General features: G+C 39.7%; 4 protein-coding genes across 4 annotated transcripts in view; 3 read left to right on the top strand and 1 right to left on the bottom strand.

The window, feature by feature from the left end:
• Nucleotides 1-11,596, top strand: part of tgfbr1b (transforming growth factor, beta receptor 1 b) — a 73,557-nt gene extending 61,961 nt beyond the window's left edge. Inside the window, exon 9 of the mRNA XM_057824050.1 lies at nt 3,128-11,596. Within this exon, the coding sequence (XP_057680033.1) occupies nt 3,128-3,253 (126 nt within the window). The 3' untranslated portion in view covers nt 3,254-11,596. The remainder of the gene's footprint in view (nt 1-3,127) is intronic.
• An 8,112-nt stretch (nt 11,597-19,708) lies between these two features.
• LOC130908813 (uncharacterized) lies at nt 19,709-22,085 on the top strand. The gene is made up of 7 exons (XM_057824625.1): nt 19,709-20,152; nt 20,556-20,621; nt 20,771-20,836; nt 21,019-21,087; nt 21,318-21,386; nt 21,621-21,710; nt 21,831-22,085. The coding sequence occupies exons 1-7, from the start codon at nt 19,738-19,740 to the stop codon at nt 22,073-22,075; spliced, it is 1,020 nt and encodes a 339-aa protein (XP_057680608.1). The 5' UTR covers nt 19,709-19,737; the 3' UTR covers nt 22,076-22,085.
• A 446-nt stretch (nt 22,086-22,531) lies between these two features.
• Nucleotides 22,532-24,414, bottom strand: LOC130909040 (uncharacterized). Its single transcript, XM_057825094.1, has 2 exons — nt 24,217-24,414; nt 22,532-23,614 (listed from the first exon to the last, which is right to left on the bottom strand). Exons 1-2 carry the CDS (start codon nt 24,412-24,414, stop codon nt 22,532-22,534), a joined length of 1,281 nt encoding a protein of 426 aa, XP_057681077.1.
• Nucleotides 24,415-39,887: 15,473 nt separating this feature from the next.
• lancl2 (LanC lantibiotic synthetase component C-like 2 (bacterial)) lies at nt 39,888-68,277 on the top strand. The gene is made up of 10 exons (XM_057824874.1): nt 39,888-40,100; nt 40,972-41,175; nt 44,273-44,390; nt 44,469-44,676; nt 44,754-44,901; nt 51,116-51,262; nt 51,343-51,525; nt 54,182-54,358; nt 60,709-60,781; nt 63,212-68,277. Exons 2-10 carry the CDS (start codon nt 41,011-41,013, stop codon nt 63,286-63,288), a joined length of 1,296 nt encoding a protein of 431 aa, XP_057680857.1. The 5' UTR covers nt 39,888-40,100; nt 40,972-41,010; the 3' UTR covers nt 63,289-68,277.
• The last annotated feature ends 3,812 nt before the right edge of the window (nt 68,278-72,089 follow it).

Below are 72,089 nucleotides of genomic sequence, written 5' to 3'. Positions count from 1 at the left end.
TTGACGCCCTGGCTTCTTTGGAGTTCAATCTCAACACAGATACATCTAGGCTAAATGGTTAGCACTCTTTCCTCGAAATGAATATATACCAAGGTCAATAAAATCATTTCAAACTGAAAAGTAATAATACTGGGAAGAAAAAAAGATTTGCTTGCATCCTAAAGTCTCAGTTTTTGTAATATAATTATTTATTACTATTGAATATATTTATATTTCTGACCTTGAGTGTTATTCATGCAGAATATTTACTGTACTGCGCTGGACGTACTGTAATCAGAGGTGGGTAGAGTGGCCAAAAATTGTACTCAAGTAAGTGTAATGTAACTTCAAAATAATATTACTCGAGTAGAAGTAATCATCCAAAAAATGTACTCAAGTACAAGTAAAGAAGTATTTGGTGAAATAAATGCTCAAGTAACGAGTAACACTGTGAGTAATTGCTTACAATGTTTTTTTTGTTTGTTTTTTTAAACAATGGTATTCATTTTTCTCAGCATAAAGTTATGTATATGAACTGTTATTATTATGCTGTACGAAGTCTTATATTATGCTGTACTAAACCTGTCGCGATATGCAATAAGTCAAATTATCGCACTTAAATAAAAATGAGGGCGGTAATATTCCTGGCTGCGATTTATCGCCGTGTGCGTGTTGGGTAGACTCCAGTAGCTTTCACAGATGTTTATTAGCCATCAACTCCCCGTGGAATATATAGAATATTCTACATTAAACATTGTAAAACATTAGCTTTGCTACATTGAGGCTAATGGAAAAAAGACAATGTACTAACCACTTTAGTCTGCTATAAAACATTGACAGTCTTCTCCACAACCCAAAATTGCGGTTTAAAGGTGACACATCAAGCATGAAAACTCGCTGTATTAAAGAACTTGCAAGGGATGCGAACAAATGAAAAAAATCTATTACTGATACAACATGCATGACGAAAGAGAAGTGCATTTTGTTTTTGTTTTTATTGAGTGTAAAGCTTACGGTTAGTGGCTTAGCAAACGTAATTCCGGTGAACATTTCAAAATAAAAGCACGTCATGTTCAGATTTCTGGAGGCAATCGCATTTACTTCAGATTCTACACCAAGAATAAATTTAAAATGACACCCGTTATGAAAAATCTGATTGGCAATGATAATATGATGTAATAAATGATAATAATTTGGCTTCAAATTTGTTGCATGCGCACTTTGCAGGACAAGATGACAGTCATTTTGGATCAAATTAACATTTTTATTGGGCTCTAATTGGCAGACAACAAACATGACAGTGGGTTTCCCACCTATTTCATATTCTGCACCTAACTAGCTTTAAAATGACTCATTATGCATTGTGTGTTTTTTTTTTTTTTTTTAATATTTATACATTTTAATACAGTTTATGTTTTATTTGAGAATAACAATTTATTGCATTTGAATAGGTGATTTATTCGGATATATTATAACTATATTTATGGGCAATAATATCGCATATCACAATAATTTATGAGACAATATAACGCCTACTAAAATTTTTAGCGCAACAGGCCTATGCTGTACTATAACCTATTATGGAGAGAGAGAAAAAAATCAACAGAACTGAAGCATCATTTGTCCTAAGAGCATGAGTGCCCTCTAGTGGAGAAAATAGTTCCGAGTTTGAATTGTTGAATATTGAATAATTCCTTCATAGTTCGTATTATGAAAATTAAAAGGATTATACTGTATATCCAGTTTTCCGTGGTCAATCGGTGTCAAATAAAAAATTTGGAGAGAGGCTAAAATCCGCGCTTTCGAATCATGTTGAGGGCAGCGCTGAAGGTCAAATACTTTTTAATAATTTTCTACGGTGCTTTCAAGACGCCCTTGATTGAACAGGCTGGCCTGATCATAGAACAGCAAGCTTGAGTCTGATTGGTATAATGGAGTCATGTGATTATTGTTGCAATGTCTCATTGGTGAAACTCGTAGAGCCACTGTTGGCATCTCTGGCGAAAAAAAAATATTTAACTCTAATATGTAGAAGGAAGAAGAAAAATGTAACGACTAGTGTAGCCCAAAGTAGCGGAGTAAGAGTAGCGTTTCTTCTTCACAAATCTACTCAAGTAAAAGTAAAAAGCGTGGCTTAGTAAAACTACGCTTAGAAGTATATTTTTTTTTTGACAAAAAGTTACTCAAATAAATGTAATAGAGTAAATGGAATGCGTTACTACTAGGGCTGAACGTTATTGGAAAAAACTGTCAATGCGATTTTTTGGTTGTTTGTGATATATACTGCTCACAAAAATTCAAGGAACAAACTGTTGCTTTAATTTCTGTGAGCAGTGTATATTGCGATATTTGAACTAGAAGAATTTTCACCAGACTTGAATAGCTCTGTTTAGGAAAACTTTACTCACAGTGACCACATTGTATTCATTAGAGATGCCCCGATCCGATCACATGATTGTAAATCGGGCCGATCGAGGTATTTTTCAGAGGATCGGAATCGGCTGAAAAGGATAGGGTTTTTAATTCAAAAATTTTTTTTTTTTTTGTTTTTTTTTGCCTCATGCCTGTACAGCCTCTCACCCTCCCTCCTGAAAAGCAGTGTGACCAAACGGTTTTTCTCAGTCACCAATGCAGCTGGCGTTTGGTACCTAAAGTTAACAATGATTGGCATGTTTGTGGCTTTGATCTGACCAGAGATGCCTCGGTAGTTCTATGATCAAGGGCACAAATGTGTTAATCATCGTTAAGCTTGGTACACAGTGTGAAGTGTACTGTGGCAACTCATTCTTTGTGTCAGTGAGAGGCCGTTCTCGGCAGCGTGAGCGTCAAAAAAAGATTTGGTATCGGATCGGGACTCGTTATTCGCAGATTCTCAAAATCAGGTGACTTGGACTCGGGTGCAAAAATATGAGATCGGGACATCCCTAGTATTCGTATACTACCGATTAATCCAGGCTAAGGGGGTTCATCTGTGAATGATGAAGATTGGTGTATATAAAAAGGATCCAGGAAGCTATGTCTCTGCACTATTGCTGCGTTTAGGAAGAAAAACAAAAGTTTATATTAAAATCACGTTATCAATGTATGCCTGACTACGCTATCATAAGGTTGTAGGATGTTAAGCATTGCAATTTCTTGCCTTTCGCAGGCGTTACGTGTCATGGCAAAGATCATGAGGGAGTGCTGGTATGCCAACGGCGCCGCACGGCTAACCGCGCTGCGGATCAAGAAGACCCTTTCACAGCTCAGCCAACAAGAGGGAATCAAGATGTAGACCGCAAACTACCAAACACACGCAAACACATTTCTGACTATCATCCATATCATTAGCATTACATCATTTATCATCGAAATTTTTCTTTTTTTTTCATCTCTGGATGAAGGGAAGTTCAGACATTGTTTGCCCGGTTTTCTCTCTTTCTCACACTTAACTTGCCGAATGGTGAGTTTTGCATTAAGAGCTGAAGACGTGTCGGTGTGTTGCACAACCGAATCCATTAATGGATGGATGGATTGATTGGTGGATAAATGGCTGAATCTCATGAGGGACGGCAGTGCCTAAGGGCAATACGTGTGGCATCAAAGGAAGCCTTTGCCCTTTTTCCTACATGCTGCTTAAGTCATGAAAAGAAGACTCTACAAGACCCATTAGAGCAACGGGAGTCTATCCCAGTCTGGCCTTCATTGCTCAGACATCCTCAGGTAGATAAAACAGCAGACAGTCAGCTGGCATCACCGGAGAGACCACTGAGCTGCCTTACATATTCATCATCACCGCCTCATTTGTATATTAGCATTTCATTATTCACCTCACTTGGCTCTAAGCTACTCGCATTCATTCAATACCTTTTTCTCTAATGTGATCTGTCACATTAGCCCAATCCACAGAGACAATTTACAAACACAAACACGCATTCTTCAAAGAATGTCATTATACAAAGTGCTCCCACAACGCTAATGCGTTCTAGTCTTAGGTTAACCATCATTAGTTGACTTCACAGTTAGAAATACACAGGACGGGTAGACATTTATAATTGGCTTAATTCAAGGAAACTAATACGTTTACAGTGTAAATTAATCTGAAATGTAGGAAGTCATTCATGATTCATTCTTAGGCATTTTTGTTGTACTGGGAGCAGCAAAAAGAAGTTATTGTCAGTCTGGACTATTCGAAAAAATGCGCGGAAGCTCAGCTGAGATGAATAGCATTTGAGCAGAATTATTGTTCATCATAAATGTTGGATGTGAGTAGCACTAGGGACTGAAACACGGACCATAGTATTAAGACACCCTGAATCTTTTGCAAAATTTCTCATCGCTGCGCCAATTTTGCACCTGGTATTGATTTTCTTATGATGTATTATTTCTCTCCCCCTGTATTATCATGGAGATGAAAGGTCAGTTTAATTTATTGTTTGTTCTTTTGAGTGGCAGGGCATCTTTTTTTGTTTCTTTTGAAAACATCAAACTGGACATGATGACCTCATTTACTTTTGGCAAACGTGCTGCATCATATGCAATTTACAGTAGATAAATGTGTCTATTTTCTATACTCTGCTAAAATCACAACAACAATCAGCTGCCGCCATGCCTTCCAGTCCAGCTGTTACCAGAAAGTGCCAGTGCTTTTAAAAAAAAAAATGCCTGCTGTGCAAAGCGTTTGTTGGTGGCATGTCAGAGGAAGCCGAGCATACAGCAGCTCGTACTATGCACATTTAAAAAGTCTTGAAGGAAAAGAAAGACGTGTCACAACGCACAACGCCAACAACAACAACCCAGCCTCGACCCTCTGGTGCCATTTCATGACCTGCCCTCTGAACACGACAACACACGAACGCCTCAGCAAACCACTCTTTGGACAGCTCCTCCTCCCTGTGAGGACGTTCACCGTATGGATCTTTTTCTTTCTGGGCATTCGGTGTCACAGTGACTTTTTAAATGCTTAAAAGAATGACAAATGTCGTTCTGTGAATATATATGTTGATTTTCTAAATTTCATGCGAAACTCCTGTTTGTGGAGCAGTGCAAAGTGGTCTTTAAAAACATGCTCTTTTCTGTGCAACATCATTTAAAAAGAGAATAAGCCATAGGTTTGCCAAGTTGTGTACATAGATTTCTGGGGCACGGTTACTTTGTGCAACATTAATGAAAAATATGATTCATCTTCGTGAGCCTTGTGGGACCAACGTCATCATCTTTTATGTACATAGGCGAGCGTCATCAAAACTGGTTTGAAGAAAAACAGCTGATCAAGTTTTTCCATCTTCCCTTTGAACTGGCAAAACTAAGAATTCGAGTCCTGTGGAAAGCCGTTTGAGCATTTCTTTAAAGGCCGTGCTATCATTAGTCCACAGCCAGCCAGCTAATGTGGTTATTTAATTTCTATAGCCGTGAATGGTTTAGCAATAAGGCAGAGACAGGAAAATGGCTCACACGGCCTGCTATGGATTCATGTTTTTGTTCCAACCGATCTATTCCAACCAGTGATCGGATGCTGGGTTTTGAATGTGCGCCTGTGAGTGCTTTGTGACCGTGGAGGGGCTCAGTCACACCCGCTGCTCGGTAGGGAAAGAATCTAGAGTGCCGGAAGTCAAGTCTCCAAATGCAAGTGGCTACAATAGAAAAAACCCACCAGAAATAAGCTTGTTTTTTTTTAACAAAGCAAGAGTCGCTAGGATGATTAAGAAAGTCTCTGGTTCAACTCAGAACATCGGAATGAAAATTTTAAAATGCCTTCCATGGATCTAAATACTACAAGATCAGCGATTCTCTCAATTCACCTTCAGTCAAAAAGGGATTCAGCCTCAAACTGAGAACCAGAGCGTCTGGGCCAGCTGAGCCACGTCCATTGCCCATAGTCCCCCAGAAGCACACAGCGTCCGATGGTCGGGATAAACCCAACCTTTAGCCAATGACTAATCTTGTTTTACCGAAGTGGAACAATTTCACTCAACTCTGAAGATGAACCATGTCCACACTGCTTCACAGGCCTGTGAAGCAGCGCGAATGAATGAAAAGCAAGCCGTTTCAAAAACAGTGATAAGAAGCTAATTCTGAACAATAGTTGAGAGCTTTGTAGTGCATATTTAGTTGATGACATGTACACACAACAGTATACATTTGATCACTTATTTTTTGACATTTTGGGGGAAGCTGAGCTTCCCTTGCAGTTTTAGAGCAATCACCTCTCGCTCCAACCAATCCAGCACAGACAGTCAAACGTTGAGGTTTTGCAGAAACCAGAATCTGACTGTAATTAACTGATTACACCATAAGGCACCATACACATACATACATTTTCTCCCGCTTATCCGAGATAGGATTGCGGAGGCAGCAGGGAAGCCCAGACTTCCCTCTCCCCAACCACCTCATTCAGCTCTTCTTGTGGGATCTAAAGTCGTTCCCAGGCCAGCTGGGAGACATAGTCACCCCAGCGTGTCCTGGGGTGGCCCTGCAGCCTCCTCCCAGTGGGGCGTGCCCGGAACACCTTACCAGGGAGGCGCCCGGAGGCATCCTGATCAGATGCCCAAGCCACCTCATCTAGCTCCTTTCGATGTGGAGGAGCAGTGGCTCTACTCCGAGCCCCTCCTGGATGACCAAGCTTCTCACCTTATCGCTAAGGGAGAGCCCGGCCACCCTACGAATGAAACTCATTTCGGCCGCTTGTATCCGAAATCTTGTTCTTTCAATCACGACCCACAGCTAGTGACCATAAATGAGGGTAGGAACGTAGATCGACCGATAAACAGAGAGATTTGCCTTTCGGCTCAGCTCCCCCTTCACCACGACAGACTGATGCAGAGTCCGCATCACTGCAGACGCGGCACCGATCCGTCCGTCAATCTCTCGTTCCATTTTTCCGACACTCATGAACAAGACCCCGAGATACTTGAACTCCTCCACTTGGGGAAGGAACTCATCTCTGACCCGGAGCGGGCATTCCACCTTTTCCCAACTGAGGACCATGGTCTCAGATTTGAAGGTGCTTATTTTCATCCCGACCATGTCACACTCGACTGCAAGCCGTTCCAGTGAGAGTTGAAGGTCACGGCTTGATAAAGCCAACAACACTACATCATTTGCAAATAGCAGAGATGCAATACTGAGGCCACCAAACTGGACCCCATTAACGCCTCGGCTGCGCCTAGATATACTGTCCATAAACGTTAGGAACAGAACCGTTGACATAGGGAAGCCCTGGCGGAGTCCAACCCTCACTGGAAACGGATTTGACTTACAACCGGCTACACCAGGGATCCCCAACCTTTTTTGCACCACGGACCGGTGTTATTTGGGTCTTTTTTTTCACGGACCGGTGTTCTGACAAATTTTGCAACCCATCATAAATTGCAACGATGAGGTTCTGCGCATGCGCGTAATGTTAATCATGATTCCAAAGTAAACACTACATATTTTCTTTAAAGAAAAGAATATTAACTTGTGTTTGATTATGGAAGGACATGTAGAAAAGTTCTCCTCAGATACATCCTGCCATGTTAGCTGCACACAACAACACCATACCGCTCTTTCACCATTAACGACTTCGCCTTGTTGTTAAGCATTAATTAAGAATCCCGCTTCACAAAGATACGATGTTGGAAATTGTAGCAAGGTTTTCAATGCTCTCGTAGCGATGTCAGGATATTCCGGAATGACTTTAATCCAGAACCTCGGTTGAGGTGTTGTTTCAAATGTACGTTTGTCGCTGTCATTTGCGATCTCTACAAGCTGATCCTCCTGTTGCACAGACATGCTCGAATAACTCGGTTTATTCACAAACAGGTCATGAATCCAATCCTTCGCAGTTCGTGGGTCTTCGAGGTTGTAGGCTCATCTTCTGGCTCGTCAGGTGCCCTTTTCGCCGTAAAAAATATCTCCAAAGACGTCTGTTTTCCATTTATCTTCGCTCGTGTGGGGGCTAATTATTTCCGGGAACAAATGTGCTGCGCCCGCGGCCTTGTAATACGTTATTATCGAGGACAAGCGCCCATAGATATATTATATACACAAAACAAGAAGTACTGCTTGCAGTCCAATCAATGGATTTCTATGACGACATTCTAATCTATCCTGTAGTATTATATCTAGAGTAGACAGGGATATTGGTGTGTTAAACAGGGGCACAGGGTTAATTCGGCCGTAATGAGGTCATTAATAAATTATTATTTCTGTGCGGCCCGGCAGATGGGGACCCTGGGCTACACGGACCAAACTCTTAAGACCGGTCATACAGGGACTGGACCCTATATCAGGGATTCCGATACCCCATACTCCCGTAGCAACCCCCACAGGACTCCCCGGGGGACACGGTCAAATGCCTTCTACAAGTCCTTAAAACACATGTAGAGTGTTTGGGCGAACTCCCAAGAACCCCTGAGAACCCTGCTGAGAGTATAGAGCTGATCCACTCATCCGCAGCCCAGACAAAACCATATTGCTCCTCCTGAATCTGAGATTCGACTTCTCGACGGGACTTCTCGACGGACCCTCCTCTCCAGTACCCCTAAGTAGACCTTCCCAGGGAGGCTGAGGAGTGTGATCCCACCATGAGGCATCAGAATTTTGGAAAGGTGTCCTCGTGATCGGTTGGAATAAAATCCTTCACCTACTGCAGTCCTTTGTGGAATGTTTTCCTACCCCTGCACTAGTTGATAAAAACATTATTAATAAAACCGTCGTTCTAATGTACCAATTTTTTTTATGAGTGAGGGAAAATAGAGTAGCTATGAGTTCATTGATGTGAAGTTGAATATCAAGAATACTGCTCAAATAGCTTTCCATAGAGACTGAAGGATGTAGTTCTTTAAGTTTCATCCAAATGAAATCCCCCAAAGCATGAGCTGAATCTAAATTGACGGGAAAAAGTGGATCCAAGCCAACCCCCTAAATGTAAAAATCACTTGGTAGGTGGTGCATCCATTTAGTCTAAATTTGCTTGCAAGATCTGCATTCAGATTGCTTTGCTTTGAGGACACATTTGCATATTGGAAGCCTCGAAGGTGTGAAACCCATTAAAAAAAATAACAGAAAGCATAAAAGCATACTAATTTTGATTACACCTTGTGCATGTACTGAAATAGAAAATTAAATATACGCGCTCACTTGAGTACCTCGAGATTAAGCCCAATGCAGTATTAGACAACAATCATCAAACGTATTCTTCCTCATGAGGTTTTCAAATTCATTTTTATTTCAAGGCTGCAATAAGTTTGCAAGCGGATGTCACTAATTAACTGTCCAGCCAAAATTCCGTGTATCACCTGGTATAACCGTTGGTTTGAGTTTGTGTTTTTTCTGTTGCCAGTATTGCGTTACTGTACATTTCATTCATTGGATAAGTTTGCATTTATGTCAAAAGCCATCGTAATACACAGACCAAAACATTTAACTCAATGCAGCTTCTTGCGTTAATTTTGACCCTCAGTGTTTTCACCGCATGGCAATTTGTCGCCAGCGTTTTTCCTAATAGCTTGGTGACGTATTGACGTGCTGCTCATGCGCCTGACATGCATTCTAATTTAAAGCCGAGAGCTGCCATTGATGTAAATATCCTCACATCATTTAAAATCGAGTCATTGGGTCAATGCAAATCACGTCCGTTAATTCTCAATCGAGTAATTTCAATGGATTTTTGTGGGATGTGCGAACCACCGTCACAGGATACAGTTTGAGCATTCTGCTGAAACGGCTTTCCATACCGTTTTGTTATCTGCGTTAAAATTGTTCATACCTGTTCTCGTTTATTATGAAGGAATGTTTGAAATCGTTAAATTCCAAGTGAAGTAGTCGTTCATCCTGGCCTTTAAATAAACTCAGAAGGCTTTAAATCCTTTCCCGTTACAAGAAATCAAGTGGATATTGTTGCTCTATCAAAACGAACAAGGTTACTGACTCTAGTGATGGATTGATCTGTCTAGGCCTCGAAGGACAAAGTGATTGGTGGCTTCGGTGGAATAATAGCAAAACCCAAGGTGGGACTGTAGCTACGCGGCTTGTTTTACATTAGTGACGTCATTTCTCTGGGATTATTACAAAACAAAAACAAGAAAACTCAGCAGCACCTCTGGTATGTCTCATATAGACAGCTCTCATTTTTGTCTTAAAAAGTCACCAGCAGCCTTTCTTTTCCTTTTCAAAGCCCAAGGTGACTTACTGTACACAAACAAAATATTAGCGAAATATTAGCTTTTTTTCTTCAACTTTTTACAATCTCGATGCATTGTTGCCTTTGTTTATTCATTCCATGCGCTAAAATCTCATAGCTACAACGGCCACACTTCACTGCAGCGTGCAGCTCAGCTCAGGTTTCACTTGACTTCAATATTCATTTGTATTTAATTCTAAAGTACACTTGGGAAAAATACATTTGTACTGTGTAATTTGACACTCAAAAGGATGGAATTTCAAAATTGTTATTTTTGTAATATACTGTATATTATACAGTTTATGTGAGCTGTTGTCTGAGCTACTTTCTGCCCCAAGCCTGTCAGGTATACATGTATGCCTTTTCAAGACCAGTAGCAGTTTTCTTACTGTGTGTTGGACAGCTAAAAAAAAAAAAAAAAAACACAATGAGGGACACCACAAACTATGCCAGCAGCTCTACCACCTCACACCATCAACAGCTGTGAATGTATCGACCCAGCTTCTGAGAGTGTCTGACCAATACCAAAGGTCACGACGGCAGCTCGCAAATATCTGCAACACAGGTCGTCCTCTCATTTTTTATGCAAAAACCGTGAGAGCATCGTCCGCACAGGTTTTGTCGATTCGTTGTCTTTGCTTACGCGATCCACACACTGTGAAGAGGACCAGAGTTGCCCCTAAAATGGTTCTGGAAACAAGCGTGTTGTAGCCCTCTCCTCACCTACAGGGATTGAAATAGTACACTCAAGAAGGCTTGGGTCATTGAAGTGCTCAGAAAGGTTGCAGTGAAGCTGTTTTGGCATTAGAAGTAGCAAAAAGCTTTATTTTGTATTCTTTTTTTTTTTTTTTTTTCATTAACGTTTCAAATCCCAAGACTGCATGTGATTGTCCTTTTGTTGAAGTCATCCAGAAGCTGGTCATCATCATAATCAAGCTTAACAAAACAGATCACGTTCTAAAAGAAGATACCTCCATTTTAAAGACCAATGTGTTTTACCTCACTGTAAATATAGTCTCTATTTGTTTACTCCGATTTGTTTTATTTCTATGAAATGCTTAAGAAATTAAAGAGAAGTTTTGTTTTCTTTCTTCTGTGGTAGCCTTTTTCTTTATGTAGGGACAGAACGATTGCTCTTTGTCATTCATCCTCTGTGTATGATCTGTTTTGGTAGTGTTGTTCTACGTGAGCTGTACAGTCAAAAGTGCTTTACAGATGTCAAGCCCCATTCTGAGCTCTGCTACAAATGCCTTGTTCAATATGCTTTTTGTCTTACAAACAAAAAAAAGAAGTCAAGGTGGTGAGGAGCACTCCTCGCCGCATGACCTTTCTTGGTTTTCTAAACCTATTATCTTGACTTTTTTACAGTGTGTACAGATGAATGAGAGATCATAGGAACTAGATGACTGAAACATGTTAACTTTTAACATAGCTGGAGTAGAAAATGGTGTGAATAAAAAATGTTTCACTACATCCATGGTGTTTTTATTTAAAATTAGCAGTATGGCCCGGCAGGAGCGGACTTGGGAGAGGGAGTGGCCCGGGAGTCATTGAAAGACTGGCCCGTTTCGTGGACTGTGTTAGAAGCCAATCAGTCCTGCACCTGTACCTTTATAGAAAAAAAACAGCATTTGTTTTGGACAATATTCATAAAGTAAAGAAAAACTATAATTGCATATTATGATTATAATTACATGTTTTGATTTCCAAAAAAAGAGGACACTCGGCCCAGCCTCGAGATACTTAGATTTTACTCGAAGTTCAATCAAAGATGCCTTATCACTTTAATATATTTAAAAGTGAGCTTCCTTTGTCTGGATAGGAAAATCCGGTTTTATTTTAACATTCAAACACCTTGTTTTTCTTTGATTTTATATATGGTGGAAAACACTCAGGTGACTTGAATTTCCGCTTTCAAAATTGTCCGATATACATGTGTGATACATCATTGAAAAGCTTGAAATCACAATTTTCTGGGGGATGAAAAATTTTGAACAGGAGGGCATTTAAAAAAAAAAAAAAAAAATGTTTTTTAAACAGCTAAACCCTATCTGGTTGTGAAAGCACGCGAGAGCAGAATTACAGACGCCATGACTTTAACGAGATATTATCGCGTACTTACCTTGTTTCCATCCAAAAACTCCATGTCGCATGTATCACTGAGTGTCAAGACACAGCTGTGAATGGCCACAGCTGCATTTTTGGGGGATTTTATGGGTAAAACATGGTCATACAACAAGGGTCGCGATGCAGAAATCGCAGACATCAAGGAGATGTCGAGATTTTCTGTTTCATATAGTTACCCTTATAAAGGTTTTTTTTCCCAATTTTTCTTTGTTTGGATCGATTATTTATCATCTAACATATCAGAGAAAATGTGACGAACAAAAAAAATACAATTAAGCGATAGTTATGAGGTACATATCCGGGACTTTTACAGACGCAATTTTTTTCATTGTGACATAATTTGTTTAAAAGTTTAAAATATGCGAGTGAATAATTTAATTCTTTTTTTTTAACGAAATATGAGACATCAATCAATGATTCTAAGCTAAGAACGACAGACATTTTGAATAATAAATATAATTAATTACTTTCGTTTAATGGCTGGGTTGAAACAAAAGCTGTTGCATGACGTCTGTTAAGGGGGGTTTTCAGGGTAAAACGGACACATTAAAAATAGTTTGGAGGCTTAATGCACCATGAATCTGTTATGGCAGCATATAGACATATTGTTCTATCAAACACAACAGTTCTTTTGGCTTAAAATACAGCAGTTTATTTTAAGGTGGAGTGCAAGAGCAGAAACTGCTTTTTCAGTCTTGTCCGCTTTCCGCCATATACTGTATATACCAAAAGTTCATCTCAATACTTTGTTATGTGCCCTTTGTTGGCAATACCGGAGGCCAAACGTTTTTTGTAACTCTTCACAAGCTTTTCACACACTGTTGCTGGTATTTTGGCCCATTCCTCCATGCAGATCTCCTCTAGAGCAGTGATGTTTTGGGGCTGTCGTTGAGCATCACAGACTTTCAACTCCCTCCATAGATTTTCTGTGGGGTTGAGATCTGGAGACTGGCTAGGCCACTCCAGGACCTTGAAATGCTTCTTACGAAGCCACTCCTTTGTTGCCCTGGCTGTGTGTTTCGGATCATTGTCATGCTGAAAGACCCAGCCACGTCTCATCTTCAATGCCCTTGCTGATGGAAGGAGATTTTCACTCAAAATCTCTCGATACATGGCCCCATTCATTCTTTCCTTTACACAAATCAGTCGTCCTGGTCCCTTTGCAGAAAAACAGCCCCAAAGCATGATGAGTCCACCCCCATGCTTCACAGTGGGTATGGTGCAATTCAATATTCTTTTTCCTCTAAACACAAGAACCTGTGTTTCTACCCAAAAAGTTTTATTTTGGTTTCATCTGACCATAACACATTCTCCCAGTCTTCTTCTAGATCATCCAAATGCTCTCTAGTGAACCGCAGACAGGCCTGGATGTGTATTTTCTTCAGCAGGGGGACACGTCTGGCAGTGCAGGATTTGAGTCCCTGGCGGCGCACTGTGTTACTAATAGTAGCCTTTGTTACTGTGGTCCCAGCTCTCTGTAGGTCATTCACTAGGTCCTCCCGTGTGGTTCTGGGATTTTTGCTCACCGTTCTTGTTATCATTTTGACGCCACAGGGTGAGGAGGGAGTTAAAAGTCCGTGTTGCCCAACGACAGCCCCGAAACATCACTGCTGTAGAGGAGATCTGCATGGAGGAATGGGCCAAACAGCAACCAGCGATAGTGTGTGAAAAGCTTGTGAAGAGTTACAGAAAACGTTTGGCTTCCGTTATTGCCAACAAAGAGTAAATAACAAAGTATTGAGATGAACTTTTGGTATTGACCAAATACTTATTTTCCACCATGATTTGCAAATAAATTCTTTAAAAATTCAACAATGTGTTCTCCTGTTTTTTTTTCCCACATTCTGTCTCTCATGGTTGAGGCTTACCCATGTTGACAATTACAGGCCTCTCTAATATTTTCAAGTGGGAGAACTTGCACAATTAGTGGTTGACTAAATACTTATTTGCCCCGCAGCGACAAGTGCCAGTGAAAGCCTTGTGTCTGAGTTCCCTGAAGGGGCCCATTCACTCGCTCTACCACCCCCCACGTGACTCCGAGTGAGATTGAGCAATGATATTTTTTAAATGGCGTATATCCAAAATGAAGAGAAGTTTTCCTTCTGGAAGCGACAAAAGAAAAAGTAGAAGAGGGGAAAATGAAGCAAGACAGCGGTGAGTGTACCATGTTACTGTTGTTTTATGTCCTAATGTAATAAAAGCCGGGCACTTTGACTGTCCTAAAAAGCGCTCTATGATGAACTGAGATGTTATTATTAGGGCTGTCAAATTTATCGCGTTAACGGGCGGTAATTTTTTTTTTTAAATTATTAATCACGTTAAAATATTTAACGCATGCGCGGGACGACCCAATCATGCACTGCTGCAAACAGACCACAATGGCACGGTTTTATGTACAGTATGTTGAGAGCTAAGAGGCAGAGGGACAAAGGAAAGGAGTGGACTCAGGCTTTCATTGGGGCCACGCTATTTATTGCCATAAACTTTGGCATCTCTTCCACAACAATTATATCTATTGTGACGAGCAACATGGGGTATAATAACAGGAGATAATCTTTTTCTTAACACCCTGTATTGAACACAACGCAGAGAAGATATACCATTTTCAGTCACTACTGACAGTCATGGTTGCCCAACTTCCCATCATGCATTTGGGCGGAACAGTTAAGTCGCTACAGTATCATTTACTGAAACACAACAAAAATAATATTCCTATCCCTCAAAAAAAAATAATGTTCACAAAAAGAAAAGCACTCAATGCAAAGAGAACTGGCATTCCCAATCAAAATAGCTATGCAAAATAATACTCAGACTTTGGTCAAACTCTATTCAAACATTTCGTGTAGCTCAACAAATACACTAGATGGCAATATTTAGTCACAATATACAAACTATCAGAGGTCTCGTACGTTGTAAAGTCAACACTCAAATGAACTTAAAGTACAATGAACCTGGAAACTACTGCGTCAGTCGAGGGGCAAAACGCACTAGAAAAACTTGGCTAGATCTCTAATTAATTTAAAAGTTACCCTTGACATCTTGTTGTGTATTTCAATCACTACCTTCCACAATGGCGAGCTATTCGTTTATTTTCTGATTGAAATTTTTACAAATTTTATTAAAACGAAAACGGACAAAGGGGTTTTAATATAAAATTAATATAACTTGTACTCAAATTTATCTTTTAATAATTACTAGTCTTTTTATCCGTTGATCCCTTTCACAGAAAGAATGTTAATAATGTTAATGCCATCTTGTGGATTTATTGTTATAATAAACAAATACAGTACTTATATACAGTATGTTGAATGTATATATCCATCTTGTCTTATCTATCCATTCCAACGATAATTAACAGAAAAATATGGCATATTTTAGAAATGGTTTGAATTGCGATTAATTATGATTAATTTTTAAGCTTTGATTAACTCGATTAAAATTTTTAATCGTTTGTCAGCCCTAGTTATTATACTTTTATTAAATATGCTATTGCTCCAAGTCCAACTGTCCCCCTTAATGTTGCTTGTTGCCTGGGGCCCCCGGGGACCTTGCTACACCTCTGATGGCGTTATATATTTTTTGAGTGTTTTTAGGAGTTGGGAACAACGCGAGCAAACGGAAGTCAACTGCCTTGCCGCGCAGTCGGAATGCATTTACCGTAATGCTTTGATTACGCGAGTGCGTTAATTTTAGGGTGGGCAATGCAACCAAATGGCAGATAAGACATACTTTCCTTTGAAATACAGCTGTAATGGATAAATAGTAAAAAGACAGTATAAAGGGGTTAATGCCCATTCGCTTTCCCATCACTGTGTACAGCATTGTGTGAAAGCGACGTGGAGAAGAATAAGATGGTTTTTAACTTCCCCACCTGCTACTCTTGTGCACCATACACCGCACGACCCCAAGAGACAGTGCCTTGTTTGAACAGAAAACACCAGAACATAATATTGCCAACCACCACTCAATCATAATTGCCGCAACTACCAATGAATCATTGCGGGCGTAACACTTAATACATAACAGTCGCTACAGTATGAATATCCAGCAGAAATTAATCCCTTAATAATATTCCGGATTTTTTTTTTTAAATCAAGTGTCTTGTTGAGTATTTAGAGCCACAAAGTATCATCACAGCACATTTAAATTTGTACAGTTTGAAGTAGGTAAACTTTGAAAGCCAACTGCGACATTGCAATTGCGTCTTTTGCCGAAAAGACGGCGCTATTGCCTCCACAATCAGGCCGCATTTTCAATTATAATTTTGGAGTTTTGAATTAACTTTCAGCACTAAATGGGTTTGATCTCTGTAGGCCTCCATCTAAGAACACTCCCATAAACATAAAATACAACTATTTTCGCCAAAATCCACCCAGCCATTTATGAGTCAACAGGGAAAAAACACGCAGACACGCACACTGACAGTGTTCCATTTATATATAAGGATAGACATCGATATTCTATGACACAATTTAATTGAACATCTGCCATGGAAATGAAACAGTACATTTTCCCCCCATAAATTTCATTGATCATCATTTTATCATCTTGAACGGGAATTAGGACTTACACGCCGAAGTCCCGCCTTATATACTCAAACAAGACACTAAGTGTCTTTTTGATAATGTATAAAGTAGAAGGTACATCTCACTATATAAGATGATAAATGAAGTAAACGTGTTTTGAATGTATTCAGTTATATCCAAATGAATATTTTATGAAACTGACTGTAAAATACAATTTTCTTTGTCGCTTTTAGGGTCACTCAAGGAAAAAAAAGTTTTAGAAGCACTTGTTTAGTTTGAACAGGCAGTGATGCGTAATAATTTTAAAATGTCAGTCTAGCAGTGACGTCTGATTTGAATGCGAGGTCTCATTTCAAAACAGTTGGACTGAAGAAAAACCATTTCTAGTTCTGCATGCAGCTTTGAGAATAATCACTGTAATTTATAGAGAGAGTTTTTTCATCCCTGCTGTTCTGTGAAAAACTGTATTGCAGTGTGGAGGAGGGAAGAAAGAAATGAAATGTCTAATCAATTTGAACTGGGTGGGTAGGCAGTGAACCAAGGGCATAGGTTTGCATAAGGTTGGTGGGTACATAACACTACCAACTTTTCAGGATGCTCAAATTGTCCCCACAAACTTTTAAGAGGATTATATAATGACTCCAGTTATATGGATAATTCAGTTATTTCCATGTCCTGTATTGCAGGGGTCCCCATCTGCCGGGCCGCGGACCGGTACCGGTCTGTGGCGCATTTGCGACTGGGCCGCAAAGAAAAAATAATTTAATGACGACCGCATTCTGGCCGAATTAACCCTGTGCCCCTGCTTAACACACCAATATCTCTGTCTACTCTAGATATAATACTACGGGATAGATTACAATGTTGTCATACAAGTCCATTGATTGGACTACTAGCAGTACATCTTGTTTGTGTATATAATATATCTATGTGCGCTTGTCCTCGATAATAGCGTATTACTAGGCCGCGGCGCAGCACATTTGTTCCCGGAAATAATTAGCCCCCACACGAGCGAAGATAACAGGAAAACAGACGTCTTTGGAAATATTTTTACGGCGAAAAGGATATTTTTACGGCGAAAAGGGCACCTGACGAGCCTACAACCTCGAAGACCCACGAACTGCGAAGGAGTGGATTCGTGATCTGTTTGTGAATAAACAGAGAGATCGCAAATGACGGCGACCTTATTAAATGTACATTTGAGACAACAACTCTACCGAGTTTCTGGATTAAAGTAATTCTGGAATATCCTGACATCGCGACAAGAGCGTTGAAAACCTTGCTACAATTTCCAACATCGTATCTTTGTGAAGCGGGCTTCTTAATGAATGTTTAACGATAAAGTGAAGTCGTTAATGGTGAGCGCGGTGTGCAGCTGTTGTGTGAAGCTTACATGGCAGGATGAATCTGAGGAGAACTTTTATACAAGTCCTTCCATGATCAAACGTAAGTTAATATTCCTTCCTTTCAAGAAAGTTTGTAGTGTTTACTTTGGAATCGCTGCATTTGCGCATTTTGTCACTATGTTTAACGTTACGCGCATGCGCAGAACCGCATCGTTGCAATTTTTGATGGGTTACAAAATTTGTCAGAACACCGGTCCGTGAAAAAAAAGACCCAAATAACACCGGTCCGTGGTGCAAAAAAGGTTGGGGACCCCTGCTGTATAGAATCGAATCGAATCGAATTATTTTCATTATGTACAGTTGTGGTCAAAAGTTTACATACACTTGTGAAGAACATAATGTCATGGCTCTCTTGAGTTTCCAGTTATTTCTACAACTCTGATTTTTCTCTGATAGAGTGATTGGAACAGATACTTCTTTGTCACAAAAAACATTCATGAAGTTTGGTTCTTTTATGACTTTATTATGGGTGAACAGAAAAAAGTGATCCTCTTGACAGAATTGGTGCAGTTCAGTTAAATTTGATGGCTTTCTGACATGGATGGACTTGTTTCTTCAGCATTGTCCACAAGTTCTCAATGGGGTTTAAGTCAGGACTTTGGGAAGGTCATTTGAAAACCTTGATTCTAGCCTGATTTAGCCATTCCATTACCACTTTTGATGTGTGTTTGGGGTCATTGTCCTGTTGGAACACCCAACTGCGCCCAAGACCCAATCTTCGGGCTGATGACGTTAGGTTATCTTGAAGAATTTGAAGGTAATCATCCTTCTTCATTATCCCATTTACTCTCTGTAAAGCACCAGTTCCATTGGCAGCAAAACAGTCCTACAGCATAATACTACCACCACCGTGCTTGACGGTAGGCATGGTGTACTTGGGGTTAAAGGCATCACCTTTTCTCCTCCAAACATATTGCTTGTCATTATGGCCAAACAACTCGATTTTTGTTTCGTCTGACCACAGAACTTTCCTCCTATCTTTGTCCATGTGATCAGCAGCAAACTTCAGTCGACCCTTAAGGTGCCGCTTTTGGAGCAAGGGCTTCCTTCTTGCACGGCAGCCTCTCAGTCCATGGAGATGCAAAACACGCTTGACTGTGGACACTGTGTTCCAGCAGCTTCTAATTCTTGGCAGATCTGCTTTTTGGTGATTCTCGGTTGTATCTTCACCCTCCTGACCAATTTTCTCTCAGCAGCAGGTGAGAGCTTGCGTTTTTTTTCTGATCGTGGCAGTGACAAAACAGAGCCATGCACTTTATACTTACAAAAGGCGCTTTCGCACTGTTGTAACTATCCGCAGTTCCTCGACCCTTTTGGGGGTGGATGACGTCATTTTGTGTGTTCGGATATGTAGGAACGTAGGACGAGGACCTCGTCTTCCGAGCAACATTTTAGCGCCGACTCTGAAGTGAGTACTTTCCGCGGGGCCGCAGGAACGATATTACGTAGCTCTTTGGTGATTCGCTGAAATCAGCGGCAAACACGCCCCTTACTTTTCGCGCATCACATGGAGCCGCCATATTTAAAAAACAACTACTCTGTCTGTAAATTGTTGATGTTGCCAGTAGGAAAAACAATGGAGCCAGGAAAAGCTCAATGGAGCGACGAGGAGGTAAAAGCCCTCCTTGCTATTTATTCAACTGCGAGCATCCAAAGAGGACTTGAGGGGTCGCAACGCAACATAAAAATATTTGCCGAGATAAGCGCACAACTGGAGAAGGCTGGGGTTTACCACAGCGCAAAACAATGTAGGGAAAAAATGAAGAAACTGAAACAGGACTACAAGAAAATCAAAGACCACAACAACCAGAGCGGGGCAGACAGAAAAACTGGCAAATGGTATGAGACGCTCGACCTCATATTGGGCCACAGACCAGCATATGGGAACGCCGAAACAAAAGACTCCTCTGCTTCACTTTTGCGGTCGTTGACGCAGAAGGAGAACAACCCACCCTCCCAGCTGCTTGAAGGTATGGAACAAGAAGTTATTTAAGGGTGTAACCGTTTGTTTTTGCATGTTCGGTTCGGTTCACTTGCGTACACTGTCAGTTTTGTTGTATTTTTCCCCTGATAAAATGCATTCTAAACGCTGCATGGGGAACCGAATTACTGAAGGTGTTTCCCCACGGACGCATTAAGTGTCAGACATGACTAGTCTCGTTTTACTTTTTGTAATGGAGAAAGGGAAGTGAATAAATACATAGTTATGTTGACATTGCGGTACAGATATGTTGACCGAGATAACACAGCAGAATCAGAAGATGTTGTGTGTACACTTAAGAAAGTAAGCTAGATTTTGTCACAACGAAATTTTAAATTCTCAACCCTTTAAATGTTATGTTGTTGAGATGCATTGCGTTTCTATTCAAACAGAGCAAAACAGATCTCTTCTATCAAATCCAATTCCTGTTGCCTGCAGTACCCCTTGTCGCCCATCAGGTAAAGTCATGCTGCCTGAATGCATTCAGAAATGTTGACTTTTGTGATCTTCTCTAACTTACATTAGCTAAATGTAAATAGAAGATGTGTGGTATTCCTATTGTTTATCTAAAATAAGGCCTAATCCAAAATATTTCTCTGACCACCAGAAACACCAATGGCTTTATCAAGCAATCCCATGCCCCTTCTGAGTGACAACCGCCAACCCGCATCAGGTAAGAAACCTGTCCATGCAAAATCCCTGCTGTTGTACAACTTTTAGTTGCCCAGCAGGGTCATATCATGGCTGTACTCATTTAAAAGAAAAAAGTAAATAATTGAGCTAAGTTTTTTTTATTAACCACCATTTGTCTCAGAACTTTTATTCAAAAGTGTTTATCCCCTGTGTACCCACCAGAAAACACCGTTGTGATGTCCTGCCATTCCCTGCCCTCACAAAATGCCAGTACCAGCCAGCTTACATCAGGTAAAGAAAGATTGTCTTTTATGTGCAAAATCTGTGCTGCTATAGTGGTGGTTAGCTTGATGAGTGCACTTACAACCTGGTGGGATCATATCATGGCGGTACTGATGCTTTGTTTGAAAGGAAAAAAAGTAACTAATTGAGCTGTTTTTTTTTGTTTTTTGTTTTTTTATAAACCACCACTTGTCTCAGAACTTGTTCATTCAAAAATGTTTATCCCGTGTACCCGCCAGAAAACAACGTTGTGATGTCCTGCCATTCCTTGCCCCCACAAAGTGCCAGTACCAGTCAGCTTACATCAGGTAAAGAAATGTTGTATTTTATGTGCAAAATTGTGTGCTGCTATAATGGTGGTTAGCCTGGCTGAGTGAACTCACAACCTAATTGGATCATATCATTGCTGCACTGAAGTCTCATTAGGAAAATATACAAAACTGATAGCACAACAAATATAAATAATGAAGGATGAGAAACCTGATGTTATTATTTTGTTATTTGAAGAGAAACTTGATGTTATTTTTTTCTTTGAAATTCAGTAACTACACACCGGTTTCCTGCTTGTCCGGATTCACAAATAATAAGCCAACGCCGCCCAGCTGCCAGCACCCACTGCCATCCCAGACCTGGTAAGGAAATAATCTGTTGTTCCTGCATCTTGGCAAGAAATAGTGAGAACCTGTGGACAACTTGTAGTGTGGTGTACAGCCAGTTCTTCACTGAGTTTCCACCTTCCTTATTTCTTGCAGCAAAGAGGAGAAAGAATGACACACTGCTTGCAACTGTGCAGGAATGGCAGGCTTCGGACGCAGAGTACCAAAAGCAACGAAATGCACAATTTGACAGGATGCTACAGGTGTTTGAAGAGCAAAATCAACACTTTGAAAAGCAGTGTCAGGCTCTGCTGTCTGAGTCCAGCCGGCAACATCAGATGGTAATGGAGGGTATTCGGGACATCATGAACACAATGTCAAATCGGCATGACAAACCCTAATTAAAAGAAATTGGACTCAACCAAATATTTCACATCTAAATTTTTCTATTGTTGCAGTGTGTGATTTTTCTGTAAAATATATTACTTTGAAAACAAATTTTGCACATGTTAATTTTTCTTTTGTTGGTGTGATTTTTCATTACAATATATTATTTTTAAACTTAATTTTGCACTTTTTTTTGTGTTGCAGTGTGACTTTTCATTAAAAAATATTACTTTGAGTAACACAATGTTTTATGTCTGATTACTAGTACACTGAAGTATTCCTTAACATGTGGCTTGCAATACATTGTGTGAGTAGTAAACACATGACACCACATTAAAAAAATTGGCCTTTGTAGCCAGCTACAGATGGAAAATGGGTTTATAATAATGCACATAAAACATGAATGAAATTTAAGACTTTTATTTTGGAAGGGGAAAAAAACGAGTCATGGGGTGGTGGTGTACACCTATTTAGTTGGGCAACACAAAGTGGCGCATCAAGGCTGAACGCACAGCTACACCTTCAGCATCTGTAGCAGGTGGTTGAACAAGACTGTCTGGCGGCAGTGGCTCGCTCCACTCCTCTCTCCACATCTCATTGTGACTTTCACAGAGGTTATGAAGCACACAGCACGTGAGCACCATGGACTTGATCCTCTCTAGGCTGCAGTCATTGCGCTTTTGGAGGCATCGCCACCTTCCTTTCAGTCTACCAAAAGCATGCTCAACCACAACTCTTGCCCTGCTTGTCTTCACGTTGAATGTCTGCTCTTCTTTGGTTAAGGCACCAGTGTCTGCAAATGGCTTCATGAGCCAGCTTTTCAGTGGATATGCAGCATCTCCAATGATGTAGTAGCCAACATTCTGCCCTCCAACACTCATGTACTCCTGTGAAAATACCCTGCCCCTCTCAGCCAGTTCCCACAGAGCAGACAAGCGTAACACTCGGGCATCATGCAGGCTACCAGGTTGCCCAGTGTATGCGTTCCAAATCAAACCTCTTCCATCTACAACTGCCTGTAAAACAATCGAGTACCATCCTTTTCTATTAAAATACTCTGTATGGTACTGCTGGGGTGCTAAAATTGGGATGTGGGAGCCATCAACAGCCCCAATACACTGTGGCAACCCCCATCTTTGCTCAAAGTACTGTGCATGTTCTTTCATTTTGTCAAGGCTAGGCATTTTCAGGACCTCTGGCAGCAAAACCTCTTCCACGGCGGAGCAGAACTCTCTTAAACAGTCACAGGCAGTTGAAAGGCCAATCCCAAATATATGCCCTATGCTCCTGTAGTCAGAGTTGGTGGCGAGCTTCCAAAGGGCGACAGCAATCCTAATGTCTAACGGAACTGCAAGGCGAAACGTCGTGTCCACTCTCTCCATTGCAGGCCTCAGACGCCGACAGAGGTATTGAAATGTCTCTTTAGACGTACGGAAATTCTCCACGAACTGCTGGTCTGTAAAACTGGGAAGAACCTGTCTCCACCAGTCATCGGCTTTTGTTCGCACCCAAACAGATGGCGAGGATCGCTGTGCAATGAGTCGCTGCAAAATCTGAAATGGAAATGGAAAACTTATTTTCTTGGGTATTTTGGGTAACATAAGTCACAAACTCAAAAACACAAAACACAAACTTGGCTCAAATGTTTGTTCATATGAAAGTACATGTGTATACAGTAACAGTAGGGGTCTAACAGTACACTAAAATTAAAATTTGGTTCAGTTTTTGAAGTGCTCAGTGCAATTAAGTCTTTACAAAAAAAGGTTGGGAAAAATATACTTAATGCTTTTATTTTTCAAATTGTAAACAATAGAATATGTGAAAATAAATAAACGAGACTCTTTTGGATGATATTTCAAATACATATAAAACACCTCGTTCTGAAATAAAATTTAAAAAAAAAAAACAATTATAACAGATTTATTCCCTTGACTTTTTTTCACGTACATATTCCAGAGTGTCCGACACTTAAAGCGTCCGTGCGGAAACTGCCGCAGGACCGCACACATCGCATAGCTCGCGCTAGTAAATTTATGAGGGCTTCAAATGCATCAAAAGAAAACAGACGGCACGCAAGTAAAGTTAAAACAGTTAAAAAAACACGTGAACACTTACATCCTTAGTAAACACGTCAAATACATTGTTTTACACTTACCCGTAGCCTCCTTTGTCTTCTACGGTCGTCTGCTACCCTTTCGGTCTCCATGAAACGAAGAAACATCGCTTGCCTTTGACTCTGTTGTCTTTTAATGTGCGCTACCAGTCTCGTCGTTAGACACTGGGATTGCTCGCTGATGGAAACGATTCCCTTCAAACTTGCAAGAATTGCTGCGGTGTCTTCAACGGTCTCCATTTCGTTGTCTTCCGTTTAGCTTATGCGCCGCTGGTGGGTGTGACGACTGGCGAGTAAATAATGCGTCACTGGCGCACACTAAAACGTCACAGCAGGTCTGACTGGGCGTAGTACCCCATGTGCGAACACGACTGCTTCGCGAAGGATAGCTCCTCGAACTGCAGGAGGGCGGGATAGTTAAAGGAGCTAAGTACTCAAGTTCCTGCAGTGCGAAAGCGCCTAAACAATTGTTTGCACTGTTGCTCTTGGGACCTGCAGCTGCTTTGAAATGGCTCCAAGTGACTTTCCTGACTTGTTCAAGTCAATGATTCGCTTTTTCAGATCCATGTATGTATATTTTTGACCCAGTAGATTTGATCACTTTTTCTGTTTACGCATAATAAAGTCATAAAAGAACCAAACTTCATGAATGTTTTTTGTGACAAAGAAGTATCTGTTCCAATCACTCTATCGGAGAAAAATCAGAGTTGTAGAAATAACTGGAAACTCAAGAGAGCTATGACATTATGTTCTTCACAAGTGTTTGTAAACTTTTGACCACAACTGTACATTTACCCCCTTTCACTTGCTGAATGTGCCAGTCCATTTATTTTTCCTCAAACACAGATTTGATTGGCTGATGACGACAGCATGCCGCCGCCTCCGCCTCCTTCGGAGAGGAGGGATATTAGAAGTTTTTTTGGCCAGCAGCAGCAGCCACGTCAGTGTTGTGGAGTTGGGAACAACACCACTAATTTTCCCATTGAAGGTCTGACCTGCATCAGAGCATAGACTTCATATTGATGGGACACATTCCACAGAAACTGCGCCACGCCTTCAAGTAGGGGGCAGTCCCACACTCTGCTTCAGTCGGTTGAAGTCGGTCGCAGTTATTCTTAAACACTTGCAGCAATCCAACGGCGCATACAAACAGAAAGGATGGTCTCTGGAGTGATTTGTTTGAGAATTCAAGGCAATTGCCGTATTGGCCCGAATATATGACAGTGTTTTTTTGCATTGAAATAAGATTGAAAAAGTGGGGGTCGTCTTATATTCGCGGTCTAGACGCTATACCCATTCACGACGCTAGATGGCGCCAGATATCATTGAAGTGATGTTCTGTCATGACAGATCTCAGCTACTCTCAAGTTTATCCAGTTTGCATTATTTTATTGCAATGTTTTTCCTTATTCAGATTTGTTTCAAGACTACAGTTAGTTAGACTTCACTTTGATGGTTAAAGCAGTTATTGCAATTTTGTTGTTTTATCACAATAGATTGGTTTATTTACATTTCAAAAACCAGAAGCCATTCATTTATGAATGTAATTGCACTTTAGATTACATATTTAAATGTTCACATATTAAGATTTGAATAAGGCAAAATTACATGCTTTTTCTCTCAAATATATTGTTATAATCATTTGTTTCAGATGTACTATAATTACTTTCTGTTTAATAAAAAGTATTTTTGGTGTTCAAAAATTATTATATTTTTCATACAATGCATGCATTTTGAAACGTGAAAAAAATCAAATCAATTAACCGCCGCAGCATTGGCGTCATAATTTGCAATATTTACGTAAAATAAATGCTAACTGCCCGTTTTTTTTTTTTGTTTTGTTTTCGTTTTTTTGCTTTTAACCAAGAATCGAGAGTGTTTTACGTCCATATCTACAGGTATAAGGAATTCAGGGATTTAAGCATTTATTCACAAGAAACCTCAACGTAAAAAGCTCTTTGTGGTGATATGGCGGCGCCACAGTAGTTTAAAGACTAGCAGCACATTTGATATATTTACGTAAAATAAATACTAACTGCCCATTCTTTTTGCTTTTAACCAAGAATCGAGACTGTTTTATGTCCATTCTAACCAAGAATCGAGAGTGTTTGACGTCCATATCTATAACGAATTCCGGGATTTAAGCATTTATTCACAAGAATTTTCAACGTCAAAAGCTCTTTGTGGTGATAAGGCGGCGCCAGAGTGGTGTAAAGACTAGCAGCACATTCGACATATTTACGTAAAATGAATGCTAACTGCCCATTCTTTTTGCTTTTTACCAAGTATCAAGACTGTTGTTACGGATGGGGAGTAATTTTTCTTTTTGTTCAGGTTTGTATGTTTTCCCTTTCACTTTATATTGGTTTATGTTGGTTTTCACCTGTATTTTTCCTTTGCAGTAGTTTCCACCTGTGTGATCACAAAAGGCCTCCACAGCTGGAACCACTTCCTCATCATCCAATCATCTGTTCGTCCTGCCACTATATAAGTTGAATTGTTTGCTTGGTTCAGGAGAGGTGGTGGCAGCTCTCAATTTGGTTGTATTGGTTTGTTGAAGCCTGTTATGTTTTGACTTTGATTCTGTTTGTTTCAGTCTGCTTTCTGCCACTTGTTTATTAGTGATCTCTTTTGTCTTTTTTCTTTAGGTTGGCGCAGAGCACAGAGGTAGGGACTTTAGCTATACACCTGCAGGTATACATCGTGTCTCCCACCTCACGTAGGTAACCCTCTGTATTAGTCCATTAGATAGAGCGGCAACACCATCCATGTATTTTGGGGCACAATAGGTGCCTGTCACTGTAGTGTTTTAGTTTGGGGATTGTTTTGGGCTCTAGTTTTAGTTGGGGTTTTTGAACTGTTTATTTGGTGTTTGCTGCATAGTGCAGGGGGTTGGGTAAATGTTTGTGTGCTCTGTGTCCATTGTTTCTTTTCTGTTAAATAAACTTTTTATTTGCAATTTTGATTTGTCACTGCCTCCTCCTTGCACACCTGCACCTCTTATGTTACGCTCGCGGCCCCTGACCACCAGGGGTACTCGTAACAACTGTTTTATGTCCATATCTATAAAGAATTCAGGTATTTATTCACAAGAATTTTCAATGTAAAAAGCTGTGTGGTGATAAGTCGGCACCACTGTGCCTTAAAGACTAGCAGCACAGTCGACATTTTTATGTAAAATAAATCTTAATGCCCTTTTTTTTCCCCCTTTTAATCAAGAATCGAGAGTGTTATACGTCCATATCTACAACAAATTCAGGGATTTAGGCATTTAGTTACAAGTGTTTTCAACATAAAAAGTTCTTTGTGTTGATAAGGCGGCGCCACAGTGGCTTAAAGACTAGCAGCACATTTGACAGTTACTTTTTTTTTTTTGTTTTTTTTTTTGCTTTTAACCAAGACCTGAGACTGTTTTACTTCCATATCTGTAAAAAAATTTTGGGATTTGAACATTTATTCACAAGAATCCTCAACGTAAAAAGCTGTGTGGTGATAAGGCGGCGCCACAGTGGCTTAAACACTAGCAGCACAGTCGACATATTCATGTAAAATAAATGCTAGTGCCCGTTTTTTTTTTTTGCTTTTAACCAAGAATCGAGACTGTTTTACGTCCATATCTATAACGAATTCAGGGATTTAAGCATTGTCACAAGAATTTTCAACGTAAAAAGCTCTTTGTGGTGATAAGGCGGCGCCACAGTTGCTTAAAGACTAGCAGCACATTCAACATATTTACGTAAAAAAATGCTAACTGCCCGTTTTTTTGCTTTTAATCAAGACAGTTTTACTTCCATATCTATAAAGAATTCAGAGATTTAAGCATTTATTCACAAGAATTTTCAACGTAAAAAGCTCTTTGTGTTAAGGCGGCGCCACAGTGGCTTAAAGACTAGCAGCACGTTCCACATAACCAAGAATCGAGACTGTTTAACGTCCATATTTATAAAGAATTCATGGATTTAAGCATTTATTCACAAAAATTTCCAGGTGTTTCCACTTGGTCAGCTTTGACAGCGATAGGCCCCCTATTAATCGGCCCCGCGTCCCGTCAGTATATTATGAAGTCTATGATGAAAGTTAGCATAACATTAAACTGTGTAAATTTGCTAACCTGCAAAACTTGAGTAGGAAGCTGCTGAGAGAGAAGTGTGTTTGGCTTTTCTACTGTTAACGTTAATTAAACTGTGAGAAATGTAGTAAACCGAGGTTTAGCCCCTTCTCCCCTATTTTCATTTTTATTTTATTTATGTGATCAATTGCTTATCAATTAACTCATTTGCTCCCAGAAACGTATAAATACTTTCTATTTTTAAATGCTTCACTGTCCCAAAAACGTATTTATACGTCTTTTGCGTTTTAAAAAAAAATTTTTTTATAAGAAGCATATATAGCTTCTGCTGTATCTGAGAAACAAAGAACAACGCTCCAAGCCCATTTTAAAGCAATAAAACTGGCCACTGGAAGCAGTAGCGCATTTTGTAAGACCAGGCAACCCGATTCAACAGCAGTGAACGGCCGGGCAGCATGGTCGGAGCGCTGGCGGCATGATGCCAGGCGGCGCTCTGACCGAACAAAACAACGAGAGGACGCCTGGGAGACCCCCAGTGCAGCAGCTCGCCAAGCAGACCCTGCAGAAACGCAAAAATAATCCATCTTTGTGAGACAGACAACGATGAGGAAAAAGTTTACATGGCGACAACGGTGTCATCTCGGCGACAAACGGTCATCTCTCAGTAGTCATGTGTGAATAAATTGTTGCTTTGCTATCAAAAGCTCAATTTGTCTGGTTTTTCATGGTATTTTGTAAAAGGAAAACATTATTCAGATGTTTGGAATGTAACTAATGCAAAAAATAGCATTGTTCAAGTCAAAATTATGTTTAAAATGTATGCGTTTACAAAAAGCTCATTTTCTCCGTTTTTTCATCAGAAATTGCTCAAACTAAGCTATTTTCTAATGCTGATTTCTAAAGAATGGAAAAAGATATTAACTTACTTTTTTTCTGCTGAAAGAAGAGAGTCGAATCTTTATCTTAACCTTTGGGTTCCATGTTTATATAGCAATAGAACAGAATTTTCTGTGGGCCTTGCAAAATCAGTCGAAATCCAGAAAAAACGTCCGGGAGCGAAGGGCCTTGCTGTGGTGAAAATGGCTGTAAATGAGTTAATTATGTTGATATTTGTAAAAAAAATGTAGCCCTGACCCCTGTCCACCCAATTTGTTCGATCTTATTAATGTCCCGTCCCCAACAAAAAGACCACGGTTATATATTCCCGACCAATGTCAAGACCAAACCTACCCCCTTGCAGTGAATATTGCTATTTCAATACCATTGACGGTGTCAGACGTCCAATCTGGGAGAAGCTGGCAACGATCATTCGTCGTCAATGGCTGGCAATGAGTTAAAAAGTCCATTCCCCACAGTACAGTATGCCTCCTTTAAGTAATACCTTAAGCTGCGTAATTATGCAGCTCTAAATGCATTTGTTTGTTCCACTTCCTCTGCATGCCCTCAGCAGAGCAGAGCTGCATGGGGGCCGACATCCATCTACAGCTATCCATCACTGGCATACTGTCTACAGCCTTGACAAGCAATTCTTCACGTCAGGACAAACAGTGCCCCTCCCTGCCTTCCCACTAATATTGCACAGTCTCCATCTCCTCCCAGAGGCGCAGTTAGTGTTGCAGTGTAAGTCACGCTTAATATCATTCATTACCCATAAGCACTAGGCAGAATTCAAATTGGGGGGAGAAAGAGTGCCAGATTCAATTCTGAATCAGGGCTGCAAATTTATGGAAAGAAACTTGTTTGAACTGCATTTGGACTTTTCTCAGGGGAAATCTGTCCACCCACTGCAGTACAGGACACTCAGAATAAATGTATAGCTCGAAGTGGGATCTCACACCTTAGAAGGCGATGTAGCTCCACGGACTCTAGTCTATATGCAGCAGTAAGAAAGCACTGCAGTGTGCAAAAGCAGCCTGCCGAATGATCCATTTTCCCCTTTCACTCATCGACTCCCGCAGCAGGTTATTCACGAAAGCAAGGATGAGGAATAGGAAAGAAACATTGGAGAATGTCAAGCAGGTGGTCTTGTTCACACAAAAATGTGCACAAAAGTGTGCTTTCTATCCAACTGTATTGAAGTTGTCTTCATATTCCCAGGGGAGGCAAAAAGCAACAGAAAAAAACACTTTGGCCACAATTTGGACATTTGCACTTAAGGGTGTGCTCACTTTTATGGCCAGTGCTTCAAGTCAAAGCATTCAGTCCAATTACTTTGCTCCACGTTGAATTTATTTCAACTGAGAAATGGAATGGCATTCCACTTAATATATTGTGGCTTTTAACAAGACAGAAATGCCAAATAACTAAGGATTTATGGACTAATTAAAATGCCACACAAGACTAGCAAATGAATGCATTAACTGTGATTACAATCGTGATTCTAAAAGAGTGGTATCCAAGTGTCCTCTGGTGGTATGTGAAAGAATCAATTAAATGTGCAAACTGCGTGAGTAGTTTAAGCTTTATGATTTTTATTATTCTAAACCAGTACCATTCATTGTTGTCGGGGAGACTTGGGTAATGTGAGACATAGATACAGGAGGTGTCTCACATTACCCTAAGTGAGGGAGCACATTTGTCATCATGCAACCATCATATTTTCAACTCCTTACCAGTTACCATACCATACCATACCATCATCTTCCGCTTTCTCCGAGGTCGGGTCGCGGGGGCAGCAGTTTTAGCAGGGAAGCCCAGACTTCCCTCTCCCCAGCAACTTCAACCAGCTCCTCCGGCGGGATCCCAAGGCGTTCCTAGGCCAGCCGAGAGACATTGTCTCTCCTTGCCTGGCACAGCCAGACTATTCTCCCTGTATTTTTCAAACACTGTGAGAAATAGTCTGGGACCCAGCCCATTAACGACCTCTCAAGCAAGTTACAAAATCAACCGTCCAATCAGATTCGTTTATTTGCGTGACGTGTTCTTAACGGTTAACGTCACTCTTGCGCGCCGAAAGTCGTCTCTACAACAACACAGATGACGAACGGGAGAGCCGAGAATATGTTCCAATCCGCGGTAAAACCAGTTTTAATTAACCAAAAACACATTGAAACAAGTCATTGCCAAAAGTCAACATGGCAACACGGTCGCCAGACTCAATCGCTGGAACAGCGGTGAGTTTGGTATACCAGGCAAAGTCTCTCCAATGTGTCCTGGGTCTTCCCCGGGGCTTCCCGCCAGTAGGACATGCTCGGAATACCTCAACAGGGAGCATCCAGGAGGCATCCTAACAAGATGTCCGAGCCACCTCAGCTGGTTCCTCTCAACGTGGAGGAGTAGCGGCTCGACTTAGAGTACCTCCCGGATAACCGAGCTTCTCATCCTATCTCTAAGGGAGAGCCCGGACACCCTGCGGATTAAACTCATTTCGGCCGCTTGTATCCGGGATCTTGTTCTTTCGGTCATGACGCACAGCTCGTGACCATAGGTGAGGGTAGGAATGTAGAAAAAACGGATAAATCGAGAGCCTTGCCTTTTGACTCGGCTCCTTCTTCACCACTACGGACCGGTGCAGAGTCCGCATTACTGCAGACGCTGCACCGATCCGCCTGTCGATCTCCCGCTCCCTCCTACCCTCACTCGTGAACAAGACCCCAAGGTACTTGAACTCCTCCACTTGGGGCAGGATCTCATCTCCGACCCGGAGAGGGCACTCCACCCTTTTCTGACTGAGGACTATGGTCTCGGATTTGGAGGTGCTGATCTTCATCCCGACTGCTTCACACTCAGCTGCGAACCCCTCCAGTGAGAGTTGGAGGTCATGGTCTGATGGAGCCAAAAGCACCACATCATCTGCAAAAAGCAGAGATGCAATGGTGAGGTCACCAAACCGGAACCCCTCAACGCTTCGGCTGTGCCTAGAAATTCTGTCCATAAAAATTATGAACAGAATCGGTGACAAAGGGCAGCTTTGGCGGAGTCCAACCCTCACTGGGAATGAATTCGACTTACTGCCGGCAATGCTGACCAAACTCTGACACTGGTCGTACAGGGACCGAACAGCCCTTACCAAGGGGCTCGGTACCCCGTACTCCCGGAGCGCCCCCCCTCACAGGGCTCCCCCGAGGCACACGGTCGGACGCCTTCTCCATATCCACAAAACATATGTAGACTGGTTGGGCGAACACCTATGTACCCTCGAGAATCCTGCAGAGGGTGTAAAGCTGGTCCACTGTTCCACGGCCAGGACGAAAACCACACTGCTCTTCCAGAATCCGAGATTCGACTTCCCGAAGGACGCTCCTCTCCAGTACCCCTGAATAGACTTTACTGGAGGCTGAGGAGTGTAATCCCTCTATAATTGGAACACACCCTCCGGTCCCCCTTCTTAAAAAGGGGGACCACCACCCCAGTCTGCCAATCTAGAGGCACTGTCCCCGATGTCCACACGATGTTGTAGAGGCATGTCAGCCACGACAATCCCACAACATCCAGAGCCTTTAGGAACTCCGGGCGGATCTCATCGACCCCCGGGGCCTTGCCAGCGAGGGGGCTTTTCAACCACCTCAGTAACTTCAACCTCAGAGATCGGAGAGCTCACCTCGGAGTCCCCAGACTCTGCTCCCTCAAAGGAAGGCGTGTCGGTGGAATTGAGGAGGGCTTTGAAGTATTCTCCCCACCGACTCACGATGTCCCGAGTCGAGGTCAGCAGCGCCCCGTCTTCACTAGACACAGGGTTAATGGTGCACTGCTTTCCTCTCCTGAGACGCTGGATGGTGGACCAGAATTTCCATGAAGCTGTCTTGAAGTCGTTTTCCATGGCCTTCCCAAACTCCTCCCATGTCCAAGTTTTTGCCTCGGCGACCGCCGAAGCTGAAGTCCACTTGGCCAGCCGGTACCTGTCAGCTGCCTCCGGAGTCCCACAGGCCAAAAAGGCCCGGTAGGCCTCCTTCTTCACCTTGACGGCATCCCTTACCGCTGGTGTCCACCAGCAGGTTCGGGGATTGCCGACACGACAGGCACCAACTACCTCACGGCCACAGCTCCAATCGGCCCCCTCAACAATGGAGGTGCGGAACATGGTCCACTCGGACTCAATGTCCCCCATCTCCTCAGAGACAAGGGAGAAGTTCTGCCGAAGGTGGGTGTTGAAGCTCTTTCTGATAGGGGATTCTGCCAGACGTTCCCAGCAGACCCTCACAATACGTTTGGGCCTGCCAGGTCTGGCCAGCATCTTCCCCCGCCATCGGAGCCAACACACCACCAGGTGGTGATCAGTTGACAGCTCCGCCCCTCTCTTCACCCGAGTGTCCAAAACATGCGGCTGCAAGTCCGATGACACGATTACAATCTAATACGATCATTGAACTGCGGCCTAGGGTGTCCTGGTGCCAAGTGCACATATGGACACCCCTATGCTTGAACATGGTGTTCGTTATGGACAAACCGTGACGAGCACAGAAGTCCAATAACAGAACACAGCTCGGGTTCTGATCGGTTCTGAACTGCTGTTCGGTGCATAGGCACAATCAACAGTCAGAACCCGTCCCCTAACCCGAAGGCGGAGGGACGCTACCCTTACCAGTTCACCTTCTTAATGGAGATCCTCCTCCTACTTTGATAAACATGTTTTTTTTACAACAAAATATATTTTTTGCATGTAAAAGTAAATGTTCTTTTTGTCAACTTAATCACCTGTTGTGCCAAAGCAAATTGATTTAGCTTGAAAATATTTCATCACTCATGTTGATGAATTAACAGCATATAAAACCATGTGATGAAGCTACCTTAAGATTAGCCTGTGTTGGTGGGAAATGTTTTTTTTTTTTTTTTTTAATTGTGGCGATGGGGTAAAGTGAGATGTTTCACTTCACTCGCTCATGTCAGCAGTGACACTACACAACATCACATCTGGATTTAGATCGACTGAATTTTCTCTGATTAACCATTTGCACCATCCATGGTGTCAGACAGGCCAAACCCTGAGCTGCAGCCTGTCACTGCAGAAGATCTGGATGGTCCACCCATGCAGATAATCCACCTGCAGATGAACTACTCGCTTCAGACAATTCATTAACCATCCGCTGCACATAGTCCACCTGGATAAGCCTGGTCAGTTGTATTTAAATATTATGTACAATACAGTATCAGCATTTATCCAGCAATTTGGAAGGACAATTCAACCTTTACACACAATCACAATACATTTATAATAATAAGGTAGATTTTCAAACATATAAATGTTGTTGAGTATGACAAGAGGTGCTTGGAGTGCTGCTGGGTGTACAAAGTATACTTCTGGTGCTCTTTTGTGTGGGGATAAAAAAAGCTAATAATTAAAAAAACAGAGGCACTCAAGAAGTACAAAAATAAAAAGCCTTTATTCAGTCATGGCTTTGTGCAAATTAAAAAATGCCGACATGCTTCGGCCGTGCAGGCCTTCATCAAGACAAACAGTGACTCTGCTCAGACCACCTCTTAAAACTAGTGAACAATTGTAAGTTCAGCATATCCAGGTGAACTCTCTTCACTTGATTAGGGTCAAAGGGCAGATCAATTAGGAGCAGCAGAGAAAAAACATCCTCATGGCAGACCATCACAAATAGGAAAAGGAGGGAAGAAAAAAAAAAACAAAAAAAAAATTTTTTTACATACAACCAAGGACCTTTAAAGATGACTTCTCAAAATATTTTTTCAGGTCGTTTAACTTGAAATATCATCAAAGGCTATAAGGCAGAAAAACAACAACAATAATAATTCATCGTTAACTTTAAACTAGCTTTTCAAGATAGAAGATCTAACATATACAGCATCTATCAAGACTGACTATGTTCTCAAAGACCTCTTTGAGACGTCTTTTTTTTTTTTTTTCACGGCCGAAACATGTCGGCATTTTTTAATTTGTACAAAGCCATGACTGAATAAAGGCTTTTTATTTTTGTACTTCTTGAGTGCCTCGGTTTTTTTTATTATTATATAAATGTTGTTATAGTCAGATTTTGGGTGATATTTCATTTTGTTTGTTCCTGGGTATGTCTATTTTCAAGGGCGTAGGTTTGCATAGGGATGGTAGGGACATAACACAACCAACTTTTCAGGATGCTCAAATTGTCCCCACCAACTTTTAAGCAACCTCATTTGCATTATATAATTCAGTTCAGTTCAGAGTTCAGATATATGGGTAATTTAGATTGTTTTCCCAAATGTTGTAAGGATAGAATAGATGCTACCATTATCAAGTGAATTATTTACATTATGTTCAGACTTACATTTATCCATTTTCACTTGGTGAATGTGCCGGCCCTTTTTACCCCCCCTGAAACGCACGCTTGATTGGCTGATGACTAAAACACACTCCTCCAGACACACACACAACTCCGCTGACAGAAATGCCGCTGCCTCCTCCGACCCCTTCGAAGAGGAGGGGTATTAGAAGTTTCTTTTTTCGGCCAGCACAAAGCCCATGTAAGTAATGTAAAAAGACATCAATGTTGTGGAGGTGGGGGAGAAACACCAATAATTTACTAAAAGTCTGACCTGCATCGGAGTTAGCATAGCATTAATATGTGTGAACTTGCTAACCTGCGAAACTACTGGGGTCAGGCCAGCCTCCACAAAGAACAACAAAGTTAAGCTAGCCGTCCATCATTTGGATCATTGTTTGCATTATGTGCGTTACCGTAATTCAACACGGTGGCTTCAGAGTGCAAGTCCTAAGTAAGGGTCCATTTCTGAGGGACACTGACGTGAATATGAACATGAACTGACATGAAAAAAAATCAGTGAAATGAATTCATACATCAGAATTTCCACCTGTTCTTATTAGGTCTTCTCTATTGGCTTGTCAATTTGTTTGTATTTACTTTCCTGCTTTGTTTCAGTCTTTGTTGAGTTTGTTATTTTTCGCAGTGAATATTGATATGATTTTTTATTTTTTTTTATAGCATTTTCTTTGCTCCTCACCATTTGTATTTTTTTTTTTTTTTTTGCAAGAACTGTAAACCTTTGACACCTTGCCTCAATTATCCTGCTGCTCTGCAATTGGATCCACATTGCACCACTCCACGTGAACTAACCCCATTTGTAACAGTGTTTAGCGTTACAGCAGCTTGCAATATTGTTAAATACCTCATACTTTTCAGTATTTTAACACCTGTCTCGTTTTTCTACTAAATTACTGTTTTATTTTTTATTTATTTATTTTTTTTCATTATGGTGACTTTCATATATTACAGGACTATTTTGCTGACACACCCTAATTATATCATTTAGGGATGTTAAATGAACATCATACTGTACTTATATCACCTTGACTGGATGGGGGGCGTAACCATAGTGACGGTAACCATTCACCAACTCATTGCAATCACTGTTAGATGCCAGTAGAGGGTACTGCAGCTCAAGAGATTATTTTAAAAGTCAACTACACCGATGCTTGTCACATAAAATGATTTTTTACAGTGAATTTTTGATGCTCCACCTAATCTAAGCAAATCTAAGCAGTCTACACTTCTGTATTATATTGAAATGTTAATATTAATGTGAAGGATCGTAGACTGTGCAGTCAGACCTGGCAATATTTCCACATTTTTTAAAAAGGTAACTTTAAGAAGAAGAAGAAGAAAACAATACAAGACATAACACAAAATACAAACAAAAACATGCCAAGTGTTGAGATTTTAATGCATCCTGTAAAGACTAAAGACAAAATCTGAATGTATCAGACCAACCCTAGAACATAAACAAGACTCGTCAATATTTCACAGAGGGAATCTTCTTTTCTTGCAAACTGACCTAATACGACATGCCAAAAGCTGAAGGTTTGTCATCTTCTTCCAATGGACTATAAGAACATTTGCTTATTTCAGTGACCATTGTAGGTATTTTCTTTCTTCAGACATGCGTGTGTGTAAGCCTCAGTTATTGTGAATTACGCTCTGCTCTGCTTTCTTTTGGGGTTCCACAATGCTCACTTTTAGGGCCACTGTTTTTCTGATTTTTGATTTCCTTCAATTGTCATACTGATGAAAAAAAAACGATGCCTTTCCTCCCACCATTGACTTCAATGAGATTTGATCTACAGCGGTTGGAAAAAGTATCTGAACCTTTTGGAATTTCTCACATTTCTGCTTAAAATCACCATCATATGTGATCTGCGTCAAAATCACACAGATGAAAACACTGTGTCTGCTTTAACTAAAACCACCCATATATTCATAGGTTTTCATATTTCAATGAGGATAGCATGCAAACATTGACAGGAGAGGCAAAAATTAGTATGTGAACGCTCTGCCTAAGGAGACTTAAAGAGCAATTGAAACCAATTTTTACCAAATATTTTAAGTCAGGTGTGTGTCGAATCACTGATGAGTGGTTTAAAGCTGCCTTGCCCACTATAAAATACACCAGGTAAAAAACGTCTCTTGGTGAGAAGCATTGTCTGATGTGCATCACGGCTCGGTCAAAAGAGCTGTCTGAAAACCTGCTATCAAGGATTGTTGATTTGTATGAAACTGGGAAAGGATACAAAACCATCTCAAAATGTCTGGATGTTAATCAATCGACAGTCACAGAAGTTGTCTACAAATGGAGAGTTTGGCACTGTTGCTTCGCTCCCAAGGATTGGCCGTCCACCAAAGATGACGCCAAGAATTCAGCGCTGAATACTCAGAGAGGTGAAAAAGAACCCTAGACTGTCTGCTAAAGACTTACAGAAATCACTGACACCGTCCAATATCTCTGTGCACACATCAACTATATGCAAAACTATGGCCAAGAATGGTGAATTGTTGCTCGTTTAATGTTCGCAAAAAGGCACTTGGACACTCCACAGAAGTTTTGGCAAAATATTTTGCAGACTGATGAAACCAAAGTTGAATTGTTCGGGAGTAGCACACAACGTCATGTGTGGAGGAAACATAAAACAGCTCATTAACATCAACATCTCATCCCCACCGTGAAACATGGTGGAGGCAGCATCATGATTTAAGGCTGTTTGCTGCCTCAGGGCCTGGACAACTTGCAATCATTAATGGAAGAATGAATTCAAAAGTTTATCAGGATGTTTTGCAGGAAAACCTGGCAGGCAGTTGAAAGACAGCGATTCATGCCAGACATCCCAGGAATCTGACTGAACTACAGCAGGTTTGTAGAGAAGAATGGGCCAATATTAGTCCTGATCGATGTGCCAGACTCAACTGCAGCTACAGGAAGCGTCTTGTTGAAGTTATTGCTGCCAAAGGGAGGTTGGGGGGGGGCACACAAAATATTAAATTTGATGGTTCACTTACTTATTTTCCCCCTTCAGTCATTGTTTGCAAACTATCCTTGTTAAAATATGAAAACTAGGGCTGTCAAAATTATTGCGTTAACCGCCGGTAATTAATTTTTTAAATTAATCACGTTAAAATATTTTACACATTTAACGCACATGCCCCGCTCAAACAGGTTAAAATGACAGCAGTGTCATGTGCACTTGTTACTTGTGTTTTTTTGTGTTTTGACGCCCTCTGCTGGCGCTTGGGTGCGACTGATTTTATTGGTTTCAGCACCATTGTGTAATTATTGACATCAACAATGGCGAGCTACTAGTTTATTTTTTGATTGAAAGTTTTACAAATTTTATTAAAACGAAAACATTAAGAGGGGTTTTAATATAAAATGTCTATAACTTGTACTAACATTTATCTTTTAAGAACTACAAGCCCTTCTACCCATGGATCGCTTTAACAGAATGTTAATAATGTTAATGCCATCTTGTTGATTTATTGTTATAATAAACAAATACAGTACTTATGTACCGTATGTTGAATGTCTTGTGTCTTATCTTTCCATTCCAACAATAATTTACAGAAAAATATGGCATATTTTATAGATGTTTTTATAGATGGTTTGAATTGCAATGAATTAATTTTTAAGCTGTGATTAACTCGATTAAAAATTTTAATCGTTTGACAGCCCTAATGAAAACCTATAAATGTTTGTGTGGTTTTAGTTAAAACATTTTTTTTTTGTCATCCGTGTGATTTTGACAAAGATCAGATCACATTTGATTGTGATTTTATGCAGAAATGTGAGAAATTCCAAAAGATTCAGATACTTTTTCATACCACTGTAAATTTTATTGTTAATATCACTTTCTTTTCCCATAACTGCTGTATTTTGAATGTCCTGCTCTTCAACCTTTGTCTTATTTTCCTCAACCATCCTATCCTCTTCACTCAATGCCCTTCAACTTTCCTGATTTGACTGGATTAGCCATAACTAGTTTAGAAATGATCATCCTCCATCTATTGATTTTTGGAGGACAAATTGAGGTTTTTAAATTTTGTTTTCCCTCGCTCATCCCAGTTGACTCTACTTTGTAATTCCTCTTCCTTACTGCTGAAAACCAAACTGACTCATGGTAGAAAATCAATTTTGCTTGCTGTAGATATTACACTTTACGTACAAGAGTAAAATTCAATCTGGTGCATGTGACACATCCATGGTGGAGAAGGGGAGCGGGAGCTGGTAGTCGGAAGTGTTCTATGTAAAGGGAGGTGGCGGCGTGTGTGGATTTATTTGCAATGATGCCTAATCCCGACAGCGCAGCATCATACACCAACACCATCTGCCACCATTCACAGTCAGCTGCTTGCAATGGGCTGCTGGGTACTGGCGGGTACTGATTGTTACAGGGACGACTTGAGCGGTGGCAGGGGGAGGGGGGTTTGATCTCTACCCGCAGTGTGCGGGGGGTTGTCCTTTATTCCTCGAGCAGCATCCGCAGCAGTGCAAGGATGCTGAGGGACCACAGCTGATGGAGGCTTCTTGTCCCGCCCGATCGCTCTGACTGCGGCTTCCAGCTTTCATTCACTGTGGGAGGGAGAGCTCGGGTTGTGGGAGAGGCTACTGGGAAGCTGCCAGTCACATTCCGGTAAGACACAATCTTCCTCACAATGTCCTTATAGCCTTTATCTTTGAAAAGAAAATGTACTAGGATTGCATGCTGCTTTTGTGTCAAACCAAACCACATTGTTATGGTTTCCCTCAACGAGCCATTATGTCTGTGAAATCATATTTTTCCTGTATAGTCACCTTCGTCATTGCATTTGCACTACAAAATGATGGATAACCAGTTTTGAAATCAGAAGTAACAAACAAAAGCAGTTTGCTTAAAAGGGGATTTAGTAATAAACGATAAATTCTTGAAACATAAAGTAGATGAAGCTGGTGACAGGAAACAAATACATAATTGTGTTACATTTGTTAAAAATAAAAATTACAGTCTGTTTTCAATAATTCATATCTTAACACAAAATTTGTTGTCTGTGAGTCTCAAAGTGTAACGGTTTTCTTTTAGTAGTACCAGAAAGAACCACTGCAAAAGTAAAGTTCTGCTAAATTGAACTTTTAAGTAAGTCCACGTTTTAGTTCTTTTTTTAGTTCTTTTCATACTTTTAAAAATTACATTTTTTTTCCTGAACTCTATATCCAACTACAGGACTGTATTTTAGTTTCAATACATGGAGTAAAAAGTGAAAGCATTTATTGTTTTATGACCAGCAATGTGCAAAAATTATAAAAAGCCATTTCAGTAGATATACTGTATACGCTGTATATATATTTTTTATTTTAATAATTAAAAAAATCAAAATATATTCATAAACATTTGAGTTCACATAAAAACATTACCAAGAGGTCTTTATTAGCTTTTTATTTAATTCTTTATTTTTAATTTGCTGCTAAAATCATACTTGACAGTGTGTAATTTCCACTAGAAACGCGTTTTATTAATATCTTTCCAGCGTGTCGGAGAATTTTGACGCTTTGGAGCCCCCGTCGAAATGGGAGACAACATGTCAAAGCGTCTGAAGCTCATTTCGGTGACAGAAGCTGAGATGGAGGAACGCTCGTTTCCCAACCCTTACCCTGACTGGGATCAAGGAGTTCTCACATCTAACTCTGGAGCTGAAGTGGATTATAATTCACCTTTTGACGAAGAAGGAAAGGTGAGCTGCTTTGTTGTTTTGCGGAATTTTATAGCACAATACTGTATTTACGGTAGCCTACATGCTAACGTAAACAATGGTTGCGTGTGCATGTTAACACAATTGGAATCACTCTTTTAATCGCATTTTCTTGGGGATAGTGTGTTAGAATATCTGTTATTGTTAATATTTCATAGGCAAACGAGGTTGTAGTTGGTTATTGATTGATTGATATTAAATAACTAGTGGGAAAATGAATGCACGTTTGTATAATTTGTTTACAATCATCATTCAAATCACATTGCGTGTGACTATTGTGATATTGTTGATCCACAAACACTTATTGTCATTTCAGAAATAAGATTTTTTTGGAGGGAGGGGGGCAAATTAAAAATCACCAACACAGTAGCCTACTAGTCATTCTCCAAAAATTAGCATGTTTTGATAAAGTTCATTATTTTCTGTAATTTACTCATAAACATTACTTGACTTTCATATATATTATATTCATTGCACACAACTGAAGTAGTTCAAGCCTTTTATTGTTTTAATATTGATGATTTTGGCAAAAAAGTCAAGAAAAAAAACAAAAATACCTATCACAAAAAATTTGCATATTTCATCCGACCAATACAAAAAAGTGTTTTTTAATACAAAAATAGTCAGCCTTCACTTATTTATATCAGCTATGCACTCAATACTTGGTCTGGAATCCTTTTGCAGAAATGACTGCTTCAATGCGGGCCTGTGTCACTGCTGAAGTGTTATGGAGGCCCAGGATGGTTCGATAGCAGCCTTAGGCTCATCCACAGTGTTGGGTCTGGTGTCTCTCAACTTTCTCTATTGGGTTCAGGTCGGGAGAGTTGGCAGGCCAATTGAGAACAGTAATGCCATGATCAGTAAACCATTTAGTAGTGGTTTTGGCATGCTGAAAAATGAATTCATCTCCATAAAGCTTTTCAGCAGATGGAAGCATGAAATGCTCCAAAATCTCCTGATAGCTAGCTGCATTGACCCTGCCCTTGATAAAACACATTAGACCAACACCAGCAGCTGACATGGCAGCCCAGATCATCACTGACTGTAGGTACTTGACACTGGACTTCTTGCATTTTGGCATTTCCTTCTCCCAAGTCTTCCTCCAAACTCTCGCACCTTGATTTCCGAATTACTTGCAAAATTTGCTGTCATCTGAAAAAAGTACTTTGGACCACTGAGCAACAGTCCAGTGCTGCTTCTCTGTAGCCCAGGTCAGGCGCTTCTGTCGCTGTTTCATGGTCAAAAGTGGCTTGACCTGGGGAATGCGGCACCTGTAGCCCATTTCCAGAACACTCCTGTGTACAATGGCGCTGGATGTTTCTACTCCAGACTCAGTCCACTGTTTCTGCAGGTCCCCCAAGGTCTGGAATCGGCCCTTCTCCACAATCTTTCTCAGGGTGCGGTCACCTCTTCTGGTTGTGCAGCGTTTCCTGCCACACTTCTTCCTTCCCACAGACTTCCCTCTGAGGTGCCTCGATACAGCACTCTGGGAACAGCCTATTCGCTCAGAAATTTCTTGCTCTATTGGACTGAGATCTGGTGACCGTGGAGGCCATTTGAGTACAGTGAACTCATTGTCATGTTCAAGAAACCAGTCTGAGATGATTCTAGCTTTATGACATGGCGCATTATCCTGCTGAAAGTAGCCATCAGAAGTACATTGTGGTCATAAAGGGATGGACATGGTCAGCAACAATACTCAGGTAGGCTGTGGCATTCCAACGATGCTCAATTGGTACCAAGGGGCCCAAAGAGTGCCAAATTAATATTCCCCACACCATTACACCACCACCAGCCTGAACCGTTGATACAAGGCAGGATGGATCCATGCTTTCATGTTGTTGGCCCCCATTATTGCCAACAAAGGGTACATAACAAAGTATTGAGATGAACTTTTGGTATTGACCAAATACTTATTTTCCACCATGATTTGCAAATAAATTCTTTAAAAATCAAACAATGGGATTTTCTTTTTTTTTTTTTTTTTTTTCACATTCTGTCTCTCTGAGGTTTACCCATGTTGACAATTACAGGCCTCTCTAATCTTTTCAAGTAGGAGAACTTGCACAATTGGTGTTTGACTAAATACTTATTTGCCCCACTGTATCCGTCTTGTCTTATCTTTCCATTCCAACAATAATTTACAGAAAAATATGGCATATTTCAGAGACGGTTTGAAGTGCAATTAATTAAGATTAATTAATTTTTAAGCTGTGATTAACTCGATTAAAAATTTCAATCGTTTGACAGCCCTAGTGTAAATGCGAAATCATATTGGAGGTATTGCCTCCTCAGCAGCCACTCTCCGCAAACATCACTCTCCGCGGCCGTCTAACTTTTCTGTAGCCGAAGTATTCTCATTCTAGCAATTTTGTTTTCTTTGACGGGGGGAAAAGTTCAGGAGTTTCACCTCCTCCAGCCATCATGTAGCACAGCTGACTCAGTGACACTGAGCAACAACCATATGGGGAGGGTTGAGCCTTGCAGCTGCAAGCAAGGGATTTCTCCCTGCATTTTTGGGACATAAAAAATAGCTAATACCGTAGGGAAGGTATGATGGAAAACTTTTGCGGTCTTGAAACCTGACGTTTATATTCCACAATATACCTTGAAACCAGTAATTAGCACATGTCAAGTCACTATTAAAACTTACTTTGTTTAGGTTTCAGAAATAAATGCAAAGTATGATTTTTTAAAATTCTTTTGTACCAACTACAGTTGAGTATACAATGTTAAAAACTCTGTTATATCTAACTTTTGAAAAATTTGTTTGTTTTGGTTTTTTTGGGGTTTTTTTTTTTTTTTTTAGATCTTTATGCTTTCAAATTTTTACTGCATAGGTAGAATTTTTCTTGTCCTTTTGTGTGCTAAAATTTTGAAGTGTTAGTATTCGAACTAAGTGTAATCTTTATCTATTTCTCAATACAGTAATCATAAATCCTTTACTAAAAATGTCATGGTTTCTCATTCAAATGTAATAGAAAATGTGATTTGCAGCAATTATATTACATTTATTTTTGTGTGTTTTGATTCTGTTGAACCTTGACTTGGCACACACTGTATTCTAACTCCACTTTAGGTGAGCTCAGCCTTCCAAAGAAAGGTCCAGAGCAAGATAAAAGATCTTCTTCAGCAGATGGAAGAGGGCCTAAAAACTGCCGACCCCCATGACTTCTCGACCTACACTGGCTGGACAGGTCTGTCTGTCTTCTGCAAATGTTCTACTCTAATTGCCAAAGAAAAGGTCAATGTATAATTCCCTCTCTTCTGTGAAGGGATTGCTTTACTCTACGTACAGCTGTATCGTAGCTCCAATGATGTTGCACATCTCCAAAGAGCATTAGACTATGTTAAGAGATCAATGAGGATTCTGAATGGCCGCAAAGTGACTTTCCTTTGTGGAGACGCCGGGCCACTGGCGGTGGGTGCGGTGGTACACCACAAGCTGGGCAACACTGCTGATAGCAATGACTGTCTTTCTCGGTGCGTTTTTGACAAGTTTGTTTATGGGGGCATTTTCCTAAAATTTCATTGAATTCAAAGCAATCATTTTTCTTCAGGCTTCTCCAGTTACAGCGATCGGTGCTCAGTCAAGATTCAGAAATGCCGGATGAGCTGCTGTATGGCCGATCTGGTTACCTGTATGCTCTACTGTATGTGAACAAAGAAATAGGAGCGGACACTGTGGATAAAGCTACAATTTCAAAAGTGAGGCACATTTATTCATTTGTTTTAGATGTAGTATTGTAGTAATTGTCTTTGTTAATTCAAAGCCAGAATTCATAATTTACTCATGTTGGTCAGTATTAGTGACTGATTTAAAAATAGCATTGCAGCACTACAGTGTCATTAACTGTTATTTGTGCTCATAAATCTGGCCTGGGCACCAAGGCTCATTCATTGCCTTGATCAAATTGCACCCCAGGGTTCAGTTAGGAAATGTTGTTTCCTTTTTATTTTTCTTAGTGCTCTGGGAGTCTGCACTCATCTTTGATCATCTTTTCATTGGTTGTCTTCGAACATTTCTCTCTCCGGCCTTGTTAAAACATTTGATTAACATTCAAATGATCAGGGATTGTTTTATTGGTGGAAGCAATCATTAAAGCTGGCCTGATTTCATATTTGAAATGGTACAGTGCTGCCATCAGCTGGCTGTTGTACAGCAGTAAAATTGTTTCCAACCTTAACATTCAATTTTTAAGTCATCCTTATTCCTCCTTGTTTTCAATGGCTAAACGTTGAACTTTTTGTCAAATAGTGTTCTTGTCAATGAAATGAAATTTCCCATTAGCTCGTTAGTAGGGGTGTGTCAATATATCAAAAAGGTAATCTATCCCGATTGTTTGTAGACCAAAAGGTTATCGATATGCTCCCACCTAAAATCAATATATCGTTTTAAAAAGGTGTCACTGTTTAAAAAAACAAAAGGAACCGACAGGTGGCTACCAAATATTCCATTAGAATTAGGGGTGTGACAAAATATCGAAATGGTGATATATCGTGATACTTTGTATTAGAGGTGTGCGAAATTTCAGATTCTTAGATTATTCGCGATTCGGCCGTGGAAGATTCGAGAACGATTCACAAACATCCAAATTACGATTATTGAAATATGTCAAGTAAAGCGGAAGTAAAACACACTCAACGCGCCGCGCGGTCGTCGGGACGCAATGAGGAACAGAGCGAGAGTAGCTAAACATCATGCTTGTCATTACCCGGCCCCTCGGGTAATGCTCAACTCACGGCTCTAGCTCAACTCGTGCCACGAGATAAAATTAGGGCTGTCAAACGATTAAAATTTTTAATCGAGTTAATTACAGCTTAAAAATTAATTAATCGTAATTAATCGCAATTAATCGCAATTCAAACCATCTATAAAATATGCCATATTTTTCTGTAAATTATTGTTGGAATGGAAAGATAAGACAAGATGGATATATACATTCAACATACGGTACATAAGGACTGTATTTGTTTATTATAACAATAAATCAACAAGATGGCATTAACATTATTAAAAATCTTTTAAAGTGATCCATGGATAGAAAGACTTGTAGTTCTTAAAAGATGAATATTAGTACAAGTTATAGAAATGTTGTATTAAAACGCCTCTTAATGTTTTCGTTTTAATAAAATTTGTAAAATTTTCATTCAAAAAATAAACTAGTAGCCCTATTCTGTCCTCAATGTGTGTGAGTACACAAATTGACAGATAGCGAACATAAGTTCCAAAAAGAAATCAGACGGTGTGGCAAAGTTGCATAGGCTTTACTGAAGTCATCTCTTTTTGACAGGAGCACGTTTCTTGTATTTTTGTAAAACTGAAAATAACAAGGCAATGTGTCAATAACTTGCATAAATCACAAAATAACATAAAATGTACACACACGTGTCCATTTGAGCAGTAGCACTAGCCAATTAGCTCACAAGCATCTAACAATGTAACTGCATTTCACCATATATGTGAACAAATTTAAATAGACATCATCAATAACTATCTAATGCTCATGAATATAAACAAAGGAGGAATATAACTCACAAGCGATGCATGTATTAGACACAAACAGTGTGATGGGGCTATGAGAACTGCCACTGAATACTGGATGCGGACGTTAGCTGGTCTGAATAGCACCGTCTATTAGTGTGAGTTCGCGTCGACATATATTCACGTCAGAAAAGCGCGCCGAAACCCAAATAATCAGCTGCACTGAATCGCCAGCAGAGGGCGACATTACGCCACATAACATATGCAAGTCACACCCAAGCGCCAGCAGAGGGCGGAAAAACTCCATAAAACACAATTAACAAGTTGGCCTTTCACTGTACTGACATTTAAATCTGTCTGAGCGGCCCTAGTCAAATATTTTAACGTGATTAATTTAAAAAATTAATTAACGCCCGTTAACGCGATAATTTTGACAGCCCTAATAAAAATACAATAATAGCTGACTGCTGCCGACAGCCACTACAAACTACGACCATATCATGTTACGGTAGATATCCTATTTATATAGGACTAGATGCAAAATAGACTCTGTGGCGTTAGCAGCACATGTACAGAAAGCTAGATGCGGGCGTTAGTAAACGGCCGCCATCTTAAAGCAGTAGACTTCCCTGCAAGGCTGTTGTAGCGAACTTTCCAAGCGAACCTAATTAACTTTTTATCTAAAATACTCCTAAATCGGTAAAATATTGACTTGAATCTATCTTTAAAATAGTTTTAAAACTTTCACATGACGAAAGTAGACAAAAGGGAAATTATGGAATAACGGGAGCAATTTTAACAACTTTAGCGGTTGATTCACAACATTAAATTAATTGTATGTAGTTTAAAGCTGCTGATACAGAATGGGGATTTGAGTATATTATTTATTGTTTTTAACTGTTAACTTGATACTTAAATAATCGTTTATTTAAGCCTGCGAGGCTTTTTTTTTTTTTTTTTTTTTTTAAACAGTTTTTGTAAGTAATGTACAAAACATTAAAAGCAGCTAATAGCGGGGGGGGGGGGGGGGGTCATCAATAATCGATTTATAATGGAATCGTAGCCTCTGAATCGTAATCGTAATCGAATCGTTAGGTGCCCAAAGATTCTCACCTCTACTTTGTATCCCAAAGGGTTATCGATATGCTCCTGCAAGAATCAAGATATCGTTTTAAAAAGGTGTCAATGTTTTAAAAAAAAAAAAAAAAAAAAAAAAAAAAAAAGAACCAACAAGTTGCTACCAAAATCTTGCACCATAACAGTGTCTCAGTTAACTCTAAGGCTGCTTTGATGGTGCTTGAGACCCAATCCATTTAGACGGAACGTTCGTTCATTCGAAACCAGAGCATTCACAGTTATTCTGTCAGATTTTCAGGTCACTTGCTGTTCATTTTAGGGCATTTCCTGGTCGTTTCCTATTGAGTTTGAGTCACTGCCTATTCATTTGGGTGATTCCCAGGTCAATTTCTGTTCTGTAACACAAAACGAACAGGAGGTGACCCATAAAATACCCCAAAATCAACAGGAAGTAACTGAAAATCAACAGGTAAATGACCTTAAATGACCCAAAATTACCTCATTGTCGGGCATTGGCTGCTACTGACGACCATAGACGTTCAATCCGTTTGAAGTGGGAGGGTGGCAGCGAATGAACATTAAAATTTGTTCATTCGCTGCCACCCTCCCACTTCAAACGTATTGGACGTCTGCTAGTGATAAACTCATTCCAATCCACAGCAGAAGCTCGTTTTTCTGTTTATTAGTTGTTTTTAGAATATCCTAGAATGATTTCCTGACCAATGTATTGATAATCGAATCGCCATATCGTCATATCATCGTTATCGTGAGCTTTGTATCGCAAACTGTATCGTCTACTTAAAATAGTGTCCACGTTAACTCACTGGCTGCCATTGATGGTGCTAGACATCCAAATAATTTTGACTGGATTGGACGTCTAGTGCCGTCAATGGCACTGAAACCAGAGCAGTCTTGTGGGCATTTACAAGTCTCTTCCTGTTTATTTTAGGGCTTTTACAGGTTACTTCCTGTAGATTTTGAATCACTTCTATTCATTTGGGGGCAGTTTTGAGTCACTATCTTTTCAGTCACCCAAAATCAATAGGATGTGACCTGCAAAAGCCCCCAAATCAACAGGAATTGACCTGTAAATGCCCCCCAAAATCAACCTGTGAATGCACCAAAAGGAAAAGGAAGTGATCGAAAATCAACAGGAAATGACTTCATATGCCCCAAAATGAACTCGTTGCCTGGCACTGGCTGCCACTGACGGCTACAGACGTCCAATCCATTTGAACTTGGAGGGTGGCAGTGAATTAACATTTGTTCATTCGCTGCCATTCGCCAACTAGTGATAAAGTCATTCCAAATCACAGCGGAAAGATGAAAATAGCCTGTTTTTCTGTTTATTTGTTGTATCGTAGAATATCGTAGAATGATTTCCTGACTAATGTATCGATAATTGTTGCATCACCATATAGTGAGATAATCGTGATCGTGAGCCCTGTCTCGCACATTGTATTGTTTCGTGAGCTACCCAGAGGTTCACACTCTCACACATTAGTGTATGTTGCTTGAAATCTGTATCAAGCTACAAACCCTAGCAAAAAGTATGGAATCACCAGCCTCTGACGAGCACTCACTCAGACATTTTATTGTTTAGAACAAACTCAGATAAAAAGCTTTTAAAAAAAAAAAAAAAGAATTAGTTCAAAAGTGCAACTCTTTGGCATTCAGAAACACTGAAAGAAATGAATAAAAAATATTGTGGTGGTCAGTAAATGTTACTTTTATAGAGCAAGTACAGGGAAATAAATATAGAATCACTCCATTCTGAAGAAAAAATTATGGAATCACTTTATATTGAGTAGAAAATGCAGACACACCGAGTCAATTTCCTTTCCGTAATTGGGCCACTGCCTCAGATTAGATCTGCTCGTTAGTCAGCAGTTAAAAACAGTGCAGTTATCACACCTTGGAGGGCTGTTGGACTAAGTGGATTCACAAGAATCATGGCTCCAACAATAGAGATGTCGCTTGAGACCAAGGAGAGAATTATCAAACTTCTTGAAGAAGGTAACGCTACACGTATAGTTGCCAAAAATGTGGGCTGTTCACAGTCAGCTGTATCAAAAATCTGGACCAGCAAGTATAAACAGCATGGCAAGGTTGTACTGGAAGACCGAGGAAGACATCCAAACGTCATGACAAACAACTGAAGATGTAGATGATGAAGATGTACAACAAGATAAATGAAGAAGAAATGGGAGGAAGCTGGAGTCAAGGTATGTGACGGAACTGTGAAAAACTGCCAAAAGGAAATGGGATTTTCATACAAGAAAGCTAAAAGGAAGCCATCATTGACACTTAAACAGAAAAGAACAAGTCTGCAATGGGCTATGGAGAGGCAATTAATGGACTGTGAATGACTGGATGAAGGTTATTTTCTGTTATGAGTCAAGAATCTGCATTGGACAAGGTGATGATGCTGGAACTTTTGTTTGGTGCCGTTCCAGTGAGATTTACAAAGATGACTGCCTGAGGAAAACATCAAAATTCCCTCAGTCCTTGATGATATGGGGCTGCATGTCAAGCAAAGGCACTGGGGAGATGGCTGTGGTTAAATCTTCAATAAATGCACTAGTTTACATTGAAATTTTAGACTGGTTTCTTATCCCTTCAATTGAAAATATGTTTGTCATTTTCCAAGATGACAATGCATCATGCCACAGAGCTAAAACTGTTAAAGCATTCCTTGGAGAAAGACTCATCCAGTCAATGTCATGGCCTGCAAATAGCCCAGATCACAACCCTATTGAAAACCTGTGGTGGAAATTGAAAAAAATGGTCCACAGCAAGGCTCTGACCTGCAAGGATGATCTGGCAACTGCAATCAAAGAGAGTTGGTACCAAATTGATGAAGTTTGTTTGTTTGTTTGTCACTCATCAAGTCCATGCCTCAGAGACTGCAAACTGTCATAAAAGCCAGAGGTGGTGCAACTAAATACTAGACATGTGTTTTGATTGTTATTTCTTTGTTTGTTATTATTCCATATATTTTTCTTCTGAGTGGAGTGATTCTATATTTATTTCCCTGCACTTGCTCTATAAAAGTAACATTTACTGACCACCACAATGTTTTTATTCGTTTCTTTTAGTGTTTCTGAATACTAATGAATTGCACTTTTGAACTAATTCATTATTTTTTCAAGCTTTTTATCTGAGTTTGTGCTACATAATAAAATGTCTGAGTGCATGCTCATCCGAGACTGGTGATTCCATACTTTTTGCTAGGGGTTGTATTAGGAATTATACCATATGTAATTAATCAAGTGCCAATTAACTGATGCAGGTATTGCTTTTTTCCCCTCAGTTTTTAAGTGTTTTGAAGTTTTTCTTGACAGTTTTTGTCCATCTCAGGTAGTGACCGCTATTATTGAGTCTGGCAAGAATCTGTCAGCAGATCTTAAGAAGACGGATCGCTGTCCACTGCTCTATGAATGGCACAAGAAGCAGTACGTTGGCGCCGCCCATGGCTTGGCTGGAATCTTTTACATGCTCATGCAGGTCGGCCAAAACTGATTATACATTTATAGTAGATCGACATTGAAAATTTGGATGTACCACATCTATTTCTCTCCTTTCAGCCAGGGGCGAGGGTCCACCCTGGCATGCTGTCTGAGTTGGTTCGACCCAGTATCGACTATATTCGCCATAAGAAATTCCGTTCCGGGAACTTTCCGTCGTCACTGAGCAACGAGAGCGACCGACTAGTTCACTGGTGCCACGGAGCGCCAGGTGTCATTCACGTGCTCATAATGGCTTATAAGGTAAGAATGTGACGTACGAGAGCTAATGATAAAACTAAGCCTGTCGCGATATGTGCGACATGTGCGGTATTGATTTCATATGAGACTCCAGTTCCTTTCACAGATGTATAGTGGTCATCAACACACCGTGAATTAAAGTTCAGACATATAAAATAAGGAAACACATCTATATTAAACATTGTAAAACATTAGCATTGCTACATTCAAGGCTAATGGGAAAAAAGACAATGTACTAACCACTTTAGCCTGTTATTAAACATTGGCAGTCTTCTCCAAAACGCAAACCTCCGGTTAGAAGGGGACACTCGCTGGTTTACAGCATTTGTGTGTAACACATGCGGTTAGCAGCTTCGTGAACGTACTTCCGGTGAACATTTCAAAATAAAAGCACGTCATGTTCAACATTTAAATAGAGATTTCTGGAGTTAATCTTTCATATTTCAGATTTCAGACAATAAGAATACAGTGATCCCTCGCTACTTCGCACTTCAAACTTCGCGCCCACACTCCATCACAGATTTTTTTCCCCAATTAATTAAATAAATAAATGCAAATGAGCTGTCCTGATCCGATCACGTAGTTTCCCTCTCCCTTTTGCTGCTTTTCCTGGTCTGACAGTGCACTGGAATTGCTTATTAAAGTTAACGATGATTGACCAACGTTAAGGTTTGATCTTGCTATAGATGCTTGGAAGCCGAAACGTCAAAGCGCTGCATGCGTCAAATGCTGTCAATCATTGTTTAGCTTGTTAAACAGTTGCTGTGGCAACTCATCGTGTGCAAGTTAGCAGCTTGAGTGGATTTACGTGGACTGACTCAATGACGCATTTAATAAAGACAAGCATTTTTCTACCTTATTCTTGTTTAGAAATAATTTGGTGGGACAGTAACATGTATAAAATTTAACATTAATTATTACATTTGAAGTGCTTAAAAACATTTAATAAAATACATACTTTTTTTTTTTTAATTATACATTTGGGAAAAAGTGAAAAACATGTCTTATGCGTATCTCTTTCCACTGCTAAATCAGAATAAATATATTGAACACACACAAAAAAAACCATTTTTTTATTATTTATTTTTTTATGTGGGGTGGGACGCTACTTTTCAGTTTTTCACTTATTGCGAAGGGTTCTGGTCCCCATTAACATCTAAAAACGAGCGATCACTGTAGGGCTGCAGCTATCGATTATTTTAGTGGTCGATTAATCCATCAACTAGTTAGTTCAAATAATCAAGTAATCGAATTACCAACATGTAATGCGTACAATACGTAATGTATAGCAAACGTCAGCTAGCTTGAATGCGATAATATGCTAAAAAAAAATATATATTTTTACAATTCCCTTAACAAATCATTCAAGCACATATTCTCACAAAAAACGGCTAATATACCTATAAACTAAATTACGAGTGCAATGAACACATTAGCTCAAACAAAAACGTAGCTTATATTGGTCTTAACAGGGAGCAGCTCAATTCAGGCATGTTAAATTAGTTATGTCATATACACTAGAGGGCAGTGTATCCACTCAAATCAATAAAACGAAATGCAAACACTTTCAAAACAAACCATTACAATGCCACTCTAATTAAATGAATACTGGAAGCAGCAAAATTTGATTCAAAGCTTTTTTTTAATCGAATTACTTGAGTTAATCGATTAATCGTTGCAGCACTAGATCAATGTAACTGTAAAATGACACCCATTATGAAAAAATCTGATTGGCAATGGATAATTTGGCTTCAAATTTGCTAACATGCGCACTTTGCAGTACAGTTGACAGTCATTTTAAATCAAATAAATGTTAATTATGGGCTATAATTGGCAGAGAACAGAAATGGCGCCGAGTTTGTCACCTATTTCATATTAGGCAGCTTTCAAATGACTCGTTATGCATTGTTTGTGTGTGTGCATGTTTCTTTTTGATACTTTTTATTTTTAAGTTTGTTTGTTTTATTTAAGAATAACAATTTATTGCATTTGAATGGGTGATTTACTACAATAGCGATCGAATTGGTTTAAAAAAATGACAATAATATTGCATATTGGCAATAATTTGAGACAATATATCGCCTACTAAAATTATCGCGACAGGCCAAGATCCTAAAACTTAACATTCTACAGATTGAACATAAGAATAGATTTTCAAAGTCAGCTAGTTTTTGTTTAAGTACAGTTGAAACGAAAGCACACATTTAAGCTTGATGTCAACCAAGGTAGAATAAATGCGAGGGATCTGTGTCACACTCACTGTATTTCATTTTAATAGCCTAACATTACACACTCACGCACTCACACTCTAGCTATAAATTGTTAGTGAATTCCCTCCCTTCTTTCTCAGGGAGCCGCTTGGCACCAAATGTGCCGATAGCTCTCTCGCTGCAGTCACGAATCAACAAAGTCTGGCAACGTATAAATCTCAGTGAACATCACATGAAGCTCATCTCTGTCTCAGCACTTAAAGGGAGGAGCCTATTTTGGAAAATGTTCTCTTTATTTGCTTGTATACAAATAGTTGCGTCTCAGGAGTTTCTGCCCACCCATCCAATATAAAATTAAACAACCTTGTAAATCTTTTATGAGCTGTCTATTTCTAAAATTGTGTCTGAGCAAGCATTGAAATTTTATACTGAATCTTGTGTCTCCCCAGGTGTTTAAAGAGGAAAAGTACCTAAAGGAAGCGGTAGAATGTGGCGAGGTGATCTGGCAAAGGGGTCTTCTCAGAAAAGGCTATGGAATTTGCCACGGGACCGCCGGAAATGGCTACGCCTTTCTGTCCCTGTATAAGCTCACCCAGGAGAAGAAGTACATGTACCGTGCCTGCAAGGTGAGAACGCGGAAATCTACTACTAATGTAGAATTGCCTGGATCAAGCAAATGCCAGCTTTGCAAAATTTCCATGAAGTGGCCAAATTGAAGTAATGATGATCTTAAATGAATAATCCATGTCTGGTAAATATTTTGGAATGGCCATGTTGCAGTGTTGTTTTTGACAGCCCTTTTCATGTTTGTATGGGTCTTAGTCTTTCGGACGAAAATACTTATTACTAGGGTTGTTCCGATCATGTTTTTTTGCTCCCGATCCGATCCCGATCGTTTTAGTTTGAGTATCTGCCGATCCCGATTTTTCCCGATCCGATTGCTTTTTTTTTTCTCTCAATTCAATTCCAATCATTCCCGATAATTTTTCCAGATCATATACATTTTGGCAATACATTAAGAAAAAAATGAATAAAACTCGGACGAATATATACAGTACATTCAACATACAGCACATATGTACTTTATTTGTTTATTATGACAATAAATCCTCAAGATGGCATTTACATTATTAACATTCTTTCTGTGAGAGGGATCCACGGATAGAAAGACTTGTGACTTTGTATATTGTGACTAAATATTGCCATCTAGTGTATTTGTTGAGCTTTCAGTAAATGATACTGTAGCCATTTAACTGTTCTGCCCAAATGCATTATGGGAAGTGCAACCATGACTGTGCGTAGTGGTACCAATTGATATATCTTCTCTGCGTTGGGAAATAACATAGGGTGTTAAGAAAAAGATTAATTACTACCTTTCTTCCCCACATTGCTTCCCACGATATTTCTAATCGTTGGGAGAGGGATTGTAAGGCTTTAGCCAATTAAAAAAGGCTCCAAAGGCTGCCAAAATTCACTCTACTCATTTTACGCTGCCTTTTAGCTCTATATATAGGTAAAACGGCGCCATTACAGATTGAAGGCGACAATGCATGAGTGGGTCGTGCAGCGCATGCGTTAATTACGTTAAATATTATAACGTAATGAATTTAAAAAAAAAAATAATTACCGCCGTTAACAGGATAAATTTGATAACCCTACCTTAAGCCTAAACTAAAGACTCTGGATGAGTGTAACATATTATGTCTGTAACGTTAAATACAATTAGAAAACGATTTAATTAAAAAATATATATATATTAAAAAAAGGCATGTCAGATATTTTTTTGCCGAGTCCGATACTTTGAAAATGACGTGATCGGACCCGATCGATCGGGACATCTCTACTTATTAGCGTAATTTTTGCACTATAACCCCCTACTTTTTTCCTTCATTTTGAATCCTGCTGCTTATAGTCCGGTGCGGCTTATTTGTTGAAATATTTTAATGGAAAGGTAACACTTTATTTGACGGCTGCGTCATAAGACTGCCATAAGACCGTAATAATTATGACATGACACTATCATTAGCATTGACGAATGCTTATGACAGTTGCCATTACGTACGATCTGAAAAATTATGTCACTAACTCCATTTATGTCCAGCTCGGATCTTTTACATCCATTCAAAAGTGAGATAATTTGCCGGATGACACAAAATGACATCAGTCATAAGCATTCATTAAGGGTCATGGCAGTGTCATGTCATAATTATGATAGTGTTATGTTTTATGGCACCACTGTCAAATTAAGTTTTACCACATACCATATCTAGTAATTAATGAAAAATCCGGAACAGTAACTGAAGAAATAATTAGAACTGAAACTGAATGTTGATTGTTATTTACATATGTAGCCCTGCAATGCATGCTAGGAGGCATGTTGACAGCAGGTGGCAGCAGAGGATGACTGTCTCCCCCAAGGGAGCAGTGATGACCAAATGAAGCTTCTTGAAGCAATGAAGCTTTGCAGCCAATTGGTTCAAAGCTTTATAGTGGTTCATTTGGTCTTAGAAAGTCTTAAGATGCCACTGTCAAACAAAGTTTTACCGGTTAATATCTTACTCTGTAACTATCCTAAAATACAGTGAGGACAGTTGCGGCTTATAGTCCAGTGTGGCTTATCTATGAACAAATACCGTTTTCGTGTCAAATTTGGTGACTGGCGGCTTATAGTCAGGTGCGCCTTGTAGGCCGAAAATTATGGCAGTCACGTTTTAGTGCTGCATTTGAGTAATTCGATTAGAAAAAAAGCTTTGAATCTAAATTTGCTGCTTCGAGTATTCGTTTAATTAGGAGTGGCGTTGGGTGGATACATTGCCCTGAAGTGGCACCAGTCAATATTACATAACTCGTATCACATTGCTAGCCGCATAAGGTTGGAAGTTTTTGAGCTGATTTTTTTTTTCAATACATTCGCAATTTAGTTTATGGGTATATTTAGCCGTTTTTTTTTTTGTTTCACTATGCGTTTGAATGATTTGTTAAGAGTATTGTAAAAAAAATCGTTAGCCTTTTTTAGAATTTAAGCTAGCGGACTTTTGCTATGCAAGTTAGCAAATTGTTCTTTTGTCATACTTAGATCCTCATTTATTTTAAAAAATTTTTTTTATACTGTTTGAGGCTAAGCTCAGATATTTTAATTCATCTTTTTAAATGAAAGTGCAATTCTGCATAGTTTGAAGAAACACATGAGAATTTTAGTTTGTATTCACATTTGTTTAAATTACTGGATTATTCGAACTAACTAGATGATGGATTAATCGACTACTAAAATAGCTGCAGCCCTAAGTCATTTTTATGTGTTCATCTTTGTGTAGTTTTAGTTGACAAAATCTCATACAAATTTCATCTGTTTTTGTCTGTAAAATTAAGTCTCCTTAAAATAAAGGTTTCCAGCGATTTCAAATGGACATAGACAGACAAGCACATACTGTTGAGTCTACAAGGACAACGCCAAATTTGTGGTGATAATACACATTCAGCAGGAAATGCAGTACATTATTTTCAGTCACAGACACCTCGAACCCACAAACTGTATGTGGGGGAAAAAAAGCTGTCCGAGGATGCTCACCACGCTAAAGTTGATGCTAATGTGAATGCTATGCTAATGCATAGACTTCACAATCAGTTGACTTAAAATTGAAATATTTTCAATACGAAAGCTGTTAGCGACCAAACACCAAAGCAGGCACCTCCCTTAGGCATGTATGAGTCTCCATGAGTAGCAGCGTCAAAAAATTCAAAGTCGTTCCCTATTAAAATGATAGTATAGCATAACTCAAAATGGCTATGCAATTCTCGGATTTTATGTTAGATGCACAAAAATCACCAAATGCAAAGATCACCTATATTTTCAGGATCAATAGCAATATTTAACATATACTGGACTGTCTCAAAAAATTAGAATACACAATATTCTAATTTTTTGAGACAGTCCTGTGTATATATACAGGACTGTCTCAGGAAATTAGAATACACAATATTCTAATTTCCTGAGACAGTCAGGAAATTAGAATACACAATATTAACAGAATGTTAATAATGTTAATGCCATCTTGTTGATTTATTGTTCCATCTTGTTGATTTATTGTTATAATAAACAAATACAGTCCTTAAGTACCGCATGCTGAATATATATATATCCATCTTCCGTCTTATCTTTCCATTCCAACAATAATTTACAGAAAAATATGGCATATTATATAGATGGTTTGAATTGCGATTAATTGCGATTAATTACGATTAATTACGATTAATTAATTTTTAAGCTGTAATTAACTCGATTAAAATTTTTAATCGTTTGACAGCCCTAAAATAAATTCTTAAATCGCGGAATTTCTATGGATATGAACGTAAAATAGTCTAGATTCTGGGTTAAAAGCAAAAACCGGGCAGTTATCATTCATTTTACGTAAATATTTCAAGACTAAGTAAGTTGTAAAACAGTTTAGATCAGTGGTCCTTAACTGGGGTTCGATCGAAGAGTAAGCCTCAGGGATTCGGTGAAGGCTAATAAACACAGAGCCCTATTTTGTATGCTGAATGAATCTTAGGCAAAGTAGCGTTTTAGACCGGGTTTTGGACTGGTTTGCCCTTAATTTACAGGCTTCATTCCATTTCTTTCAAATGCTAGCCCTCTATTTAATGGTAGGAGAAATGTGTTTGTTCAGTGGAAGGTTGACAGGCACTCGGTATGTGGATGTAAAACAGACCTACAGATGGTGTGAACTGCATCTATAATTTTTTTTTTTTTTATTTGCATCATTTTACGCCATGAAAATAGTATGTTTGATGCAAGGACGCGACAATAAACTGAGAATGTAGACATGAAAACAAAAAATGAACAGTATGAAATGAAATGAGTTTAATTTCATTTACCAACATGAAAATCAACAGCAAAAGGCAAAATTATTTGTAGTAAATTAGAAATCCGGAAGAAATGTGAACCGGAATTCACTTAGATGTTAGCTTGGCAGGTTTTGAATTCCTAAACAAAAAAAAAAGTGAAATTGCAAAGGGTTTGGTGAATGCACCTGTGAAACTGTGAGGTTTGGTACCTTTAGCATGGTTAAGAACCGCTGTTCTAGATTCTTGGTTTAAAAAAAAAAAAAAAAAAAAAAAAGGGCAGTTATCGTTCATTTTACGTAAATATTTCAAGACAAAGTTACGGTATTGTGTAATGCAACATGGCGGCCATCACAAAATAAAGGGAGTTTTAAGTTGAAAATTGTTGTTGTTGGAATTCGCCCCCCCCCCCCGGCCAAGCCGCACGGAAAACTGCAGCAGCCGAACAAAGTGGTGCTCCGCTGCTTAACGCTTCCGTGCGCCAACCGGGAAGGTGGATATTCCGCGCGTTCACTCCCTGTGTTGACCCTTTGTCCTGACTCCATGTTCCAAAAGTTTGAAGAAGATTCCCCGAAAGCAGGTTGACAATTTATTCGTCGACAAAGGTCAAAAAACAAGGGAAAAACAGGCGACGGAGGGACAATTCTGGATCCAAAACAAGGCTACATAGAAATTGTTTCCGAGCAGCAAAATCTGAGTTTTCTCAGTGTCCAGTGTTTTTTAAGTCCGTGGTGAAGTAGGCCGGGTCGAAGGTGTGTCCGGGCGTTGTTTTTGGGACCTTCCCTCTGTGGCCGGATTTGGGCGGTTTAGGTTCGTGCGCGGATGGGACGTGGTTGCCACAGCGACCGACGCTGGTCTTGACATCCCAAGCGCCCGCTATCAACTTTGTTATCCGGGCTGGCGCTACTTGTTTTAGGACAACGTGCGCTGGTCTTTGTCCTTGTTCGTTGTCGGGAGAACTGATTCCCAGAGTTGGTGCGTCAACTTTGCTCGTGCAAGTATGAGAAATGATACTATTCCCTGATTAATTATAGTACGTGTGGTCGAGTAATGCAAAGTTAGACGGTGCCTACAAGAAATGGTACCATTTTTTTCATTTCCCCCTCATGAGCTCCGATAAGGTGATTCACTTTACTGTGTCAAGGGCATGGAGTGAAGTATGCCTAAACTATAGTTAGATGAATGTGTTAGACTAATGCAAACAATTATATGGTGTGTGCGAGAACGGTACCTATTCCCTTCATTGTAAATAAATGATTAAATTGCGGAATTTCTATATATACAGTATATGAACGTAAAACAGTCTAGATTCTGGGTTAAAAACAAAAAACGGTCAGTTATCATTCATTTTAAGTAAATATTTCAAGACAAAGTTACACTAATTTTATCCATTGATTTTTTTTCACAACGTTTCAAAGTGCATGCAAGGTGCTATTTAATACAATAATTACCTTGAATCCTCAAACAAATCACTTTTTGGACACCCCTACCTGCTTGTATGCAGTAAATCCTTTGTCCTATTTTCACCTAAATCCGGCGTTAGAACGCAGTGTGTGTTTGAGAAAGCCAACTCAACGTTATGCCTGGGTCGGCTCCCTACGGGAAGGTGTGCCGCAATGTCTGTGGGAGCTGTCTTGTCAACTGATGGTGGAGTTTATGCACACACCCTTTAAAGGCTACAAGCAACATTGCATATTTTCTCTTGCCAAGATCAAACAAATCTTACCATGTGTTTCCAAACAAGCAAGATTGAGCGCAGCTCATTTTGAAACACATTCTAAATTCCAGTGAGGAGAGCGAGGGAGAAGCGCAGCATATCTCACATGAGTGACACGACCCAAAAACTGCTACCATGCAAGCTGACGTACTCCACGTACAATTTGAAAATGAGTACGATATGAAATATCACGCTGAGTATTGTGAACATAGGCAGAAATATATGTTGTGTTTTCGTCTTGTTATTCGTTATCTCCCAAGCTACGTTTTTAGCTCTACATCGGCATGAAAATCAACAAAATATTTCAGATTATTATTATTATATTTCATGATCATTGTTGATGAAAACAACACTGCCCTGTTGAGTCAAAGTGAACACTCTTCACCATTCTTTTCTGAATTTTTCTTGTTTATCCAGTTTGCCGAATGGTGTTTGGATTACGGGACTCACGGCTGCCGCATACCCGATAGACCCTACTCACTTTTTGAAGGTATCGAAACTTGCGCCTTCTTATTTGACTTGTCATATTAATCAGTTTTTCTACGATCTTAGCAACTGGTAATGTAATTATTAACAGAATGTCTTGTTTAATGCAAATTGGCAAAAATACAGTAGGGCAAATAAGTATTTAGTCAACCACTAATTGTGCAAGTTCTCCCACTTGAAAATATTAGAGGGGTCTGTAATTGTCAACATGGGGTAAACCTCAACCATGAGCGACAGAATGGGGGAAAAAAACAGAAAATCACATTGTTTGATTTTTAAAGAATTTATTTGCAAATCATGGTGGAAAATAATTATTTGGTCAATACCAAAAGTTCATTTCAATACTTTGTTATGTACCCTTTGTTGGCAATAACGGAGACCAAGCGTTTTCTGTAACTCTTCACAAGCTTTTCGCACACTGTTGCTGGTATTTTGGCCCATTCCTCCATGCAGATCTCCTCTAGAGCAGTGATGTTTTGGGGCTGTCGTTGGGCAAATCAGACTTTCAACTCCCTCCACAGATTTTCTATGGGGTTGAGATCTGGAGACTGGCTAGGCCACTCCAGGACCTTGAAATGCTTCTTACGAAGCCACTCCTTTGTTGCCCTGGCTGTGTGCATGGGATCATTGTTATGCTGAGAGACCCAGCCACGTCTCTTCTTCAATGCCCTTGCTGATGGAAGGAGATTTTCACTCAAAATCTCTCGATACATGGCCACATTCATTCTTTCCTTTACACCAGCGGTCTCAAACCGACTCCACAAAGGGCCGCAGTGGGTCCTGGTTTTTGTTCCAACAGATCCAGCACAAACAGTTCAACCAATGAGGTTTCTACTAACATAAGCAGCACCTGATTGCAATCAACTGATTACACTTGTAAGAAACCAGATTGGTGAAAAGGTATTTGTCTCGTTTGGTTGGAATGAAATCCAGCACCCCCTGCGGCCCTTTGAGGACCGGTTTGAGACCACTGCTTTACACAGATCGGTCGTCCTGGTCCCTTTGCAAAAAAACAGCCCCAAAGCATGATGTTTCCACCTCCATGCTTCACAGTGGGTATGGTGTTCTTCGGATGCAATTCAGTATTCTTTCTCCTCCAAACACGAGAACCTGTGTTTCTACCAAAAAGTTCTATTTTGGTTTCATCTGACCATAACACATTCTCCCAATCCTCTTCTGGATCATCCAAATGCTCTCTAGCGAACCGCAGACGGGCCTGGACGTGTACTGGCTTCAGCAGGGGGACCCGTCTGACAGTGCAGGATTTGAGTCCCTGGTGGCGCATTGTGTTACTGATAGTAGCCTTTGTTACTGTGGTCCCAGCTCTCTGTAGGTCATTCACTAGGTCCCTCCGTGTGGTTCCGGGATTTTTGCTCACCGTTCTTGTTACCATTTTGACACCACGGGGATGAGATCTTGCATGGAGCCCCAGATCGAGGGAGATTATCAGTGGTCTTGTATGTCTTCCATTTTCTAATAATTGCTCCCACAGTTGACTTCTTTACACCAAGCGTTTTGCCTATTGCACATTCAGTCTTCCCAGCCTGGTGCAGGTCTACAATTTTGTCTCTGGTGTCCTTCGACAGCTCTTTGGTCTTGGCCATAGTGAAGTTTGGAGTGTGACTGACTGATGTTGTGGACAGGTGTCTTTTATACTGATAGAGTTAAAACAGGTGCTATTAATACAGGTAACGAGTGGAGCCTCGTTAGACCTCTTTGACAGCCAGAAGTCTTGCTTGTTTGTAGGTGACCAAATATTTATTTTCCACTCTGATTTGGAAATAAATTCTTTAAAAATCAAACAATGTGATTCTCTGGGTTTTTTCCACATTCTGTCTCTCATGGTTGAGGTTTACCCATGTTGACAATTACAGGCCTCTCTAATCTTTTCAAGTAGGAAAACTTGCACAATTGGTGGTTGACTAAATACCTATTTGCCCCACAGTATGTGGACTCATAGATAAAAATAAAAAAAAGTAGTACATTTTTTCACTTGGCATTTTCAGCTCTTTTGGTTTGTGCAAGAGTGCCGTAAATGCAAAATAGAAATTCACAATGAATTGCCCACGCCAACACTTCACCCACTTGATCCCAGTGAATTGTGCAGACTGGTTCTGGTCACACATTGCAGAAATTAGTCATGAAAGTCTTTTTACAGGGAAGAAAAAACCACTCACAAAGAGTCATTGATTTTCAGAGTGAACCTTAAATGCACTACAACCTTTTCAGTCAAATTCTAACCTCTCCATTTTTGTGAATGTGTCCATCTTTTCAGTGTTTCAGTACTCTTACTGATACTGTATATCAGAGCAAAGTAAGGTCAATTTGAAGGTTATTCAAAGATATTTCTATTTCTACCACCATAAACTCTGGATTTCAGTGTCAAAATTGATTGTCAGTGTATTAAGATTCAAAATCCTGTTTGACCCATTAGGTATGGCGGGAACCATCCACTACCTGTCAGAGATGGCGGCACCTGAAACGTCCTGTTTCCCTGCCTTTGAACATTGATCTGCTGGAGCCAAGACGAGCTTTGAACAGAAATCATCTTACTTGTTTCATGGAATTTAAGGAGAGTTTTTTTTTTTTTTAACCAAACATGAATGTTCAAATGGCTTTCTATTGACACCATTGTCACACATCCTTTAAAGAAACAGGGCCAAGAAAGTCAATCCATTGACCGTGTGTAGTGAACGTATTGTATTTGTATTCACGTGCATGCTCAACTTGATTCTCCATGTCCTGTCAACGATGTGGTTATTTTGTTTCATCCTGTATTTTCAATTATTTATTTATTTTCTGGTAACAGTCTTTTGTCTTTTTTTAAAGAAGCAAAACACATTAAAGCATGTTGGATGATAATTCAGAAATTAAACTATTTGGTGCAATATCCTTGTATTAGCAGAACTAGGTAACTGGTATATTCATGAGTTATTTACAGTGGTATGAAAAACTATCTGAACCTTTAAAAAATGTCCACATTTCTGCATGAAATCACCATCAAATGTGATCTGATCTTTTTCAAAATCACACAGATGAAAATACTGTGTCTGCTTTAACTAAAACCACCCAAACATTTATAGGTGTTCATATTTTCACGAGGGTAGCATGCAAACAATGACAGAAGGGGGGAATATAAGTAAGTGAATCATCACACTAGCCACGTTTACATGCTGACTTTTATTCATACCGATTCAAATCATTCCGAATGGAAATTTCACATCAGCTGTTTACATGTCACTTCATTTATTCCGATCCAGCGTTTACATGTGACTGCCTTTATTCCGAAAGGACGTTTGACAACTGCAGTCTGACATGCGCAGATTAATCAAAACAAAGCGTCACGTTGCAAAACATGGAGATCGATCGTCAGATCAGCTGCTGTTTTAACTTTTCGAGTGGAAACAAAACTTCAGAATGATACGCCATTCATTTAAAAAGTTGTGTGGGTGCGCTGTGCGTGTGCTTGGAAGCCATGTTGCAAGTGACGTTACTTACGTCACCGAGTGACGTCACCACGTCAGTACGGAGCATGCGCAGAAAGAACGCAACCAAACACCATTCCGCTTCCCTGTTTACATGATATAATTTTACTTCTAATCGGTTTGGGAAAAGGAATATTCCACCCCTGTGAATCGGAATGAAATTCCATTCGGTTTGGACCTGTTCATTCCGAATGAGGTGTTTATATGGAACACATTTATTCGGTTTGAACAAATATTCCGATTGTAATTGGAATATTTGGCTCCATGTAAACGTGACAATTGAATAGTTTGTGCCCCCTTCAACCAGATGCTTCCTGTATCTGCAGATCAGTCTGGCACATCAATCAAGACTAATGTTGGCCCATTCTTCTCTACAAAATTGCTGTAGTTTCCTGGGATGAATCGCTGTCGCGGTCATGCCACAGCATCTCAATGGGGTTAAAGTCTGGACTTTTGACTTGGCCACTCCAGAACGTGTATTTTGTTCTTCTGAAACCATTCTGAAGTTGATTTACTTCCGTGCTTTGGATCATTGTCTTGTTGCAGCATCCATCCTCTTTTTCGCTTCAACAGTCTGACAACATGTCATGTCTTCCTGCAAAACATCCTGATAAACTTTTGTATTCATTCTTCCATTAATGATTGCATGTTGTCCAGGCCCTGAGGCAGAAAAACAGTCCCAAATCATGATGCTCCCTCCACCATGCTTCACGGTGGGGATGAGGTGTTGATGTTAGTGAGCTGTTCCATTTTTCCCCCACACATGATGTGTGTTACTCCCAAAAAATTCAACTTCGTTTTCATCAGTCCACAAAATATTTTGCCAAAACTTATGTGGCGTGCCCAAGTGCCTTTTTAGGAACATTAAATGAGCAACAATGTTTTTTTTTTTAGGTAGCAGTGGCTTCCTCCGTAGAGTCTTCCCATGAACACCATTCTTGGCCATCGTTTTACATATATTTGATGTGTGCACAGAGATATTGAACTGTGTCAGTGATTTCTGTGTCTTTGGCATACACTCTAGGGTTCTTTTTTACCTCTCTGAGTATTCTGCGCTGAACTCTTGGCGTCATCTTTGGTGGACGACCACTCCTTGGGAGAGATGCAACAGTACCGAACTCTCTTCATTTGTAGACAACTTCTCTGACTGATAGTTTTGTATCCTTTCCCAGCTTTATACAAATCAAAAATCCTTGATCGCAGTTCTTTAGACCGAGCCATGATGCACATCAGACAATGCTTCTCATCAAGACCTTTCTTACCAAGTGTGTGTTTTATCGTGGGCAGGGCAGCTGTAAACCACTCATCAGTGATTGGGCACACATCTGACTTTAAATGTTTGGGAAAAATTGGTTTCAGTTGCTCTTAAGTAAGTGAACCTCTGCCTAGGAGACTTATTTTCCCCCCTTCTGTCATTGTTTGCATGCTATCCTGGTTAAATAATGAAAACCTATAAATGTTTGGGTGGTTTTAGTTAAAGCAGACACTGTATTTTCATCTGTGTGATTTTGACAAAGATCAGATCACATTTGATGGTGATTTTATGCAGAAATGTGAGAAAGTCCAAAAGGTTCAGATACTTTTTCATACCACTGTATATGAAGGAGTTCTGTTTATCTAAAGCAACATTTTAGACAACGTACCACTAAGCTTTCTAAAAATCACCAAGATAATTCAATGTAAATGTATTTTACATTAAATTGAATAAAAACTAAATAAACTTTTCAAAACTATTAAATGCAGCTGTATTCTACGAGTTTTTATAAATTAACTACGATACAGTACAGAATAAAATGTCAGCACAAAATTATGCAGTTTGAACATGCCCTATTTACTGATGAATGACCGAAAGTGACACTGCCCAATAATTACGCTCATTTAGATCAAAAGTACACACTATACATACTGCTGCTAACACTAAAGTCATTGAGGCCGACAGCATATGAATGCACATGAATGCTTATTTTTCATAATTAGATGTTGTCCTGAAAGTCCTTTTTTTCCTGAAATGTTGTTCTGTCCTATTTGACAAATGAGTGTAACGATCCCATCATCTTGTATAAATTGTGATGAAAAACATGTACCACTTGTTATGCAGTATATTTTACAAAGAAACACCAATGTGACTCAAGCGTATTTATTGTGGATTGAAAAATGAGATGTCAACGAGCATTTTTACAGTTTGAAAATTGAAAATGAGGGATTAATTACTGCCCTGTGGAACACCTATAGTTGAAGTGGTTTTTATGTTTGGACATTTTTTTTTTTTTTTTTTTTAATTCTCAAATTAGCATGTTTTAACCAGTCATTTTATTATCAATTTGTTTGGCAACCAACTATATTCGTTGACTTAAAAGGAACTGACATTATAACATTTACTTTTTAAGGACGAATGATTTTGTATTGAGTGGCAGAGGTTGGTCTTTCAATGAGGGGAAGCTCAAAGTGTCGCCTGTGATTGCTTTAAAACAGTGGAGGGGCTCAGCGGCACACGCTGCTCAGTAGGGAAAGAAACTAGAGTGCCAGAAGTCAAGTCACCAAAAACGAGCTACAATAGAAATACCAGAAATAAGATAGATTTTTCTCTCGTCTTTTTTAACAGAGCAAGTGTGGCTAGGATGATTATGAAAATCTCCGGTTCAACTCAGAACAATGGAATGAAAATTGAAAAAGGCCTTCCATCCATCCATTATCTACCGCTTAATGCGGGGTCGGGTCGCGGGGGCAGCAAATTTAGCAGGGAAGCCCAGACTTCCCGCTCCTCAGCCACTTCAACCAGCTCCTCCAGTGGGATCCCAAGCCAGCCAAGAGACATAGTCTCTCCATCGTGTCCTGGATTGTCCCCAGGGCCTTCTGCCAGCGGGACATGGCAGAGTAGCGGCTTGACCTTGACTCCCTCCCGGATGACTGAGCTTCTCACCCTATCTCTAAGGGAAAGACTGGACAACCTGCGGTAAAACTCATTTCGGCGGTTTGTATCCGGGATCTTGTTCTTACGGTCACGACCCACAGCTTGTCACCATTGTTGAGGGTAGGAACGTAGATCGACTGGTAAATCGAGAGCTTCACCTTTTGGCTCAGCTCCTTCTTCATCACAGCGGACCGATACAGAGTCTGCATCACTGCAGACACTGCACCGATCCTAAGAATCCATCAAGTGTGAAACAACTGAGTCGCTACATTTTATGCTTTCGGTTACGTGGGTGGCAATAATAAGACGTTCAGTGCATGAGACAGGCTAGCTACTCAGATTTCAGCAAGAAACTAGCTGTTAGGTTTTGTGTTGGTTTTCTCCTAGTGTGACTTGTCTCTGTGATTGCCCATTGATTTCACCTGTTGTGCCTTCTCCTAGTGTATCCTGCAATCTGCATCCTGTGTTACCCAGCTGTTCCTCGTTGTCTCGTTACCCCTTGTCTGCGTGTGTGTATATAAGCACCCAGTTTCTTGTCACTCCTTGCTGCGTCACTGTCAACTTCAAAGTCTATGTCAATGTCTTTGTTCATGCCAGCGTCAACTTTGCCTCTTCCTACGTCACAGCCCTCAAGTTTTTGAGTCCAGTCTTTTGCCAATACCCTGGGTTTTGTTTGTAACTGTGTTTTTGGGATTACCTCAGTTTTGGTTTGTACTTTGTTTTTCTGTTGGCTTTAATTAAATTACTTTTGCACCACCTTTTTGCCTCGCTTCCCTTTCCCTGCACTTGGGTCCACACACCACCTGCCTGCCCAGCATTCCTGACACTAGCCTTTATATGGAGTATTAATACATGTCATACGACTTATTAAGTGTTACAAGGTATTTTCTCCAGTGCTGGCCCATAACAAGAGAAATAAAGTTTTTCTTATAATTTGTTGTTTTCACTTCTGTGATAACAACAAATTATAAACATTATATTACGTTATATTCTAACGCCGTTATTAACAACACTGACGAGGATAGAACAATGTTGAATAAATATTTTTGGAAAGTTATTTTGAGATATAGAGGGTATTTAGGGGTACTTAAAGGGTTGATTCCGACTTATGCAGGCTACGTCGCCAGCGTAGGAACTGAACTTGTTCGTAACCCGGGGACTATTTGTATTATGATTCTTTTTTCCTGTTAGAATAAAAGTTATTTTGTCAAAAAAAATCTTCAAATAAAAAAAATGTTTTGATTTTTTTTTTTTTTTTTTTTTTTTTGAAGAAACTGCATTTAAATACACTGCTGAATGCTGGTACATACCAGTGTATGTAGTGTATGAAAGGATGAACAGTAAAAAACAACAAAAAAAAGTAACTCATTCATTACCAGCCCAAATTGGATACTGTATGTGTAGTAGGTAGAGAGTATGAGTTGGTTAGTTAGTTAGTTTAGTTTAGTTAGCTCCACTAGTCACATTTCTACCTTCAAACTAAGAGCATAAGTTTGCATAGGGATGGTAGGGACATAACACTACCAACTTTTCAGGATGCTCAAATTGTGCCCACCAACTTTTTAGCAAACTGATTTGCATTATATAATGAGTTTAGTTATATAGGTAATTTAGATTGTCTTCTTATATGTTGTAAGAATAGAACTGACCCTAGCTTTATTAATTGAATCATTTTCTTTATGATCAAACATTTACTCCTTTTCACTTGCTGAATGTACCAGTCCGTTCCCCCCCCTTAAACGCACGTTTGATTGGCTGATGACTTGCCCCCCCCCCCCCCCCCCCCCCACCACCACCACACACACACACGCACACGAACACAGCCCCGACAGAAATACATCATGTCGACAACATGCCGCCTCCTTCGAGGAGGAGGGATATTAGAAGGTTTTTTTTCGGCTAGCCACTGTAAGTAATGTAAAAAGACGTCAATATTGTGGAGGTGGGGAACACGCCACTAATTTTACTACTGAAACTCCAACCTGCCTCCGACATAACATTAAACTGTGTGAACTTGCTAACCTGCAAAACTCAAGTAGAAAGCTGCTTAGAAAGAAGTATGTGTTTTGTTACTGTATTTATTGTGTATGTTAAAATAATTTATGTTAAAATATTGCAATTCAAAGTTGCTAATAAAATGCAGACATGTATTCTGGAGGTTTTCATAATCTTTCCCATAGCAAAAATTTGCTACTCATCTGTTGCTTAATCTCGTCTCGTGAGACGAATTGGATCATCTCAAATTTATCTCATTCTCGGCTTATTTGTTTCTGAGTTTGTGCTCCTAAAGGCACCCTTAGGAGCAAGTGATGGGTCAAAATGAGCAAAGACCTCATCAGGGGTGAAAGTGGCTAGAATTTCTTGCCGGAACTCCCCGACGTGAAGGTCGCCACGGAGCCAGAAATTGTATTTATTTATTTATTTGGGGGGGTGGTCAAACTTCTTAAACTACTGAAATGCAAAGAAAACTGTTTTGGCACAGTTATTTCTAGAACACATACAAAAACTGATTTTCATTCAAAATTGTATTTTTTCAATGATTTGCAAAATAAAAGTTAACAAAAACAGCAATAACCCCAACCTCCATCTCCTAATTTTTATTTTCCCTCTTTTCCTCACATACTAAATGCCAAATGTCAATTTTAACTACTTAAGAACATAAGATGTATATTAAAATTGAAGTTAATGTAAACATTTACTTCTTTTTTAATAATATATAAGTAACATACATTCAGGAAAATAAGTACAAATGACTTACATTATGCAGAGTGAAATGGAATATACAGTATTTTGAAGATCGCGCAAACATTGATTTTTTTTTTTTTTAAATCATAAGAAAATGAATAAGTAGTCTAACATAAATAAAAAATATAAGTACAAAGTTCACATCGACAGCTATGTTCTGAACCTCCCCATGAGAGCAAATAAAACTAAATATGATAAATAAGCCTCCTCAACTCTTTCGTTGCTCTTAAAGATTTGATCCATTTTATGCTGCATTGCCCTTTTTTGTCGCATCAATTCAACGTTTTTTTTTTTTTTGCTGTTCCAGAAAACAACTTTTTTTTTTCTCTGTGTTCCAGAAAACATGCACATTTGAACCAATCAGAGCTAACTATCTCTGCTGATCACGAATTGAACGGATAAATCAGTCCAGGCGTTTTGCTTTGCTGCGTGCATTCGCACATTGACGTGACTCATCATCGTCAGACTCGGATAACTGCAGCAGCTGGTGAAACCTCCATGACGTCCGTGGAATAAAATAAATAATAAATATTGGTGGAAACGGATTATGCTACACAAGCATTTTGTTATGCTTGTTGTTAACACTTGTGTATATGTAAATCTGATATTGGTAGATTGTTTCCTTCTTGGAGATGAAATGCATGAGTGGCAGTTTAGCATTTTAGTTAATTTTTTTACATAGCCTTTTGACAGTTGCCGTCATATTTTCGGAATCAAAGCTGGAGTGAGTTTGCTGCACTGAAAGTAAAGGGGCCGAATAATATTGCACGCCCCACTTTTCAGTTTTTTATTTGTTAAAAAAGTTTAAATTATCCAATAAATGTTGTTCCACTTCACGATTGTGTCCCACTTGTTGTTGATTCTTGACAAAAAAATTAAATTTCATATCTTTGTTTGAAGCCTGAAATGTGGCGAAACGTTGCAAGATTCAAGGGGGCCGAATACTTTTGCAAGGCACTGTATATATTTATTTCTTTGATATTTAAAAAAAAAACTTCCAAATTGCAGACATGTTGCCTGTGAGCCAGTAGTTTTAGCGAGACCTCGTCAGCCGGCGTGTTGCTTGTTTTGATTACGTCATCAAGCAAGAGGACTAAGATTCTTCACACTAGTTTGTGATAAACTTTCGGTCTTCGAAACCAAAAACCGATAATGCATTTGTAGCGGCCGATAGTTTTTGGTGCCAAATTTTCGGTCACATCTCTAATTTTTACATTGATCAAGATGAACCAAATTAACCAGATGTTATTTAAATTATTTGACCAATTGTAATATTTTCTCGAATTTTGTCATGAGATGAATTAAGATGTGATTGGACATGTCAGACCAAAAACTACTCTTTCTTACAATGAAAGAATCTTGAAAACCCAAAATGAGCAATTGCAGACTGGAAGGAGATCAAATTGAGAAATATTTGTGACTGGCACAATATAATTTCGCGCCGCGAGATCAGTAAAAGAGGCAGCTTTGAGGCAAGTTGAAGAAATAAAATACTTTGCTCATCCATATCTTTTACTGAGACATTACTGAGATCGTGACTCCAAGTAAGGGGATAAAATTGAGACACATTTGAGATCGACACAAGTACTCATAGTTGTCTCTTGTTGATCGTGCAAGTAGAACTATTCTCCAGACCTTCTCATGTAATGCTCACTATGAGACTTACTTCTCATGAGACAAATTTGAGAAAACCAAGAAAACCAAGAAAACCACTCTGGCCTAGATTATTGCTTATTCATTTCTCAGAGATGTAAATGAGACATGAACAAGAGCTCAGCTTCAATTTTGCTTTGCTGTGGGTTAATACAGTACTTCTCAAATAGTGGGGCGCCCCCTCCCCTGGGGGGCGCAGAGCGATGCTGGGGGTGGAGCATATGACCTTTGGGAAAATACTTTTTTGCCATACTAGAATAAAGAGTAATTACACATACACTCAGTGGGTGGCAGTGGTGCTCTCATTTTCAGCATGTGCACAGTATTTTTTTTACCAAACAAGAGCACACAGCAAAGACCACATGAGATATGAAAAGCTAAGATGAGGAAATATGACGAAGCGTACGTAGCATTTGGCTTTTGGCTTTGACTTTTAGTACAGCGGGAGACGAGGAAAAACCAGTCTGTTTACTTTGTCTAAAAATGTTCGCAGCGGACGGCAGGAATTTTTTTTTCAG

This window comes from Corythoichthys intestinalis, chromosome 20 (assembly GCF_030265065.1).
Source record: "Corythoichthys intestinalis isolate RoL2023-P3 chromosome 20, ASM3026506v1, whole genome shotgun sequence".
In the NCBI taxonomy this organism is placed as follows: Eukaryota; Metazoa; Chordata; class Actinopteri; order Syngnathiformes; family Syngnathidae; genus Corythoichthys; species Corythoichthys intestinalis.
The sequence above is the reverse complement of the archived record's forward strand: the minus strand, read 5'-3'. Positions and strand labels throughout refer to the sequence as shown.

Coding starts and splice junctions, on each gene's coding strand:
- LOC130908813 (XM_057824625.1), top strand. CDS start 19,738: ATGTTGCCAGTAGGAAAAACAATGGAGCCAGGAAAAGCTCAATGGAGC. Junction 20,837..21,018: donor CAACCGCCAACCCGCATCAG/GTAAGAAACCTG, acceptor TGTACCCACCAG/AAAACACCGTTGTGATGTCC. Junction 21,711..21,830: donor CCACTGCCATCCCAGACCTG/GTAAGGAAATAA, acceptor TATTTCTTGCAG/CAAAGAGGAGAAAGAATGAC.
- LOC130909040 (XM_057825094.1), bottom strand. CDS start 24,414: ATGGAGACCGTTGAAGACACCGCAGCAATTCTTGCAAGTTTGAAGGGA. Junction 23,615..24,216: donor GAAGACAAAGGAGGCTACGG/GTAAGTGTAAAA, acceptor TTTCCATTTCAG/ATTTTGCAGCGACTCATTGC.
- lancl2 (XM_057824874.1), top strand. CDS start 41,011: ATGGGAGACAACATGTCAAAGCGTCTGAAGCTCATTTCGGTGACAGAA. Junction 54,359..60,708: donor ACATGTACCGTGCCTGCAAG/GTGAGAACGCGG, acceptor TTGTTTATCCAG/TTTGCCGAATGGTGTTTGGA. Junction 60,782..63,211: donor ACCCTACTCACTTTTTGAAG/GTATCGAAACTT, acceptor TTGACCCATTAG/GTATGGCGGGAACCATCCAC.